The 71498-nt window shown below is 42.9% G+C and overlaps 1 protein-coding gene across 4 annotated transcripts; it reads left to right on the top strand.

Moving 5' to 3' along the window:
• Window positions 1-11696: 11696 nt before the first annotated feature.
• On the top strand, window positions 11697-68853 carry ACSL3 (acyl-CoA synthetase long chain family member 3). 4 transcript variants are annotated; one of them, XM_036022795.1, is made up of 17 exons: window positions 11697-11948; window positions 27208-27267; window positions 28310-28512; window positions 41008-41425; window positions 49426-49603; window positions 50852-50961; window positions 51845-51983; window positions 53892-54042; window positions 55268-55391; window positions 55629-55700; window positions 56928-57067; window positions 58654-58826; window positions 60473-60547; window positions 61570-61761; window positions 62676-62790; window positions 64126-64283; window positions 68112-68853. In XM_036022795.1, exons 4-17 carry the CDS (start codon window positions 41048-41050, stop codon window positions 68267-68269), a joined length of 2163 nt encoding a protein of 720 aa, XP_035878688.1. In that variant the 5' UTR covers window positions 11697-11948; window positions 27208-27267; window positions 28310-28512; window positions 41008-41047; the 3' UTR covers window positions 68270-68853. The 4 variants fall into 4 exon arrangements, with proteins under 4 accessions (XP_035878688.1, XP_035878687.1, XP_028366127.1 ...); XM_036022794.1 differs by lacking the exon at window positions 28310-28512 and having other exon boundaries at window positions 11697-11890; XM_028510326.2 differs by lacking the exon at window positions 28310-28512.
• Window positions 68854-71498: the final 2645 nt, after the last annotated feature.

Below are 71498 nucleotides of genomic sequence, written 5' to 3'. Positions count from 1 at the left end.
GGAAGACAAGGAAGCTCTGGAAATACGATTCCTGCTTTACAGAGACAGGATGACAGAGTATAAGCAGAACACCCAGTAAGGGGTAAATGACTCCGTTTCCTAAAGACATAACTGCAATTTCGTAATAGTGACAGTCTCCCTTCCTAACATTCAATCCATTTCTTTTTTCTTCTGAGAGTTCGTTTATTGTCCCCGTTTATTGCTTCACTGTCCCCAAAGCTGGGAACAGTGAGACAAGGAAGGGCCTAGGATAGAAGGAGCAACAGGAGAGGGCGTAGGTGGGACTGCTTTGGCTCACTGAGAAGTCAGAGAAAAGGGGTCCTTCCTTCCTTCCTTCCTTCCTTCCTTCCTTCCTTCCTTCCTTCCTTCCTTCCTTCCTTCCTTCCCTCCCTTAGCACAGCTCAGGGGACGGCAGGAGCTTCTGCTTTTAGGATGAGTAACAAACACATGCAACAAACTTCAGATCTCTCCTTCCATCACCTTTACCCCAGCTGTTCCTCCATCAGTGCCTGGGCAGGGGGTGTCCGACCCGCGGCCCGTGGGTTACCTGTGGTTCAGGATGGCTGTGAATGCAGCCCAACACAATATTTTAAGTAAATCTACTTAAAATATTATGAGATATTGTTGTGATTACATGTTGCATTGTATTTAATGTGTAGCCCAAGACAACTCTTCTTCTTCCAGTGTGGCCCACAGACGCCAAAAGGGTGGAAACGCATATTATGGGAAGCTCCATTATGTCCCTGCTCAGCGTGCCAGGCGCTGGAAATCAGAGATGCTCTGTCTGCTCTCCGGGCCAGCTGTTTCCATTCCGTGCCTGGCTCCCATCTGAGTGGCAAGTATAACTGCATCTGGTGGTAGATTTACTGACCGTAGTGTTGGGTCAGTGCTTCTTGACCTTTAGTGTGCACAGGAATCACGTGTTGTCACAATGCGGATTCTCATTCGGTATATCAGGGGCCGGCCTGAGAGTCCACGTGTCTAAACGGATGCAGCTGCTGCTGGTTCATGAAAATACATTTTCAGTAACAAGGTGCTAAAGGCCCAGGTAGGTGTTCCTTAGCCCTAATGAAAGCTGTTTTGTACCCAGGTGAGATTAAGTAGGGATTCTCACTAGACTTTTAGCTCATACTTGGATACTTCCACATTTTACGCCAGTCTGAGAAAGACGCTCCAAGCAGTGTGTGGTGGCGCGATGAACACTGAAGTGTTGTGATTTAGAAATTACGTGGAATGTATAGGAAACAGCTAATATATAAAACATGTAAAATGTGTTTATATTTGTATGAATCCTGGAAATATTTACAAGATCATTAGAGAACCAATATAAAGAGAAACAAACTGGCAAGATGCAAATCAATAACCTTCGTGTATAGTTTAGTTTTTTAAAAATTGGATGTTATGACATAGTCTTCATTAAAAAGTTCTGCCCTGGCTGGTGTGACTTGGTGAATTGAGCACCAGCCTGGGAACCAAAGAGTGGCCAGTTCAATTCCCATTCGGGGCACATGCCTGGGTTGTGGGCCAGGTCCCCAGTTGGGGGTGTGTGAGAGGCAACCACACATTGATGCTGAAAAAAAAAACCTTCTGGACTAAAAACTATCTTTATCTAATGGGAAAAATACAAATGTTAAAGGTTTTCAATAGTCAAGATCTGAAGAAGCAAAAGAAAAAAACGGAAATGGCATCTTTGCTTTGGCTTTGACCAGAAATCTCAATCCTGTTTACCTGGTGCTTCCATCTTGGGCTGGAAATAGAAGAAGAAGGGCAGGGGAAGAAGAAAGGGGAGAAAAAAGAGGTGAAGAGGAGGCATATTTCAGATTGACTTGCACCTTCTCACCAGTGGGGTAGCAAACATAAAAAATACAGGTCCTGGAGCAGACGGCATTGTGCTTTACAAACCAGCATGCTTTCCCTGGATCCGAGGTAAGCTTACTCAGAGTTCTTCCTCACGCTACTGAGCATTCTGGACCCCACTCTCAGCTGTTGGGATGAGCCCTGAATAACCGGAGTTGGAATATTTTATCTCCTTGCACCCTGGGGCTGTTTTTGAAGGAATAATAGCAGGTTAGTCCTAACATGGTCAACACAGTGGAAGAAGATACCCTCCCAGATTTCTGGGAAAGGGAGCCAGGATCTCTTCGGCTTGATCTGGTGGTTTGAGGAAGGGTAGTCTAGAGCTGGGGGAGTCATGGACAGTGAGGTCAACCCCTGTAGGAATACAGCCCCAGAGAGGCAGAAAACAGAGGAGCCTGCTGACACGTGACCGGGTGAAGCTGCCCCAGAAGCAAACGCTACCTCCCCTGTTTCAATTACATAACTGAGTAAGTGCCTTTGTGTATTGATATCAGCCTGAGCTGGGGTTTCTGTTCCAGTGAAAATAAAGATGATTTAATTGACTGGGGTATTGTTGGAAGTGCATGAATAACATTCTTCTCTGTGTCTCTTCATCCACTGGGCCCAGCACGATGCTTTTGACCACAGAAGGTGCTCACTAATGAGCACCTTCACAGTGTAAGCCTTTTTGGGACGGAAGGCAAGATCTGAGCATCCAGTCCTGGTTTTTGTCATAAGGAAAGTGTGACTATGGGCTAATGCCTCCCCTGTTTGGATCCCATGTTCTCCTTTGAGACACGCAGGGAATGGACTAGCTCGTGTGTGCTCTGGGCTGATGTTATGCAAGTTCTCACCAATGTGGCAGTGCTGACTGTTTACATCCTGTGTTAGTTTCAGTTGGTACAAGGACCTATTCTGTTTGGCAAGTGCTTCTGCTGTGCTGGTTAAATATTTTAAATATCCTTCCTCTCAACCTTACTAATTCAACAAACATTTATTCAGTGCCTGCAATGCACTGGGCACTGTGCAAGGCGCTGGGATCGGTGGGGGAGCGAAACAGACATGGTCTATTGTTTTCATTCATCTTACAGCCCAGAGCTGTGCTGATCAATACAGTAGCCATCAGCCATGTGTGGCTATGGAGCACCTGAAAAGTGACTGGTCCCAACTGAGATGCTGTTAAGTATAAAATGAACACTGGGTTTCAAAGAGTACCCCCCTTCCCGAAGTACCTCATTAGTAATTTTTATATTGATAACAAGTTGAAATGACGATATTTGGGATATACTGAATTTACATAAATATGTTAATGACATTAATTTGGCTTACCTTCTTTGTACATTTTTATTTTTTATTTATTTATTTATTTTGGCAACTGATTTATTTTATTTTTTTCACTTTTATTTATTTTTTAAATTTTATTTTAATCATTGTTCAAATACAGTTTTCTCCTTTTTACTCCCAATCCAGCCCCCCCTCCCAGCCCTTCCCACTTCCCTTCCCTTACCACCCTCCCCTTAGTTTATGACCTTGTGTCCTTTAGGTTTGTTCCCGTGAACCCTTCTCACTGTCCCCTTAAATTCCCTCTTCTCTCTTCTGTGGGCACTGTCAGCCTGGCCTCTATTTCAGTGTCTTTGGTTATATTTTGCTTGTTTCTTTGTTTTTTTGTTTAGGTTCCTGTTAAAGGTGAGGTCATATGGTATTTGTCTTTCACTGCCTGGCTTGTTTCGCTTAGCATAATGTTTTCCAGCTCCATCCACGCTGTTGCAAAAGGACTTACCTTCTTTGTACATTTTTAATGTGGCTACCAGAAAATTAAAAAAAAATATGTTGGTGAATCCTGTTATATCTCCAATAGAGGGCTCTAGTCTAGAACAAGGGACCAGCATATGCAAATTTTAATGTGTCCGTGAATCACTTACAAAATCCTGTTAAAATGCGATTTGGTTCAAGTAATTCTGGGCGAGGCCTGAGATTCTGCATTTCCTAAAAGCTCCCAGGTGGCAATGCTGTCCCCAGGAGCACTCATTGAGTAGACTGGAAGAGATAAGAAGACTTATGGAATGGTAAAAGCAGATTAAAATATATGAGAAAAAATATAGGGATGCATTCATTGTAGAAAGAATGAATATTAGGATAAACTAAAGATACTACAGAAGACATAACTGAAGTAAATGTAGGGTGAGGACTCTCTTCCCATCACAGTTTTAAGAATCACTTTGAAGCCCTGGCTGGCGTAGCTCAGTGGATTGAGTGCAGGCTGCGAACCAAAGTGTTGCGGGTTCGATTCCCAGTCAGGGTACATGCCTGGATTGCAGGCCAAGACCCCCAGCAACTGCACATTGATGTTTCTCTCTCTCTCTTTCTCCCTCCCTTCCCTCTCTAAAAAATAAATAAATAAAATCTTTAAAAAAAAAAGAATCACTTTGATATCTTGGGAAGGATTAAGCATACTGTAAGTACCAACATAGGCTGGTGTACCACTGCACACTTATGCGTGCATGAAGAGTATTCAGTAGTTGAATTGGACAAAGGTCATTCTTGAGCTGACCTGGTGCAGGCATTGCATCTCCCAGCACACTGCAGAGACCTGAGGGATGGCAACATGAAGAACACACGCTGTTGCTTCTCCAACAGCCTGTCATGGAGTTACAGACAGAGATAAACATAACTGCCTTGAGACAGCACAGGAAATGCTAAGCTCGGGGTGGTGTCAGCTGGAGCTTTTTTTGCCTTCCTCCTTTCTACTCAAAACTGCACTCTGATGTCCCTATGGGATGTCTGCCCCTGCCTTCCAATACATTTCCTTAGTACCTGTTGGATGCGGGCTGATGAACTCCACCCTAGGGGTGGAATAGAGAGAACATATGTGGAGTTTTGAATGCACTGACTGAGTAAAGACAGACATGTAATACCTCAAGAGGAAAGGAGATTTCTGGGACGAGAATCTGAGTTTCCACTGGGATAGGAGTCTGTGAGTTCCTCCAGTTATCTTGCTGACATTGAGGGGGTAGGATGTGGGGGGACGGGGCTCAGGATGAAGCAACTACACCGAGGAAGCCGACCCATGCAGTGGAGAGTCAAACTGCTCTTTTGGGTTTAGTGGAGCCCATATCAAGCTATCCCTGAAGGCAGATCTACTCCCTTTCATTCTGTAAGCCAAAAATTCCATTTGATTAAGCAAACTTAGTTTGCATTTTTCTGTTCCTTACAACCTAAGGAGGCATAACCAATAAACCAATAGCAGGAACAAACACAGGAAGTGGGACAAGGGCTTAACAGAGGGCATGACATTTGAGTGAAATGCCTTAAAGGACAAAACAAGATCTAATAAAACTTTAGGTGAAAGGACTGTGTTCCTTGTTATATTTATGGATTCTGAGAATTGAACAGGATTTCTAAAAATGCCAGGTCAAGTCCATGTGATAGAAGAACATGTTTCTAGTCTCTGGGAGAGGTTCTCTAGGGCTGGTAGGTGATTTTCCTGCAAACAAACAAACAAACAAACAAACAAACCCCAGCCCATTCCTTGTTAGGACTTAGATGGCGCCTCGCAGGGTTGTGTTTTCTGACCTTCCTACCCAAAACTCTCTCTACTTCTCCTTTCTTCCACTTACCCTGTTTAAATGCCTGAAGAGCACTTTTGATTCTGTAATTATCTTGTTTACTATTTTTACTTATTTATTATAATGACCTTATCTTACAATATAAGCTCCTTGAGGGTCAGGGTCTTTTTCTTTCTCAAAAAGTGCTATTTTTTTTTTTTTTGCAATGCTTGTGATCTGGTGGCACTGAGATATTTGTGGAACTAATGTTCAATTGATTACAGCATTTAACCCAGGTTTGGCTTCCAAATGGTTTATGATGATGTACAGAAACTGCAACAGGTCCAGAGAAAAAGAAACAAGATGAGAAGTTCAATAAAGGACTGAAAGAAATTAAGACAGACAGTTGCTAAGAAGAGAAGGCTTGGATTTTTTTTTTTTCAGAATTATAGGAAGTTTTTTTTTAATCAGAAAAATGTAGAACAGTTGCTCTCTATTGTCACAAACTTCTAAATCAAAGGGAGAAACAAACAGGAACACTTTTATTGGTCCTGGAAAGACCCTGAGCATTATCTTGTTAAAGGAATGTATTTTGGTGCTGAACATATTATGAGTTCCATCAGCAGCCTTACCTTACTGAGGGGGTGGAGGATGTTGGTTGCTTACCCAATAACTCTTGTCCCCATTCATGGTTAGCAACAGCACCATGATTTTATTTTAGATGGCAATGGGTGCTTTTAGGAAATTTCTGTCCCCATCCACTTCATAAGTGATGACATTCTGATCAATGAGATGTAAGGTGTGATGTTGTCTGGGAAAAACAATTCCATAATTCTTTTTAGTTCCTTAAAGGATTTACTGGGAGTTACATACCTTATGTAGTCATCTTTTCTTTCTTTTTTATGTCTGGAACGCAGATGTGATGAGTGGAGCTCTAGCAGCTATTTTATGACCTTGAATAAGGATGACAGACATGAAGAAGCCACACATTAAGAACAGTAGAACAGAAAGAGAGAAGCACCTTGGGTCCTTAATGATTTCATGGAGTTGCTGTACTGGCCCTGAACTACCTAGTTGCACACTCCTTTTATATAGAATAAAAATCCTTGTATGTTTTGACCACTATTATTTTGTCTTCTCAGTTCCATTCACCCAAACTGAATTCTAACTGATACATCTAGGTCAGCAATTTTCAACTGGTGTGTCACAAGAATTTTTAAAACGTGTGGTACCTGACTATTTAGTCAAGGGCATTGATTTCTTTTTTTCTTAGATTATCAAATAAAAAAACGACAAGAGCCACCACAACAATAGCTGCCTGGTGTGAATGAATCAAACTTATACTTATTTTTCTGTCAGATTGGCAAAAAATATATTTTTTGGTGTGCTGCAGAATTTTAGTGATTAGTTTATGTGTGCCATGAAATGAAAAGGTTGAAAATCACTGATCTAGCTTACCTCTTTTTAATCAAATATATCAAGTCTGTTCCAGAACATCTGTAAAAAATAATAAAAAACCAAATACCCTGGAGAGTTTAATATAATGCTTGAATTCAGAGTTCTTTATAGACAGATATAAGATGGAGAGGAGATTCAAATAAGTTAATACATTACAGAGAAGGTTTAATGAAAATATAAAAGGCTGTCTATGCAGAAACTCACATACAGAACAGTAATCAAACAAGCCCAACAATGGATTTAAAGAGGCTATTAGACATGTAAGAATATGTAGCTAATAAATGCTCACTGCCTTAACTGGAAATTATCATTAATCTAAATAAACCATGAATGAAAACATGTGTGCTATTATGACTAAAAACTAATTGATTTTAGGCTTTTAATGTAGTTCTGTTGGGTAAGGGCTGGGCATAGATTCTCTCAATATATTTTACAATTGTCAGACCCTTGTTAAAATTTAGGTATTCTGCTTTTGTGCTCCAGATGATGAAGGGAGAGGAACAATAAAAATGATTAAAAAGATAGAAGGTAGGCCATTTGGAAAAGAGTTAAAAACAAAAACCCAAAAAGGTTTGTCTAGCCTGGAAAAGAAAGAGTAAAAGAGGACTTTAAACTACTTCATGAATATGAAAGGTTATTAAAAGGAGGCAAAAAAAGTGGGGGGATGCTGGTAGGTTCTTAGTCACTAGAGTGGAACGAAATTAAATTACTTTAAAACCAAGAAAGAACATATTAGTATGGAGAGTGTTTATGCAACCCGGTGTCATTGGAGATGTTGAGAATGAGAGTCTTGAATCCTAGAGGTCGTTATATAGTCCAGAGACGATGTGAGGATATCCCACTGCAGTGTCTCACCCCATGATCAACCAGGTGCATCCCTCCTGAGGCTGATCCCTGTGGTGCAAAGAAGGGAAGACAGGACCATAGGATTTGGCCACACAACTTTTTAGGAGTCTTCTGATTCTTTGTTGGAAAATTCCTTGAAATATACTCCAGTTTTTTTTTTTAAACAAAACAACATATGGCAGCCACTGTTGATGGCAGATGCTGTTGGTGCCTAGTATGTATCCAAACCCTTGGCACTTCGGGTCCAGTATATGCCGATGGCACCTGTAAATCTTCAGGGCTTTCCTCTACTAGTGTGTAGCACAGTGATTTGACCTTACAGGTGCTAGTATGTCACCTGGGTATGAGTTTGCCATGCCTGCCCACTGACCCTTGCCAGCACCACAATCCAAGGGCTCTCAGAGTGTCTGATTAACCATCACAAAATCTTACATAATACTGGTCTGCAACCACGAGACCCATTTTATGGCAGAGGAACAATAATGGGCGTGTGGTTATGGGATCCAGGGGTCCTACCAAATACTTCATCATAGGGAAGTGTCATCCGGTAGAACTCTTACAAGTCTCTTAAAGGCCCAGCTAAGGGGTCCGTTTGAGGATGATGTTCTTTTGGGGTGGGGTCCTTGAAAATGTGGTATATACTTTGAAGCAAAGGTCAAATTACACCATGTCCCCCGTTGCTAGAATACTATCCCCAGCCCTAGTAGATGGTCTATAATTGAGCTACGTTCATCAAGGTGATTGCATTTGCTAGTGATTGGTAGGGGAAGTGGGCTCAGTATATCTTAGAAAGATGTAGCTCCCTGATAAACACATACTGACATGTAGGAGAAACTGCCTTTCCCTTCTAGCTTTGGATGTATTGTGTAAAGATAATGCTTGGAGCAGTTACAGCCATCTTGTAACCATGAAGGGAGAGCACACGAATACTAAGAATGGCAGAGTGAAGAGACAGAAAAATCTGCTTCCTCGAAGGCAGTGAGTCTTAGAAGTACCCCTGGAATTGCTTTCCTCTGGACATTTCAAGTGTGATAACAGATGGTGTTGTTATTTAAGCTACTTTTCATCAGGGGTGGGTACTTTCAGGTGATATTGATTTCTTCCCATGGCTGCTTCTTTGTTGATGGTACCTGCCTTCCATTGGAGAGGCCAAAAATGCTGATACTTTCCTGGACTCCCTTGCAGCTAGGATATAAACACGTGACCCAATGGGACTTGAGGGGCAGCTTGTTGTGAGCCTTCTGAGAAAGGGTTTCATTCTTAACAAGGAGTGGTCTTTAGGAAACATGCCCCTACTCTTTAGCCAGTTACTGGTGTGTTTTTATGTGACACTTGAAGTGGCGGCTGCTTTCTGTGACTCGGATGATGTAAGGATGAAGCCAAGGATACTAATACTGATGGTGAAAGATGATGAAAGCTCAGGTCCTCAGTGACCTGGCAGAGTCCCTGACCCACCTTGGCCTTGCCCAACCTCTTGAATTATTTTTATGTGAGGTACACAAATGTCATAGTTTAAGTTGTTTTTTGTTCAATGTTCTCCTTGCAGCCAGAGTCATTTTTTTTTTTTAAGATATTTATTTTTACAGAGGGGAGGGAGGGAGAAAGAGAGAGAGAGAGAAACATCAATGTGCGGTTGCTGGGGGCTGTGGCCTGCAACCCAGGCATGTGCCCTGACTGGGAATCGAACCTGCGACACTTTGGTTTGCAACCCACGCTCAATCCAATGAGCTATGCCAGCCAGGCCAGAATCATCTTAATGCAAACACATAGTATCATATACCACCTCAGCTTCCTCCTTTCCTCCAATCTGCCGGAAATAAAAAAACAAAGTGTCTGTTAAACTTTTAACATAAGCTTCTCCTGGTTTTACATTACAAAAATTACAGAAAATGCTAGTATTATTTTGCGATACAGCCACAGACTATTTCTTCCTCCCTTAATGAAACAGATCATTAGGTATTCATGAGAACCACAAAGGCATTTCCCTCAGTACTTCTGTAATTCGGAGAAATAACAAAACAATAAAAGGAACCTGCTGGATATTTTCATTCAGTTCCTTTATAGTTTTGGAACTGAATTTTTCTAAAAAGGAAAATGCAGCCAAATTCTGTAACTGTCAAAAGCTCTAAATAAAAATAAAAGTATACTGAAACCTTTTCTAAAAGAAAGCAACTGCTCATGTATTATTTTTTTAAAACAAAACATCAAAAGACTAGAAATATTACATTTCTGTTTAGCCTAAGCAAGCAAGATGAGAATTTAAAATTTAAATTCTGAGTAATATTTTCTTTTAAAAATATGTCTCATATATGTACATATATGTACGTGTATATAAAAGGTACATATGTGTACATGTATACCCGTACATGTGTACATACAAATAGATATACAAATTCACACATATATTTTATAATATGGAAAGAAATAGTGAAGAAAAAAGAAAAATAAAATAATGAAGAAAGATGTTAAGATGTGGCTGGAATTTGATAGTCTGCTAGTCAGCTAAGGTTCAGTATTAGTTTTCTTCTCTTTGAAATTAGTTATTTTTCGAGAGGTTGTTTTTTCCTGGTCTTGGAGCTACTACTTATAACATATACTTCCCGCTGCATGCAGAATGGCCGTAGTCTTTTCAGATAAGAAATTCTGTATTCCATTTATTGTCAGGGTGTATCCTTTGATAGTGTTTTGGTGGATTAACAAGCAACGGAACATACAGTATTTTCTAGTGGAAGAACAGGTTGCCTGAGTCAGGGATACATTGTTTTACGTAGCTAAACTGGCCTGAGCCCAGGGTGAGAGAGCTTGCTTTGCGCTGTGTATCATCACTCCACCTAGTTCAAGTTCAGACAGCTTCCCATATTTTGAGATTCTCCTGGGATGTGAGCCCCTGCTTTAGCCTGAGGCTGGCTCATGACTGTCACCTTTCACCTACTTAACGAAATGTTTTGCTTCGCAGCATCAAGATTTTACTATTCAAGTCGCTATTTCTAGCCCCAACACTACTTAAAAAAAAAAAAAAAAATCAAAACCCTCCAAATCTGTTTTATTTCCCGTGCTATCAAATCTGATTTAATGTTACAATTTTGGTCATAGACTAACTAAATAATATGTTGGATTTTTAAAAAAAGCCCAAACCTGCTGCTACAAGGGCAATGAAGGTGGTCTTTCTTACAGTGCACTGCAGTTAGGGTTTTACTCGTTTGTGTTTTGGTATCTACTTTTTTGTGTGAGGCAGTCAGTCTACCTGCCTTCCACATCTTTAATCCTTTCTGTGGTGTCTAAAATGAGCTATAAAGGCAAACTCTTAATCAGAAACACTTTTAGATTCATAAGAACATCCAAAACCAATAATTTGGAGAGTAAACTTTATCCTTTGAGAACAAGTGCCAACCTTGCATAAATAGTGCATTTAGGGGAAATGGGTTATTTGCTTGGTTAGGTGAAGCCAAAACAAAAGAAATAATAAAGGAACATGCTTTGAATTTTTGAGCCCCTTTCGCTTATGGCATTTTCAAAAATCATTTTATTTGACAAAAATGACAGAAATTTATGCAAAAACAGGATACCGACTCTAGTTAAGAATGAAAATAATATGCATATTTTTTCCTGATCTAGACGAATTTATATTTACAGCAGTAAAATTGCATTTTCCGTTCTGTTTTTTTTTTTGGAGGGGGGGGCGGTGTGGGAGTCTTTTCCCGCAGGAGGGACGGCCCTTTCCGCAGACTCTGCGGGACCCGCCTCCCTCCGTCCCGGTCCCGGCCGCAAAGCCCGGCTCTCCTCCTCTCTCCGTCGCGGTTCAGACCCTCTCAGCCAACCCGCTTCTCGCCCCGTGGCGGCTGCGGCCGGGTTCTGCCCGCGGAGGCTCCGCCAAATGACCCGTAGTAACCCCGCTCCACCCCCGGCCGCCAGCGCCGCCGGAACTCGATAGGCCCAGCCTCGCACGCGCCACCGCCCGCGGGCCAATGGGCGGCTGCCTTTTTGCATATGCAACGAGCGCCTGCCCGGGAAGCGCGTCCCGGGCGGTTCGGCTCAACAGACGCTGGTGTGCCGGCGCCCGGGAGAGGCGCTGCAGTTGTCGCCGCGGCCGGGGCTGGGACGAGGCGGCGACAGCGGACGGGACAGCCCAGGGTCGCCCACTCGCCGTGCGGCCGCGGCGGCTGCGCCCGAGTCTCCAGGAGACGGCGCGGGACGTGAGCGCCCTGGTACGCAGCCAGGCCTGCGTGGGCCGGAGGCCGCAGGAACCGGAGCCCGGGCGCCGCGGTGAGCACGGCGCCCATTGTGGGAACGGCAGGGGCCGGTTGACTGGGCGGCCTCCGCGTGCGACTCGGGTGGGCCCAAGGGCCGCCCCGGCGGGGGTGGTGAGGGGGATGAACGTGTCCGATCTGGGGGCCTCGACTCCCCGCTGAAGCCGCGGAGCCCGGCTCCGGGGGGTGTGCACGCAGGTAGCCGCGGAGTCCCGAGCGGGCTAGCGGCGTGGGGACAGGCTGCGGGCGGAGTGGGAGGCGCCGCGGTCGGGTCTGGGAAGTGGGTGACGTGGGGCCTCGGCCGAAGCGCCCACGTGAGCCGGGGAGCGGTCGGGGGAAGCCGCGGCTGGAGGCGCGCCGCTGTCCCGGGGTGGAAGGATGCACGGGGTCTCCCTGCGCTTTGGGGGCGGGGCGGAGTAGGGTGGGCGCTGGCAACTTGCCTTGGATGGGCTCTGACGCGGTCCTTGCGAGAAACTGAGTCCAACGATTCGGAAAACCCTGTTGGAGGGATGGGTGGGGATGTCTTGCTGCAGGGCGTGAGAAGAAATTGGGTGTGGGAGGTGGGTCGACCTTGGCATTGGGTTCGGCTACAGTCCGTGGCGGTGGGACGGGGATTAAGGCTGACCGCTGTTTCGGGATTGAGAGAGAGAGGGAGTTGATTTACTTTTCTCTAAATGCGTTGTAATTACAAGCCAGTAATAGAATGTGCAGCGCGGAGGGCGTGCTGACTACCAGCAGTCCTGGGGGTAGGTATTATCAGGCCCGTTTCAGAGATGAGGAACCCGAGGCAGTGACTCATGGAACTGGTTTGCCCAGTCCGGTTTTAAAAAAATGTGCTCTCGGTTACTGTATATATGGCCCCTCAAAAAATAGAAAGGTTGGGACAGTGTCTTTAAAATTATGCGTAAGCAGGTGGTGATGGAAGGAGACTTACTTGACTTGGAGGGTCGAACACACAATGCATTGTACACATGATGCATTGTGGAATTGTGCACCAGAAACCTGTATAATTTGGTTAACCAGTGTCACCCCAATCAATTCAATAAAAAGAAAAATTTATATGGAAGCTGGAGAGGGACTAGGCCTTGTGAAAGTGATTGCAACGGAGTAAAATGACAAATAGTTGGCATTTATTGAGCCTTTATTACATGCCAGGCACTGTACTAAGAGCTTTATGCATGGTGTCTTTGTACTGTTAACAACCGTCTAGGGCAGTGGTTGTTCCGGAGCAGCCGGAGGAACTGCAGTCTGGACACGGACACATGAACTTGTCCCAGACCGCAGCAAGTGGAGAAGAGAAGGTGGGATTCAGAACATCTGTCTAAAAATCCAGAGCTCTCAGAGTCTTCTGCTGACTCTCCTTGGCGGCCGGCTGAATAGTTGCCACAGCCGATTTTTGTTTGGGTGGCCAGGAGAACTGTGGTTTGGTGGTGCAGCCTTTCATATCACCGTGACCTTCCTTACCGTGGGATTAGCCCCCAGAGTTCAAGGGTGCTGCTGAGTCGCTCCTGCAGCGTTTCAGGTTATTACTTGAAGAGGTGTTGTGAGTCTGTGGCACAGACTTTATTCTTTTGTTCTGCATCTTCCTGTGCAGGTCTCACCCTTAGGGATGAGTAAGGCTTCTGTAGTCATTCTGGCCTTTTTACATCAGACTTTTTTCGTGGTGTCTCTCTTCTACCAAAAGGGTTGGTTCTGTAGAGTGGCATTGTTAATGGAAGTAGGGCAGAGAGGTCGAGGTGACAAGTCACCTAGTGTCTTTTGGTTTCAGTTACTGGATTTATAAGACATTTGGACTGGGTGATTTAAAGCTGTGCTGTTCTGTGAGTCTAAAGTGGTCCTCCTTTCAGGAAAAAAGGATGGAAGAAATGAAGGATGGACAAATTATGAGGAAAATCATGCCGTGTTGGATTTGGGGGAGTCAGATCTTAAAGCTCTTTCTCATTGCTTATGTGCTTTTCTGCAGTTGGCTTCTGCTTAAATGGTTACTTCACCCCTCATTCAATTAATTGCTCAGTTGGAGCCTTTGACCTCCTGTTGTATGTCAGGCACCGTGTAAGGTGCTGGGGTACAGCAGTGAACAGAATTGGTGTGATCCTTGACCTCACTGAGGAAACCACAAAACCAACGTGAAGCAAATCATCATATGAATAAATTGTAAGTTAGGATATGCAGTGAAGGAAAAGCGAATGAAGATTATAATGAGGATTGTGATTTAGATGGAAATGTAGTCTAGGCAGTTTTTTAAACTGATGTGGGATTTCACTAGAATGATAGTCGTGCATTCTGAGGCTGTAATGAAGTGTACCTAATGGGTCTGAGAACTTTCGAGCAACATTTCATTTCACAGTATCTGTTCCTAATCAGAATATCACTCATATTGCAAGATGTGAAAATGAGATAGAGAACTTTTTCAAGTAGTCATTCTGCCTACCTTCACGGTACTTAAAGCTTAAACATTCCTGTAATGCTTAAGTTTTCCCCTCTCAAAATTCACCTTTGGGAAGCAAGAATCACTTGTGGAGGGGATTTGGATGTTTTCAGCACAGCAAGGCCGAAAAAGGTGACAGGATTTTCTGACTTTAAATAAATAATAAGCATCATAATTATCAAAAGTATCCAGCATAGTTTACAGTTACAGAGTAATTCTCACTTCAAAGGATATAAAAGTGATGACATGATTTGGGAAATATAAGCTGTTAAATATGTGAATATTTGAGTTGAATATGTATTAAACCAGTACAAATGATTCATTGCAATATATTTACTGAAGGTCATTTGCATACAAAGAACTGTGTTAGGTGTGCCATGTGGTATAAATAAAAAAATGAACTTGAGAAAGTCCTTACTTTCAAGGCTTCTATTTAAAAAATACTGATACTCAGACTAAGTGTTTTTTTTTTCTTTTTTCAGAGTACTGTCATGTTAGCTCATTTGATTCTCTTAATAGCCTTATATCATGAGCGAGAAGATGGAAATTTGGAGGTAAAGTCTCAGACGCAGGGATTAATAGTATAGGGAAGGGAGAAGGAGATGTTATCACTACGTTGCCATTTTGGAGCCATCAGTGTAGCGGTGATGGCTGAAACCTGGCATGGGTGACATTGTCTGTGGAGAGACTAGAAAAAGAACAGGAGGAGGCCTGGGATGGAGCCAGGGAGGGGAGGCTGAGCTTGCGAAGGAGCCCAGAGGAGTGGCCAGGGAAGTGAGTGGGCAGCCAGCAGCAGGTGTCCCTGCAGCCTGGGGAAGCGGTTAGTACTGTGGAATGCTCCTGTGAGAGGGAAATCCAGTCCAGTCCATTGGATTTAGGGACTGGGAAGGTGTGAGTTGAGTGGGAGAAAAGTGTTACTCATTGATACCAAGTTCCTGAGAGGCTGGGAGGGGATGGGATCCAAAGCACCGGCTGGGGGTAGGGGGGGCACCTTTTCCATAGAAATAGGAGATAGGCCTGTCATTGCACTGATAGAAATCAGTATGTCATCATGGAGCCCTAAGCAGTTTCCAAACAATTGCCAAGAATTGTTAAATTCCCATGAAAATCAGCCCACTGTTAGTTCAGTGTTGGCACAGTCTTCTTGAACACCTTTCTACAGAAGAACAACTCTCTTCCTTCCTTCATTCTTTCTTTCTGTCCTTTAACTGAGGCATTAAAATCTGCACATATTTAATGTGTACAATTTGATGAGTTTGGACATGCATACACCGGTGCAGCCATTACCACCATCAGGGTAATAATAGACAGGTTCATCACCTCCAAGTTACCTTGTGCCTCTGGGTTTTTTTTTTGTTGTTGTTGTTGTGTTTTTTTTTTTTTTTTCTGACCCTCAGAAGTAGTGTTTTGGTAAGGAATAAATTCTGAATCTGGTGTATGAGTAAAGCCATTATATAAATAAAAGCCTACATCACTTAAAGGAGACTAAGAAATAGTAACCATTTAAGGACCAGTAGTGGAGTTGTAGGAAGATGCTTACAAGGTGTGGTTAATGTTGAGAGCGCAGTACAGAGGACAGAGTAGCCAGGGAAAGGTCAGCGGAGCAAAATGAGACATAGGTTGAATTTCATGAAAAAGTTGAGTTTGAGGAAGGTAGTCAAATGGGGATGTCCAGGGCAGTTGGGGAAGAACAGGATTGATGGGTAAAATTGAGGCATCAGCTGTTGGGGGGGACCAGGGAAGCTGTGAGGATAAATCACATTCCAGGAGGGAAGCCAAATGCGAAGGTTGGGTTGGAGGACACAGTTAAGTCCTGGCACAGACTCGTCTATTTATCCATTCCTTCGAGTCACAAAGTAATAATTGAGTGGATGAAAGGTCCTAGCCTGAGCAGCCAGCAAGTGAAGACAACCGTGTGGGCTCTGAGTTGTTACAGAAAGGGCACAGGGGTCTGGCCCAAACTCTCTCTGATCCTGCTGCTATGACTGCCAGTGTGGCCCCGCCGTGTGGCCCTGTGCACAGCAGGCCTGGCAGTTGGCAGGCTCTGGCTGTTTGGCCTGCCTGGAGCTCAGTTCCCTTGTCTGTAGCACTTTCTTGCTCAACAAACTTATGATCTGCTTCTCCATCAGTGTTTTTCATCTTCACCTCCTTTTCTACCTCTTCATTTTACTTGGCTCACGCTTTTTGTTTTCTGGCCATGTTTTTGTCTTAGGTTTCTTTGAAATTTTATTAGTTTGCTTTGTGCATTTCCCCCTGTGTGCTCACTGATGTGTTTATTACTGGAATTCACTGGGGTACTTGTGTGGGTTTTATTGGATACTAACTACCCTGCTGCATAGATAGTCTTAGCCTTTTTAATATTATTTTAGTTCTAAATTGGTTTTGTAGGTATATAACTGTTTTTCTGCATTGCTGTTTCTGGGTTTTAAAATATTCAGTATCATTTTGGCTAAAATTATAAAAAGTTCCTACTTTAACTACAAAAGTTTGTTATTTTTAGTTATTTTACTTTTATTGGGATTGCAGTGATTCTCATTGTGGACCTTGACTTCCTGTGTTTTTACTGTAAGACTAAACCAACTGGAAACCTTCTCCTCCCCTTGGAGACTGACTTGATCCCCGGACTTGATAGCCTCTTGTTTGGGGGAAGGGTGGGGTAGTTACCTCTTTCAAAGGTGAAGCACGGACTTTATTTTAGTTCCACAGAAAACCCAAATGAATTAATTTTAGAACTTTACTTGACAATTTTAATGTAAACGGAATTAACACTAATTGAAACTATACCAGATGAAGCATAATACATGGACTCGTTTTTTACATATTCACAATTACTATTTTCCTAAGTCATTTTCCTTTTGTGTTACAATTTTCCATATTGTTTATGTTAGAGTCTAAAAATATGTAGTCATCATTTACTCTGAAACCTGGTTTGACTTCCAGGCTGATGCCCGCTTACACAGCATAGCACCTTCCTTAGAAATTTAGAATGTTTAGCCTGTGTATCATTTTCTTCTTTCTCCTGTTAATTAAAAAAAATTTTGATTAGAGAGATCGATTTGTTCTTCCACTTATTTATGCATTTATTGATTGATTTTTGTATGCTCCCTGACTTGGGATCAAACCCATCACCTTGGCATATCATCAGGACAATGCTCGAACCACCTGAGCTACCTGGCTAGGGCCTGCATATCGTTTTCTGAGGCATAGAAAGAACACCTGTTCTCTCCAGCGGCATCCGGAGGTGGGTGGGTTGTGGGAGGCGGTGGCTGTCGGGTAGTGAGGTCAGAGAGGCAGTATAAGGAGAGATTGGCGCAGTCCAGAGGAGTGACAGGGGGCTTGCACTTTGTGACCACACAGTTGCTTGAACCCCCAAATCACCTGGTTCTGCCTCATTCTAGTTTAATGACCACAGCAAATCACAACCACGCAGCTTCAGGTTCTGGGGTAAGGATGATGTCTGCCTATAGGGCACCTGTGCTCCAGGGTGTGCGTCCAACCCATCTCTGGGCGCTGGAGGAAAATGGTAGAACTTTTACTTCTTATTTAAAAAAAATTCTATATTTTGTGCACAATATGGTACGCATACACAGTATTGAAGGCACACATGTTTGGAATGCCAGCAGTTTTTACCAGCAGGGTTTTGTGATCCTTAGAGTTTTGAGATGGTGAGCTAGCAGATAAAAGCTAGGCCCATGCTTGGAGGCTTACTAGTGTGGGGGCAGCTTTAGAGATGAACTGGGTTTGGGATGGGGTAGAAGGAAGGGCTTGGGGTACTTGGCTCTGGGAAATCAACTGAAGGGTGTTGGGTTTAGGGAGTGTCTCTGCCAGTTCGTTGGAAAAATGGTGGGCCTAGTAAAACTGGCATGTATAATGATTTGAATTGTTTTGTGAAAGTCTTAAACTGTATGTTCTTGCACTGTATTATGTGTTATCACACGGTAGGAGTTTGGATGGGACCTAACCCAGAAACATGAGTCAGTACTAGGGAATTGCTCTTGATGTATGGATAGTTTTTCCACAGATGACTGAGAGCTGACTGTATGATATGTTAATAATGTTTGTTTATGTTGTGTGATGCCAGAGGACAGGCATGTTAACTGTAGGTGATTAGTTTCGTGTTTCCTGTTGATTCCAGATAGCTTTATAAATTACTAATTGTGTTTGCTGTTTTTCTTTTCAGGTAAGTCTAAAACATGATGTGTTTTTTGTGGGGGGGCTTCTTCTGGGGAGAGTAGCTGGTACAAGGTATCCCTCCGCTACAAAGGTGGCTCTGTGAGGACAGGGACTTCGTACTTTCATCACGGGTGCCCACCCAGGGCCCAGCGCACAGAAGATACAATTCAATCATTGCATCTCTGCCACCTACCACAACAGTGAAGGCGAGATCCTCAGTAACTGTTTGTTAAATTGAGTTGAAAGATACGTGCATAATAGCAGAAGAGTTTGGGAAGGCCAACAACCTGACATCAAAATGACCAGTGTGCACTTGCTAGTGGGAACTCAGGAATTTTCTCAGGGTAGACTTACTGTTGATGAAATATGTATTTGAATAGCTGGCAGGTTGAGTGTCATGTGGGGATAAATTTGAAGATTATGTGATCACGAATGCAAAAAGAATGATGGATTGTCTCAGGCCAGGCCAACTGCTTGTTGTACTTTCCTGTCATACCCACTTGTCATCTTCTGTGTAGCCTCTGACACTCTTGACGATGTTCTCATCCACCCTCATGTCTGTCTTTGGCTTCTAGGGCACTGCTCTTGGCTTCTTTACTTTCCTTAGCTGGCTTTTGTAGTTTGTCCTTAATCCTTAAGTGAGTATACAGTTGACTCTTGAACAACTTGACAAGAACCCTGATGCACAGTTGAAAAGCCTCATATCACTTTTGACTTCCCCAAAATGTAACTACGAACAGCCTGCCACTGACAAGAAGTCTTACCAGTAACGTCAACAGTTGATTAACACATATTTTGTTATATGTATTATATATGCTATTCTTACAATAAAGTAAGCTAGAGAAAAGAAAATGTTATTAAGAAAGTCATAAGAAAGAGAAAATAAGTTTACAGTACTCTATGTTATTTATTGAAAAAAATCCATGTGTAAGTGGACCTGCACAATTCACATCCTTGTCATTTTTGCCAGATCCTGTGGTTTTGACTTTAATATGGATAGACTCAGAGATGACTCTGAAACCTGCAGCTGGAGCTCTGGAGCCCCAGTCTGCATTTCTGACAGCATCCTGACTACCTCTTCTGGCCATTCCTCACCCTCTGCACATGCTCTCTCTCGTGTATCTGCTCTTTCTCCTGTTCCCTCATATCCATGTAAGAAATGTTGACATTAGTCGTCAAAGATTAATATTCACACGTCCCCATATCCTGTTGTTGGCCGTACCTCGGAAAAGTCTCTGCAGTTGGTCCTGCTGCTTCTCTAAGTACCGCCATAAACTCTGGGCCTTCTCATTGTGCACTTGGGCTCTTGTAGTAACTGTATACCTGGACTCCTTTCTGGTTTGTTTTCTGTGGTGACCCAACTAATCATTCTGAAAAACAAATTTGGTCAGATACCTTGCTTAAAAACCTGTCTCATTCTATTTACAACATGTTTTTGTATTCCATTTGTATTTCTGACTTCCCCCGTATTTCCTGTGGTCCACCTATCTCAAGGTACTTGTGATTTCTCCTTCAGTGCTTTTCTGTGGCACTTTGTGTGAGGCAGGAGTGGAGGGAGGTATCAGAGCACACTGGGACCCTTTAGAGCTGTCTGTGGGACCAAGGAGGACTTCCCATAGAGACTTCAGCTGAGCCTTGAAGTTCGAGTTTACTTTGACAGTCCTTGTAGCTTCTGGGCAAGTGTGCACTGAATATTCTCAAATTTTAGCCGATCTTTGGATGTCTTCTTCTAGGTAAACTTTGGGATTAATGTATCAAGTAATCATACAAAATAAGTGACCAAATCCTAGTAGGATTTTGTGGTTGGGATTGTATTTGGTTTAGAGGTTAATTTTGGTGAGATTGTAATTATCCTTTCTACTCAGGAACTAGCCTGTCTTTCCATGTATGCAGATCTTTTAATATCTTTTTCTATCATTTTAAATATATATATACAAAACACATGTATATGTGTACACATGTGTAATATATAGCACATTATCTATACACACGTTTAAGGTGTTGTGTACATTGTTTTAAAGTTGCTTTTGCTAGTGTGACTAAGATCTTTTCCCTTTTCATTTTCAACTGGTTATTAGTATATAAGAAAACTACCAGTTTTGAATACATACCTAATATCGAGATGTCTTAGTGGTTCTCCCTGTGGTTAGATAGTTTTCAGATGGGTTTTTTTGATTTTTCTTTTCTTGTCAGCCAGTTAGCTGCCAATAGTGACGATTTTGTGTCTCTGTTTCCAGTATTCATACCCCTCGTTTCTGTTTCTCATTATTGCGTTGGCTAGACCATGGTGCTCTCCAAAAGAAATGTAGTGAGAGCCATGAAGGTGGCCCATATATGGAAGTTTAAATTTTTAGTATGCATTGACAAGGAGAAAATTCTGACTTGTCCTAAATTAAATTACAGTAGGCCAGAGGGTGGAAGGCAGAGGCAAGAAGGGGTTAATCAGTTTACAACTTTAAGGCAAAGCCAACAAAAGCCTGCTCACCTCCTGAGTGTCTGCAGGAATTTTAGATGAACTTCCAGGTGACTGTTTCCACAGTGAACTGAAAAGAGGGAGTAACCAGGCCCCGTGGAACCCCATGAGCCTCCTGTTCACACCCGAGGTCACTGACTGCTGCGTACAGCTAATGCAAACTCCACATGCACCTTGGTGCGCCCTGCTGCGCGGGTCCCAGGACTACCCCCATTTCACTGTGTCCCATCCCTTTGTCAGTAGCTAATGTGAATTCTTTCAGAGTGGCCTGCATCTTTCTCCCCCTCCTAGATGTGTAACAAACACTTGCCAGCTCCGAGAGAGGGGGGACGTGCTAGCCTTTCCCACCTGGCCGTGCTGCTGGTGCTTTAGACTTCATGCCCCACAAACCTGTCTTTTTCTTACTAGCAGTGGCCTAATAAACCCTTCCTTTTGAAAAGACTTTTAGCCATGGTAGTTAAAATTTCAGTTTAAGAGTCTATTAAATAAAGTAAAAGGAAACAGTAATTTTAATTTGTTTTATTTAATTCCCAAATGTTATCATTTCAACATGTAGTCAATATAAAATTATTATTTTATTTTTTTAAAGATTTTATTTATTTTTAGAGAGGGAAGGAGGGGGAGAGAGGGAGAGGGAGAGAAAGAGAGAGGGAGAGAAACATCAACGTGCGGTTGCTGGGGGTCATGGCCTGCAACCCAGGAATGTACCCTGGCTGGGAATCGAACCTGGGATACTTTGGTTCCCAGCCCGCGCTCAATCCACTGAGTTACGCCAGCCAGGGCCAATATAAAATTATTAATGAGATGTTTTACATTATTTTTTATTCATACTATGTCTTTACAATTCTGTGTATATCTTATCAGGGGTATCTAAGTTTTTGGTGTCTCTGAGCCACACTGGAAGAAGTGTTGTCTCGGGCCACACATTAAATACACAAACACTAATGGAAACAAAAAAAAAGTCTCAATGTTTTAAATAAATTTACGATTTTGTGTTGGGCTGCTTTTATAGCCATCCTCTGCTGCCGGTTGGACATCCCTGTTACATTTAGAGCACGTCCTAATTCGGACAAGCCGCACTAAAAAGTGTTCAGTAGCTACATGTGGCTAGTGGTTGCAGGGCTGGAGTTTTCCTTATGCTCATAGCCAAATTGCTTATGTTGTTCCTGACTTGAATGGAAATTACCTTTGAGTATGATGTTTGCTATTGGCTTCTGATAAATAGGCATACTTTTATTAAGTTAAAGGAGTCTTTTTTCCCTTAGTAAGAAGACCCTTTTAAAGTTAGTTGATATTTACTGTTTTTAAATACTTTTTAAAAAACTGACATCACATCACACCTTTCCTCCCCACTTAGACTATTAAAATATAGAGAATGATAGCAATAGTGTCCTGTGGTATTCAAAAACACATTTGGTCTTGGAGACCCTAAACCCCCGGAATTTCCTGAGGGGATTGTCTTCGGTCAGACTGCAGGTGTCACCACCCCCTTCCCTCCAGAAGCACCCGCAGGAAGCGGGGTCTCCGGCTGCCATCTGTGAACTGGACTCTCCAAATTATTCTTTTCTGTTAATACCTTGCCTTTGTGTCGGCTCAACAAACAAACAGACAAACAAATGGAAGAACTCCTTTTGACCACATCTGAGTTTATGCTAATGAAGGGATGTAGGGTTGGGGTTCCTGAACAGCCTCAGACTGGGATGGTCGCCTGAAAGACTGAGAGTTGAGAGGGTTTGAACTTGTCGTCCCACCCGCAGACTTCCCTAAGGAGTGAAGAGGCTGGAGATGGAGCTCTGCACAGCTCTTACACAGTGGACGTCGGTCAGCCACGGGCTGGCACACACGGCCAGGCGTGGGGAGGCGGGGTGTCTGGAGAGGGTTGGAAGCTCAGCTCTGACCCCCTTCCCTCCATCCTTTGCCTTATGCATCTCTTCCATTTGTCTGTGCCTAAGTTGTATTCTTTATAATAATTTGTTTAAAATGCTTAGAAAGGCCAAAACTCAAAACATCAGCGTTTGGAGCGAGGAAAGGTTTATTGATCAGGAAGAGGCCGGCAGAGGAGATGGGAGACTCCCTGGTGTTTCAGATCCATCTGTACTTAAGAAAGTACAGAGTTCAGGATTCTTTATGTCAAAGGAAGGGGGAAAAGGGAGGGGCTAGAGGTGATTGATCATTTCATTTGTAGATAATCGGGATGCCTGCAAGGGTCGAGAAAGATTGTGCTATAAGATGTGAGTTCAGTCCAGGGTTCCCGCAAATCTTTGATAAACAAGACACACTTCGCTTATCTCCTCAGGCTGCAAGCAGAATTCCTGTAACGCTGAGCACATCTACATGCAGGACTAGGCAGAAGCCACTAGCCTGAAGGCCATGGGAGCATTTCGTTTCACCCTTGTCAGCAGAGTTGTAGGGTAAATTCATTTCCGTCAGAACTTTGAAGACACTGTGGCCCTCTGGAGACATCTGATACCAATAAGAACCACTATGGTTCTTATTCCTTCACAGAAAGGGTATCTGTGTATCCCAGTTTTTCTGGAACACCTTCAAATTAGGTCTTCCAGCGTGTGCTCTTAAAAAGTATCATTATTTATTGACGAGCTACAGAATCACCATATTTGTAGGCGACCTGATTTTTGTGTTTTGGAAGCTTTTATGATATTCTTACCCCTAAGAATTCACAGGGCTTTGTCTAGAGGGCAGTGACTATTCCCCTGCTTTATCTGCTCTGCACTCAGCTGGCCCTTTCATCCTGAGTCCATGGGCTCTGGGATGTTTCAGGGCAGAGTGCTTCAGGAATTTCTGACTCTTCATGCTCTCGTTCGTTCTAGACCTTCTTTTAGTGGAACTTGGTCTTTTACATTAGTTTAACATCTTACTTTTAAAAATCTTTTTGACTCCTGTTTTCATTTTTTGCTTTTCTTGGAATATATCCTCAACCTCATTTTCTAATACATTTATTGGCTTTTTAGTTTCAAGTGCTATTACTGATTTCCTAGAGCTTTTTCTTATTTTCAGTCCTTCAGTATAGCCCATAGCATCTTTGTTTCATCCATATAATAGCCTTTCATATTTTGAGAATCTTAATTATATATACATATTTAAAGTGTTGCTTCTATTTCCTACATTGTCTATTTCCATTGAGTTTTCTCCTTTCCCTTTTTCTTTAATTTTTTTTTAAATTTTACTGGTACTAGAGAGAGAGGAAGGGAGAGAGACATTGACTTGTTTTCCACTTAAGCATTTATTGGTGGTTTCTTATATGTGCTCTGATGGGGGATTGAACCCACAACCTTGGTGTATCAGGACAATGCTCTAACCAACTGAGCTGCCTGGCTAGGACCTTCTCTCCTTTTTGTTTTTGTCTTTGTCTGTCATTTGGATGGGTTTTTCCTCAAATATCTGCTGATCAAGAACTGCATTTTCTGTCTGGATTTTTGGTTTGGATACATCCTCCTGTTTCTAGTGTCTTTTTCCGTTAGTGAATTCCCGATATTAGCCTAGGTTTAACATTGTGAAACAGATGGGGTTATTCTGTTCTCCTGTGTAAAAAACCTGAATGGTTCTTCGGACACCTGGGTGACGTTTGAACCGCTCTGCACTTAACTTAGCCTGGCGTGCAGGGCGGTGAGACGCTGTGTTTGTTTCCTAGAGCTGCTGTAACGCCATAGGTTTGGTGGCGTGAAACAAGGAAATGTATTATCTCACAATTAATAAAGGCCCAGTGTTGAATCAGCATTAGTGGGCTGAAACTGAGATGTTGGCAGGGCCATGGCCTCTTCCAGAGGCTCTGGAGAAGAAGCTGTTCTCCTCGGCCTCCGAGAGGGCTGCATCGGCGCAGACCCAGTCTCCCAGGCCGGCATCTTCAAACCCTCCCTCTGCTCCTTCTTCACATCGCCCTCCCTGTGTGTGTCAGAGCTCCCTCTGCCTGCCTCTTAGGAGGACACCTGTGATGGTGTTTCAGGCCCGCCACATAATCCAGAATTGCCTACCCATCTCAAAATCATTAACTTACTCATACCTGCCAAGACCCTTTTCCCAAATAAGACAACACTTCTAGGTTCCAAGGACTGGGGCTCTGACACCTTTGGGTTCCATTATCAGCCTACTACAAGGACTTACTGTTGTCTTAAATGCCCTTTTCTTGGATAATATCTGTACTTTTACAGATACTGATACTACTCCCTCCAGTTGTCTCACGAGGTTGACTCCTTGGTCAGAAACATAGGGATCCATTCAACTCATCCTAGTCACCCTTTTTGACTTCCTCTTCCTCTCCTAGACAGAGGACCATGTTTACCTTTTTAAATATAGTCTATGCGCTTCCCCAGTAGCTTTTGACGTGTCAAAATCCTGTCTGTCTCTGCCACCGGAGTAGGAACTTTCCGAGTACCACGAAATGAAAATCATTAGGTATGGAGCTGAGTAGGGTGGGCATTTAGCAAATATTTGTTCAGGAGCTGCGACACTTATTGAGGGCCAGTTAAATACTAGGGCCTGTCATGTTTTGTCACTGCCAAAGTTTCTCCACGGCCCATTTCTCAGAAGGGATTTGCTAGGTCATAGGAATTTACATTGTCAGCTTTTGGTAGATGCTGCCAACTTGCTCTTCAAAGTGGCTGCACTTTCCCAATGATGTCAGTAGCTGTCTTGTTTGAGTTATTTATTTTTTATTTATAGAAATTCTGCAGATGTTATGGATAAGAGTGTTTATGTATGTTCTCATTTCTGTAAGATCCCCGTGCCCCGCCCCCCATGGACAAATTGATAGATGAATAAATGAATGAACTTGTCTACAGTCATAGCTGCTAAGAAACAGCAGGGATTAAGGCCTGTTTTTATTTTATTGTATTTATTTATTTATTTATTTTTTAAGTATATCTGGCTGCCTTCCAGGGAGTGCGGAAATTAATTAACTCTACTTACTAGCTCTGTGAGTTTAGGCTGATGTCAGTACGTTTTTAAAATAACTGTGTTGACAGCTATCTGCTTCCCACCTGACTGAGAAAATCATTGAGATAACGTGTGAAAGTGTTGTGTACACAGTGAAATACTGATTATAATAAATATTAGTAATTCTTTTTGACCGTCATCCTAATGAGTGAATAAACTTCATGTACTTGAAAAGTTTTGGACATACATTTAAAAAAAAATAGACTTTTTGAGAGCAGTTTCAGGTTCACAGCACAGTTGAGAAGATACGGAGATTTCACATATACCCCTCCCCTCACATATGCACGGCCTCCTCCATCATCAACATCCTGCACCAGAGTGGTGCATTTATTATAATTGATGAATCCACATTGAGTCGACAGCGATGTGTCTTTATCGCCCGGAGTCTGTAGTTTGCATTAGGGTTGACTCTTGGTATTATATATCCCATGGATTTTGATAAACACGTAATGATGTCTATCTATCATGCAGAGTAGTTCCACTACCTTAAAAATCCTCTGTGCTCTGCCTGTTTCTTGGCTTCTTCCCCAACCCATGGCAGCCCTGAACTGTCCATATTGTCTCAACAGCTTTGCCTTTTTTAGAATGCCATATAGTTGGAATCATACAGTATGTGGCCTTTCAGACTGACTTCTTTCACTTGATAAAATGCACTTAAGACTCTGCCCTGTCTTTTCCTGACTTGGTCCCTCGTTTCTTTTTGGCACTGAACAGTATCCCATCGTTTGCGTGTACCACAGTGTGTCCGGTTGCCCACTGAAGGACTCCTTGGTTAGTTTACCTTTAGGCACATGAGAATCAAGCCGCTGTAAACGTTCATGTGCAGTGTTTTCTGTGGACATAAATTTTCAACTCTTTTGGGTAAACATCAAGGAGCTTGATGGCTGGATCCTGTGGTAAGGGTGTGTTGAGTCTGCAAAAGACTGCCAGCTGCCTTCCAAAGTGGGCGCGCCTTTTCGCATTTCCCCCGAGATGAGTGGGACCTGGTGCTCTGCCTGCTTGCCAGCATTTGGCGATGTTAGTGCTTTGTGTTTGGGCCATTCTGATAGGTGTGTATTGGTCCATACTGTGCTTTTTTGGTGAAAATTACATGATACAGTGTCATTTGCTAGTACGATGTTTCCAGAAAAACTCAGCAGAAATTCTCCTGTGAGGTTTGGAAGTAGAAATGTCTCCAGGAGAAGGCGGGTGCGTGGCTCCGATTCACCGAACTGCGAGTGGTGATGCTTGTTTCTGTGCTTGTTTTCGCAGGTGTTGAATCAAGGCACCTGTCGTGAAGACGCCACCAGTACCTCCTACCACTGTCAACTGGTAAAACGTTTTAATCACAAAATATCTCTATTAGGCATAAAATAATATTAAGTTCAAGTGTGACTGAACTCAAAGCTAATTATTCCCATTTTGCGATTATAGAATTATGAAGTTACGAGATGGTAGCTTTCATACCAATTTTAACTCCAACCCCATTGGGACATTAAGCCATGCTATTCAGCAACATTATTTATTTTCCTTTCCTGTGTTTGATTTCATTATGCATCTGTGTAAGAGTTTGAACTCAGCAGTCTCTTTATTTTGCGAAGGTTCGTGCTCACTGAACTAGTATTACCGATTCAACATGTGATGGTCATTTTAAATTTGTGTGAGTGTTATTTTAAGTTTCTAACTGGACATTTTAACAGAAGCAGGTTTAAGGCCAGGAAAAGGACAGTGGGCTTTTTGTTCACCTATAGCAAATTGTGCATGTTAATTATAGTTGTCATGGGGGTGAACTGTAGCACAATTTTATTCTTTTCTTCTGAAGTGAGTTAGAGCTTGTGAAATTTGGGGGCAAGAATTTAAGGATCAAGCAGCTTGCAAGGTTTTTAGCATTGTGAGAAGCAAAAGAAATTGGATAGAACTGTGACCAGGAATAGTCCATGTTGCTAAAGTGCTTTGAAACTATAAAACAATAAATGTAATTTTACCTGCTTTTTATCTAATTTTATCTATTAGAATCAGGATTGTTGACATTTGTCTTGTTTCAGAAAATCATTTCAAAGTCTTTGCGCACATTAATTGAATTTATTATTCCTTATATTTTCTACTGATTTTAAAAAGAAATTACACAAAAGTGTGTTTATTATTAAAAACTATAAATAGTGTCAGAGTGTGTGTAAGCAAAAGGAAACTTGCCTTTCCCCCAATTCTTTTGCTAGGTACTACCCCTACCAATTTGGAGTGGGTCCTTCCAGGCCTTCTGTGTGCATACGCAAGGTTACCATCTTTAAATGAGGCACATGTAACCCTAACCTTGCCCAGTGGTGTGCTGTCACTTTAATTTATTTTAGACGTTTCTTTCCTATGTCTTCTTGAGTGATATCATTGGCCAAATGAAAAGTGCTTTGAAGTGATTGAGTAAATATATTGGAACACAGTACATTCTCTACGAATTTCTTTTGTGATTTGTGGGTTATGGAAATCCCAAACTTGGAATTTCTAGCCAAGAATGGATCAGCAAAGTTTAGATTTACATGAAACTGATACTGCAAATATAATTTACTACATATTAAACAGTAGGTATGGCATTTATGTAAATGACTGCAATTAGATCTAGGTCGGCTAGATTGGGGCAGATAGCAAAGGGGTTTTGGAGTTTAGTACATTTACTTAGGGGCCATGAGGCAGTGCCTGGCAATAAAGTGATGGAGGTAACTATCTCATAATTTTGCCTAGACTTGAGTAGGCAGCCAAAAAAGGAAAAGAAATTTGTGAGTTTTATATAGGTTAACAATATTATGAAGCGAAGTGAATGTCATGGACTGTTTGAGGAACCCCATGTCTTGAATTCTGAAATGTGGAGCCCCTTCTCTTGGCATCTGGGAACTGTCCGTGTTCCGGAGTCCTGTGGCTGAAGAAACGGTGTGAAAAATGGAACTGATTCATGTGTGTGCGTGTGTCCTTGGCGTAATTGTTAAAAGGGAACCATTTACATTCCTTAAACATCTGGAGAAGGGAATTTTGATACAGTTTATTTTAATGCTCCTAGTAGTTCATCTAAAAATGAAATGTAGAATTAGAAGGAGGACATTAACAAATGGAATTATATATGAATAAGTTTAAACCCAATATCATAGATATTATACAGTGTTTTAAGTCTGTTACAGATTCACAGCAAGTTCAATATTCTTATTTTTTTCTTAATTATTTTTGACTAAAAAAGCATGTTTTGTTATCTGACTTTCTCTGACTGGCTCATTTCCCTTAGCATAATAATCTCCAGGTCCATTCTTGCTGTTGCAAAGGGTAAGAGTTCCAGTGCCATATGATCTCACATACATGTGGAATCTAATGAGGAAAATAAACTGATGAACAAAATAAGACCAGAGTCATGGATACATGGAACAGACTGACAGCTGTCGGGGGACGGGGGAGTGGAAGAGATGAGCCAAAGAACATCTATGCGTTTCCTGTGGACGTAGCCAGCATGTGGTGAAGGTGGTGGTGGGGACAGGCTGGCTGGAGGAGGGCAGAGGAGGGGAAATTGGGGACATCTGTAATAGTGCCAACAATTTTTTTAGAAAGTACATTCTGTCCATGATGCTAGTAATTCATATTTAAATACAAAGTCGACAAGATTTCACGGCCTCAGGACTTACCTCACTCATCTCGATGATCCCCATGCAGATGGAAGCAGAAAGTGTACGCTGTGCATAGAGCCATGCAGTAGAGAGAAATTCTTCCGAGCATTTTCACTTGTTTGTGAGAATGATCTGTATTAGAAGCTTGGGAGGAAAGGGGACAGACAGCAGCCTGTTTACTTGGTTCACAGAAAAAGGTTTCTTAGAGTTATACCAAGTATTCTCTTAGCTCTTGAAGAAAGATTTCTTTCTCTTTTTTTTGTGCCTTCTATTTTTAAAACACAATCTAGTTTCTGAACACTTAACGGAAAATCTGCAGAGGCTGGAAAACTGGGCACGCTGGAGAATGGAGGACGAGAGAGAAGACAACTTTTTATCATAGTGGCTTTGATTCTGAAACCTGTTTCTTCAAAAAGGCCTTATTAGTGGTAAAATAATTGTGAGTTTATGGGAAGAAGAAAATATTTTATGTAAAGAATTAAAAAGAAAAGTAAAATGATTAAGATTCTATGAATAAAATAGAATAGAAGACTAAGTATTGGCTAAAGGGAACAATTGCAAGTTTAAACCTTGCTCTTAACTGTTTAACATTTGGGTAGCACAAATAATATGTGAGCTGTGATGTACGTGATTTATTCTGTAGTTATATATGTTTCCGCAATATACTTAAATTTCTAATTAGGTATTATTTGCTTTTTTTAAAGTTTGTTTTAACTGATAGGGCAGATATAGATAAGACGGGCTGAGGAAAAGATAAGGAAACATCTAAGGCCTCTTACTGAACAATTTGTCAGTCCTTTGAGTTGAAAGAAAAGGTACAGCCTTAGATTGGATAGTCTTGGATGGACTCAGAATACAAAATTATCCTAAGCACTTACAGCTCTTACTCAAATGGAATAAGCATTTTTGAAGTTATCTTGAAAATTATAAGTAAGATACTTTAATCTCTTTACATCCTCAAAGGCTAAATTTACCTGAAGAACTATGTTTTTTTCCTTAAACACAGATATGATGCTCTCATTATAGGCACATTTACTTTTGCTGACAATATTTCGTATGTTTGAAACAAATTTAACCTGTGGTTTTTAAATTTTCTTTAATTTTTAAAAATTTTAATCTGGGAAAGAAAATAAGTAAATTTGAAAGTGAAATTGTTAATTCAACTAAAACAACTTCACTTAAAAATTAGGCCTCCTGTTCATTCTCCTAGGTATAGGTTCATGCTGAATTAATTACAGTACTTGGCTGGACTGAGTTGGAATTACTAAGAGCCTCCGTACCAACTAGCAGGAGGATGTCATTGTGTAATCTAATAGCTCATGTTCTGAAATGTTTATGTACTTGGCTCTCATTAACCATGTTGTAGGGGCCAATTGGAGTACATAAATAGTACTAAAGGAGTAAGTAGTCCAGGTCAGATGGTCTTAATACACTCAAGCCATTCAGTGGTTGGCTAGTTAGTATGGACTGATACACATGTCGGATGGCTGCACTAAGTAGGGCCCCTGCTCCACTGTTTGGGTAACGTAATGGTGACTGAACGTGCCACTCCCCCGTTCTCCTTCCGTGAGTCAGTCCTGAATAAAAAGCTCAACTCTGTGGCTTGGGAAGGTAAGGAGAAAGCAGAGGAGCACTAGGTTTTTCCACAGATGAGGAAGCTGAGGCACAATGGCTGAGCACCCTGAGTTCAGTGTTGGGGTGTGTGTGGGGGAGCGGTTTGCCTGGGGAGGGGGTAGTTGGGGATATACCACATGACCAGGTAGGTGAATGGACTACGGAGCCGCCTCTGAGTGCTTCCCTGTGTGGTGCTAGGTCCTGGTAGGGGGTTGTTAAGGGTGGACATAAGACTAAAAACCTTGAGAATCAGGAAGCCTGTTGAGGGTCATCTATTTTAGATGTGTGGAGTCTGTGAGTTGAATTGGTTAAATAGACTTGGTTCTGAGTTACGTTCCACATGTATTCTCTACCTTTGGGTCTTGAGTGTGATTCGGAAAGTGGGGCTCAACAGCTCTGTGTCATAAAATCCCAGGACATGTGAATTTTACCCTGGGGTACTGGGCTTAAAAAACAATATGTTTAGTATATGATTTTCTTAAAAATAAATGTGGAATCATCTAACAGAAACTTATGGAGAGATACCCGCTAAACTGACTGGTTAAGTAGGGATGCTAAATGGAACAGTACCAGTTTCAAATACAAGATGTGCTAAGTACCATTCTTAAATATTTTACTTACTGTTACTGTATGAGGGCTTCACGGTAGGTGTATGGTGTCTGCCTCCTGTGGCCTCTGAAGTCGTAAATGTATTAAACTTGAATAATAATAGTAGTGGGGAGATTTGAGTGTTTATTATTATTATGAGGCAGGCATTACATTCTGTATTAACTGTTTAATCCTCTTAATAATCTTATGATGGGATATTATTCTCCACATTTTACAGATAAGGCCGTTGAGGTTAGAAAGGTAATTTGTTTGTCTAAGATGACATTCAGTAAGCAGTAGAACTAAGTGTCAAACTCAGTCTGTTTGGCTCTGGAGCCTGAACTCTCAGTAAGAGTTCAGTTGAATTGACTTTGGTATCTATCAGCAGGATGTAAGAAATAAAGGAAAACAAAATATTAGCATACATAGTTTTGTATACACAACAAAATTTTAAGTACCGTTAAAACATACATCGTGTTTATGTAGAGTGCTTTCACCTACTTTCCTTATTTGTTCCTAACGGGAGTTTTAGGAGGTACTCACTATTATCACCCCAGTGGTACAGTGAACCTGAAGCTGGGGTGTTCAGGACTAGTCCCACGTGACTTGATGAGTAAGTGGAGGGGGCAGCGTCAAACCCAGAGCTTATTGCTGTAGTTCTAAAGGGAGCAAGTTTATTGAACATCTTTTATATGCAGTCAAACCAGTGTTGCAAGTAAACAGGACCTTCAGTAGATCACATAAAGTACCTAAGTAAGAGAAGTACCTGTCGGGTTTGAAACTGCATGGAACAGAACTTTGTGCTCATTCCAGCTATACTAACTTGCATTTATAATGCTTTTGCATTTTCCCAAAGACCTTTATATCTACTGCATTCCATTTTATCTTCACAGCAAATTTTGTGCATTAACTAAATGGTGACAGATATGTGGAAATAAAGTACAAGAATGCTATTTCAAAGGAAAAGATCAAACTTAACTACTGTTATTTTGGCTATTATAATAAAAGGACTAAAAAAGGTTTAAAAATTACAGTAGACAGCTGAAGATTACAGAAAGTTATTTAGCTCTGCTCAGTTGATTTTCAGTTTTTAATTTAAATATATTCATGGCAAGAACTTTCTGGCTTTTCTTCTTTTCTCCTCCATTTCTCTGTCCCAATATATGTCTTTATGGCCCAAATTTTATTTTCTAAGGTTAGAATAAATACAAGCCTAGTAGTTTCCTTAAAAAAAAAACACTATTTTTTTTTATCAGATTTTCTAGTTGTGAATTGAAAATCTATCTAATCCAGATGGTGCTATGACTCAGTGCTCTAATAGTGTCTTTAACTGACGTTCTGGTCCAGCATTTCTGGACCTTTTTATATGGTGGAAGTACTTACATGAATTAATGGTCTTGATTTTCCAGCTGTACACTCTAATTTTTATTCATAGAGAGTTGATAGCTGTGGGATCAGAGTTAAAATCTTCAAGATTGTTACAGATTGTGTTAGTACTTAGGGTTTTAGAAAGGAAAAATTCTTTTTTTTTTTTTTTCAGTAAAAGTGGGAGTGAGAACCACTGTGTTACATAGTACTGAGTTCTTATTAAACTCAGGCAAATAAAAATATTGCAATGAAAATAAGAATATTCACTGAGAATTTTCAGATTTTGGAGGGGTCAAGTGGGGAGAAAAAGATAAGTGTTTCATTTGTGCTTACAAAGATATATCAATAATTTACCAGATTGCTGTAAGTCATAGATGGCTTAAAGAGAAAAGGTTTCCTAATATCTGGAAAATAAAATATTAAAGAACCAGTACTGTTTCAAATAAAAAGTCATAAAATTATCATCCTTAAATTCAGTCTCATTAAGTCTTATGAATTTTTCAGATTTCGGCAAATCCTTACCCAGTTCAAAGGTATGATGTTAAAATTTGTCAGAAACCTGTTTTTAGCATATCAGAGTCCTCTCCATGAATCTCTGAAGATGAAATATATTTGCAAAAAACTATGAGTAACACAATGACTCTGTAAATGACAGGCTTAAAATGACATGGTTAGAGATCTCTGATTGCATTGCAGTTGACAAAGAAATTTGCTTTTCTCTGAAACACAGCATTTTCAGATAACAAGTAGAATTACAACTGAAAACATTATATCAAGAGATTGTAGAATATTAGAAATTTTATATAATTTCTGGAACATTCATTTTTAACAATATATTCATACAAATACAATATTCATTCATTCATTCATTCATTTATTTATTTTAGAGAGAGAGGAAAAGAGGGAGAAAGGGAGAGAAACATTGATGTGCTCGAGAAACACTGATGGGTAGCCTCTGGCGTGCCCCCTGCTGGGGACCTGTTCTTCAACCCAGGCATGTGCCCCGATTGGGAATTGAACTGGGTACCCTTTGGTTTGCAGGCTGGCACTTGATCCACTGAGCCACACCAGCCAGGGCTAATTATTTATTTGACAAAAATTTCCATGTAATTTTAGCATATCAAATAGGCCTAATTAATTTAATTTCCCCTTTTAAGGGGAAATAAAGACAGAGATGTCCTTTAAAATTTTTCAGAAATGTTTTAAAAAATATTTTTATTTGTTGATTTTAGAGAAGGGGAGAAGGTGGGGGGAACATGATTGGTTGTTGCACCCATTTATGTGCTTCTTGCATGTGCTGTGATGAGGGAGTGAACCCAAAGTATCCGGATGACGCTCTAACTGACTGAGCTACCTGGCCAGGGCCAGGGATCTTTCTGAAAAATTTCAAAGTTATTTTCAGGCTAAAAACACAATTTAATTTTTTCATGGGAAGTTTGTCAACTATATCAGAAGTTTTAAAACACTTGGTCAGATAGGATTGTAGGTCACTCACGGTGAATACTTAGTTCTTAATCGTGGTGACAAAGACTTCACAGGCAATCACAGAAAGTTAAATAGTTATAAGTAAAATCTAGCTTTTTAAATATTAAGACAACTTGGTTGACCAGAGTAATCAAAGACCTGATGATATATAGAGCACAGGATATCATTTTAATAATACACAGAATCTTTACTTTCTCTTTGTGATGTCTTATTTAAGAGCAAACCAAAAGGTAACTCAGCTTCTCTGCTGGACTCTCCCTGAAAAGGATGACCATTCAGCTCTTGGCTGCTCACCACAAGTCACCTGACCCAGCTCCAGTACTTCCCCTTGCTCCAAATGAGGACTGTAGCCCCAGACAGGGCTGTAAACACCATCAGTATGCTGAGAACTCCCCAAAGTTACCTTTCACAAAGTTGGACTATGCTTTCCCCAGACCCACTTCTCCTGCAGTCTTTCCTTTCTTTCTCAGTAAATGACAGCTCTTTTTTTTTTTGTCTTTCAATGTCTGAAGCCAAAGGCCTTAGTCACTTTTGACTCTTCCTTCTTTCTCATGGCATGTGAGGCTGCACTTTCAAAACAGTCAGAATTGGGTCATTTCTCACTACTTCCTTCGTCCCTGCTCTGGCCTGAGCTGCTGTCACCTCCCATCCAATCTCTGCTCAGGCTCCCAACCAGTCTCCCTGCTTCCTCGGCACCCAGAGGCACCCTGTTCTTCATGGTAGGTCAGATGATTTCTTCCCTGTCAGCACAGCTCTCATGGCGGTCTGGGGGCCCTTTGGCATCTGGCCCCCTCTTCCCGTAGGCTCTCGGACCTCATCTCCTTTCTCTGTCCCCTGTCCTCCCCGGGCTCCGCTGCAACCCCCTCCTCCTAGGTGTCCATGCGCGCCCCTCTCTCACTGTCTGCTCCTGACATGCGAGATGCCTTTGCCTAACCACCCTACAGAGCAGCGGCCCTCTCTCTCCTCCACTGGTCTTCATCCTCCTTAGCCTGCCTTGTTAGCGCGCCTTTCCTCAGGATGCTTAGCTGTTTGTTCACGGTCTGTTCACCTCTCATGTTTGGGTCACGGCTGTGACTTGTTCCCTGGAAGAGTGCCTGGTGCGAAGGCTGTGCTCAGTGTTTGGGGAGTAAGTGAATAGCTGAATCCTGGTTCCTATGTGCTTAATATGCGCTTGCTTTTCTGCGGACCAGGATTCCGAACGTGGGGTTGCAGAGTGTGTGTGTGTTTTAAATACTGCCAGGCTGCTTCAGTGGACTCTGGGTATTGCAATCTTTTACCCGTCCGTGAAACTGTGGGATGGAAATTGGCAGGGCTCCGGTCTAATCTGGATTGCAAGTTAAGGAGAACATATTGTCAGTATGTAGTAACCATCTGCATTTCCTCTTTTTTGGCTTCTCTGTACACATTTCTTTGCCCAGTTTTCTGTTACTTTATTTTTTAGTTTTTAGGAGCTCATTGTGTATTTTGTTACGTTTTTTTCCTGAATATTGTTTTCCTTTTGATATTTTAATTGTTTAATCACAGAAATGTTAAAGCTTCAGAATTAATGTGCAGGAATAAATCTTTAAGAATTGATAGGGAAATTTTGAAAAGTAAAGATAGTGAGGGTCTTACCAGATATTTAAAGCAGTAAGTTCTCAGGCATTCGTGTACATAAAAATCACATGGATGCCATTTCAAAGTGAGCCTGCCACTTGAGTTTTCAATCTGTAGGCATTGGGGAAGTGAGGGAAGGGGTAAGACACGTTTGAGGGATCATCATTGTAAAGATCCTCTAGTATAATTCTGATGCGGTTGCTTCATGGGCCGCAATTGAGAAATACTGCTCCAGATCTGCTACAGTTGGAATAGTGTGGTATTAGCACAGCAGTGGACAGATAGATCCAAGAAACAAATAGCATCCAGAACGCAGATCCAAATGTGAGTGAGAACTTATTGAAGGTGACATTTTGGTTGAGAAAACGGAGGCGTATTTAATAAATGGTTTCAGGCAGTTCCTTTGAAAGACGAACTTATACTACGTAGATAAATGAAGTCTGTTGGTTAAAGATCTAAATGGAAAAAATATGCAAAGCATATGAAAAATGTAGGTGACCATTAGTGTAGCTTGGGATGGAGGAGGCCTTCTTCACTATGGGAACTAGAAGCTGCGAGGGAGAAGAGGAACAGATTTAATTGTCCGACTTTATCTTCTTAAAGGTGATACTCATTCTAAGGTGTGGCAACATCATAAAGTGCCTATGACCGGTTTCCTCCTCCTCTAGATTTTCCACACCCACTCTAGCAAGTAGGATGCAAAGATTTATTTTAGTCTATCTAAGACATTTTAGATGCACAAATGTCTTATGTGCATATGGCTGGTGCATCTAGGCTGCATCTGATGCCACTGAACACTTACTCCTTGACTCTCCTCTCCTGTGGCTTTTGTGACACTGTCCTCTCCAGGTTCTTACTGTATTGTCTTTTCAGTGGGATTTGCCTCCTTTCAGTCTTGGCAGGGATTTCCCTTTAAAGTCTTCTCTTTTTTTATTTTAAAGATTTTATTTATTTTAAAGATTGTATTTATTTATTTTTAGAGAGAGTGGAAGGGAGGGAGAAAGTGAGGGAGAGAAACATCAGTGTGTGGTTGCCTCTCGAGTGCCCCCTACTGGGGACCTAACCCGCAACCCAGGCATGTGCCCTGACTGGTAATCCAACTTGCGACCCTTTGGTTTACAGGCTGGCGCTCAAGCCACTGAGCCACACCAGCCAGGGCGTGTGTGTATATGTGTGTGTGTGTGTGTGTGTGTGTGTGTGTGTGTTTTAATCAGTGTGCTAAGACTATTCATATTTATTTATCTTTTATTCCTCACCCAACCTTTACTGGCGATCGAACCTCAACCTAAGTGTGTACCTTGACCAGGATCGAACCCACAACGTTTTGGTGTATGAATCTATGCTCCAGCCAACTGAACCATCTAACCAGGGCCCCTTTAACATTTTCTGCCCTTGATCTTGGAGATGTCCTGAAGGTTCTCACTGGGCACTCTCATTTTCCACCTCATTATGACTCCAGTACGTCTGCTCTTCTAGCTCTGAACTTTAAATTTCAAACTTTATGTATTTGAATGACTCACTGGCATCTTAAACCCATTATTTTCAAGAGTTATATTCATCTCCTTTCTACCAACCATCCAACTACTGACCAAACATTCTGTCTTGGTTGAAAGCACCACAGTATTTTCCTGTCTTTCACTGCCACTGCGGTCATTTGTGACTGGATTCCATTCAGGACTCAGATGCATACAGAAGGCCGTCACTGTCTTACACAGGAATGTTCCAGCTGTTGGGAAGGGCTGGAGGAGCAGCTGCTGCCGGTGCCCCGCTCTGGGCCATCAGGCACCGGGAGTCCCAGCTGCTGGCTCCATGCCTCACCGCCACCCCAGCCTGCTAACTGATGTAGGAGTGAAAGGTTATTTCACTTTTTTAAAAATCGAATTTCCTTGCCTCCAGTTTCTGCTGCCTTCAGGTTAGTTTTCCTCCCTGTACACTTATTTTCTAAAACTATGCATCTGTGTACGTTAGAATACAAATTAAGTTCCTTCCCCAGCCTCAAAGCCACAGCAATTGGACCTTTTCAGTTTGGGGCCTTAAACACCTGCCCTCATCTCCTCACCCCCACCCTGCTCTGCTGGGGTGGCTGAGGACTTCCGGAGCCCCTGCTGCTTCTGGTCTGGTTCAGACCGTGTGGTGCCAGTTACTCAAAATCTCTGTTCTTCTCTCCTCCTCCCCCTCAGCCTTGAAGATCCTAAGTTGCTCTTGGGTCTAAGAAGACTCAGAAAACTGTAGAACTAGCCTCCACCTTTCACTATACTCTTCCTCAAGTGCTGTTGACTCTCAGTGATCAGTACCTAGTTGGATTAGTTTTATAGTTTTAGCTCTTGTCCACTTGGAGTTAATTTTTTTGTGCGGTATAAGAAAGGGGTCTGTTTTTGTTGTTTTACGTCTGGATATCCAGTTGTTCCAGTACCATCTGTTGGACGTGCGAAGACTGTTCTTTCACTGGTGGATTCTCGTGTCGCGTTGCCACGGGCCCGGTGTCTGTGGTGCGAGGGCTTGCTCCCGGCCCTAGGCTCTGTGGCCCTGGCCTGCAGGAGTGCGGCCTGTTCTCACGCCCGTGCCAGGCTGTCCCGATCGCTGCTGCTTTACAGTGAGTTTGGGATTCAGCTTTGCTGGTTTTCAAGGTTACATTTTAGCTGTTTAGCTACTTGGAACTGTCATACGAACTTTAGAATTAGCTTACAGATTTCTGTACAAAGGCCAGCAATTTTGGTAGGAATTGTGTTGAATTTGTATATCAATTTGGGGAATGTTGCCATTTTAACAGTATTGTCTTACATGCCATAAATAGGATGCTTTTCTGTTTATTTACATCTTAGTATCTTTAAACAATTTTTTGTGGTTTTCACAATACAAATTTTGTACTTCTTACTATAGCTAATCTTAAGTGTGGTAAATATTCTTTTCCTAACTTCATATTCTGAATATCCATTGCTAGTGCATAGAAATACAATATATTTTTGCACGTTCACCTTACATCCTGCAACCTTTGTTGAATTCTTGGTTGTATTAGTTTTTTAGTGGGTTACTTAGGATTTTCTTTTTTTTAGGGGCATTTTAAAACCTTTTTTATTATGAAGAAAACAATACAAAAAAGTAGAGAGAATAACATGATGAATTTCTACATACTTGCTTCTGAGGTTTAACAATTATTAATATTTTGCCATATTTGATTTACCTGTTTTAACTGAAGTGCCATGATATAAAATGATAGACATCATGGTGCTTTACCCTGAAGTAGCTCAGTGTGCGTGTCTGCTCTGCCATCTTGACCGGAGGGCCCCCTGGGGTTTTCTGTATGTATAATCGTACCATCTACAGGTAAAGATACGTTTTTGTGAGACGTCATTCTCCTGGGCCATTAAGGTGCGTCTGTTCTTGCAGCTCCGACTTCCCGGAGGTGGCAGGCCCTTTGTTTTCATTGTGCCCTCTTCCTCTGCAGGAACCTTCAGGGGCTCCCCATGCCCTTCATGGCAGAAGCCCAGATTCTCTGGACTCGTTGTCCAGAGCACTACTCCATACACCGTCAGAAAGCAGCCTGGTGGGGAACAGAGCCCTGGGATCCGCTGGGGGTCTTGGCTTCTCACCAGCTGTGCGTGGGCAGATTTGCAGGTGTTTTTATCTTGTGAGACTGCAGAGCTGGACTTTTAATTTTTTAAAGCGTTATTTTCTTTAGTTCTTTGAACATATTATAATAGCCACTCTGATGTTTTGTCTGTTAAATTTGACGTTTGGGCCCTCTGAAGGATGATTTCTATTGCCTTTTTTCCCCATGTAGAAATGGGTCAGGCGTTCCTGCTTATTTGCCTGTCTTGTGATTTTTTGGTTTAAGCTGGATATTTTGGTGTTTTATAGCAATTTGGAATTCTGATTCTGAATTCTGATTCTTTCCTTCTCTTTTCCACAGCCTCTTGCCTTACTGGTGTTCTCTTGCTCATTTGTTTAGTAATTGTTGGCCGGCCTATTGCCGTGAAGTTTATCTTTTTCTGCAGCGTGCATCCTCTGTTGCTCTGCGGAGGGCACAGCCTAGTCTGCGTGCTGCGCACAGTGGGATTGTCCCCCTCTCCCAGTGACTGTGTAGGCTTCATGAGGGAGAGGACTCAGCCTTCTGTTCACTGTTAAAATTCCTTGTGCTTCCAATTGTATCTGACACACAGTAGACTTTCAGAAAATCTGATGAATGCGGAGTGTATAAGATGACCAAAGTTTACTGCCTTCTTGCTTCCTAGTTTAGAGGCTTAAATTGACGAATATCTAGAACCACTATGGGAAGTGCATTTCACATTTGCTTACTCCAGTTGGCTTGTTGCTGCCTAGGGAGGGAGTGGGGCTCACTGGGAAAGAGCACAGAGATGAGCAGTAGCCTGTCCGGGCCCGGGAGAGGAGAGTGTGGTGGATATGCCAGGTGCTGCCATCCTCAATGTAAGGAGACTGAAGAACGGGAAATGGGCACATTTTTGGTCTCCATTCTTTAGTAGGTCTTCTGGCTTGTTCCCTCCTCACCTCTGGGAAGTGTTTGTGGGTACTTTGGGTTAGTTTGGAGAAGCTACCTGTTCACAGAATGACGTGGGAACTTTTTTGTGGCAGCTCCATTGCTAGTAGGTAGGGCACAGACGAGTCTCTTAGGAATGTCAGGCATGGACAGACCGCACTGGGGCCAGTGTACTAGCTGCCGCTTGATGGAAAAAAAGAAACTTCGTTTGCCTTCCTAATAAGATTTTTTCTTTAAAATTATTTAAAGATGATTTTGAACTAATATCTTTCTTTCTCTTCCTTCTAGATTCTTATGGAAATCTGTTAGTCCTACTTTTTGAGCACTTATGAATAACCACGTATCTTCGGCACCATCTACCATGAAGCTAAAACAGACCATCAACCCCATTCTTTTATATTTCATACGCTTTATAGTATTACTTTATACTATTATAACATACATTCCATATTATTTTTTGTCTGAGTCGAGGCAAGAAAAATCAAACCAAATTAAAGCAAAGCCCATAAATTCAAAACCCGGATCTGCATACAGATCTGTTAACAGTCTGAATGGCTTGGCCTCGGTGTTGTACCCTGGATGTGACACACTCGATAAGGTTTTTATGTATGCAAAAAACAAATTTAAGGACAAAAGACTCTTGGGAACCCGTGAAGTTTTAAATGAGGAAGATGAAGTACAACCAAATGGAAAAATCTTTAAAAAGGTAAGGCGACGATGATCCAGTGCCTCTGAATTGTCTCTGTATGAAATGTACTTCTGGGAGTGGCGGCAGGGGACCGGCCTGGCCTGCTCCTGTTGGGCTGTGCTGACGTGGCAGGGGGAGCAGCGTGGGAAGGGATACCCTGTGTGTTCTTACCTCCTTCGTACTCTCCGGCACTGTGTGTATTGTCCTGCGTTTTCACAGAGACGTTGAGAACACCCCCTGGAGGGGGCACTTGTGAATCTGCGTGCCTCCCAGGGCTTGTTCTGGAACATCTAGGGCAGTTGTGGGTGTAGAACCCAGAACTCCTGGTAGTTCCAAAAGCACCTGTGTGTGTTTGAGATTGCTCTGGCTTTTAGGGTGAGTAGGAACCACTGTTTCTGATTGTACTGGAGCCTCCGTTGGAACTCACAATGTCTTGGTTCCTTGGTTGTGGCAGTTGCATGGGTTTTAAGAATGTCTTTTCACAGAAGAACCTGCCCTTGTTGATTTGAAAGGGGGTCAGACATCCCCCGGGGCAGTGCGACACAGTGGGTGAGAGCCTGGGCTCCATGGCCAGACTGCGTGTGGATTTGCATCTCAGCTGGTTTACTTACTAGCTGTGTGACATAGTTAACAATTTGCCTCAGTTTTTTTACCTGTAACATGGGGATCACGATCATTGCTGATGTTTATTAGCACTTCTTCGAGCCAGGCTGTTGTAAGAGCTTTGCATATATCAACTTAGTTAAGATGGACAATAGCTGAATGAGTTAGTGGTACCATCCTTACTTTATAGATGACCACAGGGAGGCACAGGTAGGTCGGGTAACCTACCCAAGGACGTTATAGCTACAGGTGGCAAAGCTGAAAGTGGAGCCCAGGCTGTCTCCCTCCTTCCCCTTTAAACTAATCCCCGCTCTCACAGTCGTGGAGAGGATTAAGTGAATGTGTCACACACACACGCACACACACAGTACAGTTTGTGGCGTCTAGTGTAAAGGCTGTAATGTTTATTACTATAGCTGGGATTTGGAAAAAGTATGAGTGAATACAGACTAACATGAGGGGGTGCTGCAGCACTGTGAAGGGTAAGTATAGAAATGGCATGAAAATGCTGTTTTTGAACTTGGATACGTGACTTTGTTATAAGCAGTTCCTGAGGTCCCTGTAGGTAAAAATTGAAGATAAACGTTTTTTAGAGGCAGTAAGGTGATCTGTAGTTGGTTGATGATTTGGTCAGGTTATAGGTTTAATATCTGTTTGGCCTAGTTACCTCGTACCCCTTTTTCCCGAACTACATCCTGACTCCAGCTGCTTTTTTTTAATTAGTCATGAAGGAGCTCTCAGGTCTTGGAGGAAAGTCCAAGTAGTCACACTAGGGAATAAAATACTCAGAGTTCTTCCTGTTACTGCAGGACCCAGGGGACGTTGTTTAACCTAATTCGTGGTCCTTTAATTTTGGCACTTACCATATGAATTCCATAGTCCTTCTGACCATAAGAGGTGACAAGCAAGTTGATGTCAGTAACTCCCAGAAATTGCAAACACTGGTTTAACTCGAGGCAGGCATCTGAGTATTCCTCAGCTTTAAACAGAGTGATCTTTTCCCTTGTTCTGCTGGGGCAGCCCTGGTTCATGCTCGTTGTTCTGACGCTGTCGGTTCCCCTGACGGTCTCAGAAGTGCTTTGGATCATTTTGTGGTCAATCCACTTTCAAGGCCTATTCCCTGTTTCTTTTACTGACTTAATTTTGACTCACTTGAATGAATTTTTTTCTACTAAATTAACCCAAGTTCTAGCTGGAGTTTATAGCACATTTCTAGAAATTGAAGTCATGTGGTTAAGCATGTTTGATTATTCTGTAGCCTATAGGTTATAGTTTGCAAAATGTATTTTATCATAACGATGCCTGGTTTTTGTCATATTTAGTTGCCACTTTTTATGGTATATCAGCCTTGATTCTGTCTCTGAGAGATCTGGAAGTTATAAATGCTATTTGAATTCAAAGATTGGGTCCTTTTATTTTAAATCTAAGCACGTTATAACAGAAGTCATATTAAGTAGGAAACTTATTCCACACATTATAGGCTTCTATGAAGCTAGCACCATTTTTTTAGTCATCAGTCAATACTCATAACAACAAAGTATTCTCCAAATTTGTAAAAAGGAGAAAAATATGGTGAATATGAAATTTCTTCATAGCTCAGGTATCAGTATCCTTAAGACAAACCAAAACCCCAGCGCTGTCCTAGTTGTTCGTAAACGTGGACAGACAGCACACCGGACACAGAGGAGTCCTCCCTGGCGTGGGTTTGCTTACGTCTGTGCGTGTGGCTCCTTCCGCCTGCTCCCGACCCGGTGCCTCTGTAGTCGTTGTTTATTCGATGAACAAGGATTTGAACTCAAGTAGAAAAGTTAAAAGGTGAGGGAAACTTTCTAGTTGGCAGTGTTTTCTGTCTGTACCACATTACCCTCAGGTCTGCCTACCTGCTGTTGACATTTGTCATCAGGTTCAGAAGTCAATATAAACGGATGTAGGAAGCATCACCATACTATACTAAAACACACTGTATTTTCCTTGTTTGAAATTAGGCTCACGAGACGAGATCAGGCCGGTTCAGGGTTATATGGCCATCGATGTGCATCATTAGAAAGTAAATGAACTTTCAGGGTTCGTGTGTACAAAATGAGGCAGGTATTTTCTGTCGGCCTTCCTTGGTGAGAAAGGGTGCAGTCACCGGTCCACTGAGGCTGGTGTCCGTTGGTCTGCGTGGCAGCCGTGGGCAGGTCTGCAGACTGGACCATGGTATGTGCCTCTGCTGGGTGTTAAACAGCTAGGCTTTTGTGCCCCTCTTGGTTTCTTATTTCCACCCATCGTGTTGCGGCAGTTACAGCCTCTGATCCGACAGGCTGATGGAGAGGGGACCATTCACAGCTGATGTAAGATGGGGGCGCCTAGGTGGTGTGGCTTCTCCCCGGGGTGCTTGCCAATGTGGAGCGCAGATGTGTTTCTGACAAAGTGTCTTCATAGTTTCCATATTTGAAGACAGTCCTTAATTGGGAAAGAAAGCTAATGATGTAGCAATATCTCAGAGTTTCCACCCTGTTGTGAGGGGCTGAGCTTTGGGAGTTAACCCTAGAATGTATCTGATATGGTTGAAGCAAAGTTACTCAAGCCTTTATTTCCAATTAATAACTCTGAAGCTTTCTGTCCATCTTATTTTACAAGTCTGTTTTGAGCTACCAAGGGAGGGAAAGCAGAAGAAAAAAGGCAGTGTGAGGATTCTTATCTTCCCACCTGTCTCCAGGGGGCACAGAAAAAAAGACAGGAGGCAGAGAAGCAGTGGCTGCAGCACTTGAGGCTCAGCAAGCTTTTTCGGGTCTATTGTCACATTATTTTAAGTGTCACCTGATTGCACTGAATTGCACCGTCCAGCGTCTGTTGAAATGAAGAGCAGGGAAGTGTTGGCTTCCAGAGCAGCTCTAAAGTACCTGTGCCCGAAATAGAACAGAGAGGCAAAGAATAAAATAACTTTACAGTGGAACAGAAAAAAGCACAAGGCTGGTTCAAACATTATGTTCTAACTGCCAGCAACACTGTACATTTTTTTCTTATATTTTATACACATTAGATAGGAGAAAACAGAAGCAGTTACGTAATCAGAGTGCTTAAAAAGAGGTTGCACCCTGACATTCCTTCTACATTGATCCAAAAGGGTAACAGAAATCCTTAATTCTTTGCTTTCTTTCCTCCTCTGAAATGCCTGCTTTTGTGTCCTGTCTTACTGCAGTGTCGTATATCCTGTTTGCATGTGTTTATAAGGTTTATGTTCTGACTTACTGGGACACTGACATCGTAATTAACGTATACAGTGGTTGGTCTCGTCGCTGGGGTTTGTGTGGTTATTACATCACTCTCCCCTGGGTCTCCCCAACCAGAACTCTGGGTTTGTCTTTCCCTCCTTGTTCCTCTCTGTCAGCCCCCTTTGCTAGAGGCTCCATCCGCACCCAGTGGCTCAGATCAGATAATCGGGAGTCTGGTTTTTTTCCCCTTACAGCCACCCCCTCCCCTCTTTTTAAAACAAGTCTTATGCTTCCACTCTTGCTCCCTATTCCAGCCTACATACACCAAGCAGCCGAAGAAGCCCTCTGTCACCACCAGGCCACTGTCCGCCACCCACTGACATCCCAGCTCCCTTCCCTAGTGCAGGTGGAGCAGTGTGATTTAGTCCTTAGTTCCTGGAATGAGTCTGCCCGGGTTGTAGTCTTAATACCTCACTTGTAATAGCTGTGTGATTTCACGAAGTTACACTTTTTCTGTGCCTTCATATTCTCGTATGTAAAACAGGCATAGTAACAGTGGCTGTCTCTTCGAGTTACCGTGCGAGTTGAGTAAGCTAGTTCTTGCAGCGCACTAACACACAGCAAATGCCAGTGCAGGCTCCCTGCCTTCATCGTTACCATCACCATGACAATTACCAACCATCCAGGTTTCTTGAATATTTGCACTTTCTGTGCCTCCCTTGCAATAATTTCAGTACAATGATCTTTATTTGCAGAGAGAAAGGTTATATGAAGCCAGCTGTATTTTGCTAAAGAAGGCAGCAAAGTGTATAATTTTGAACTATTTCTCAGGTTAGGCTCTTAGTCATTCAAAACTTGATCTTAATAGACTGTCTCATTCTTCAGGGTCCTGAATCGTCAAGTATTTGTGTGCTTTTATAGAATGTTCTATATGTTATCTTTATTTATTTTTATAGTTTTCTTTCGAGATAACAGACTCATTGTCAGTGTTATCAGATGTGTAATTTCACATGGTCTTGAACAAGGTAAACAAGTTTTTGTGTCCCAGGCAGTGACAGTCTGAGTGCTGACATCGGTGTGACACACGTGTGTGTCACACCTGTGGTGGAATAGAAATCCAGCCAGCTAACCGTGAGAGAGGAAAGCGGCTGCAGGGACCACCCCAGTGCGCCCCTTAGGTTTACAGACAAGGAAACCGCTCAGAGACTCCGCCCCCGCCATTCCTTTTCCTGACCCTCAGAAAACCCAGCGTACTGATGTCTCACGTGGGTTGCGGCTGAGAACATTTGAGAAGTCCTAGGCAGAGGAAGTGTGTGCGATTGAGTGGTGTCAGAACAAAAGTAGCTAAATGATCAGACGGACATGGTTTGTTTTTAAAGCATTTTTTGAAAAATGTGGCTGCTGGAGGAGAGAGCAGCCGCAGACTCCCTCCAGGCCCGGAGTGAACTGAAGTTGTGTTCGACCACACCACCCATTCCATGCACTCGGCAGATCATCGCCGAGCGCCTGCTCTGTGCTAGGTGCTACTGCGGGCACCGGGGACGGCGGTGAACCAGGCACTAGGCTGCTCCTCGTGCTTCTTATTTGTATGGGAGGAAGAGCGGCAGTTAATCATGCGTTTATAGATTTGCCGAGTAGCTGTGAAGAAACGAGGCCGACTGGAGATTGGATGTAGCCTCTCTGTAGGCCGGGGCTACGTGGAGGCCTGAATGATGAGGAGGGTCCAGGCAACGACCCTGGTGTGCAGTGGGACAGGGCAGTGCAGTGGCTTTAAAGCAGGGGGCGCCCAGCTGGCTGTGGCACTTGACGGGCAGAGCCTAAGGAGGCATTCAGACGGGGGAGAGCGGGCCTGCTCTAGGTCTGTGCCCTCGGTGCCTTTCTTGTCTCCTGCTAGTTTTGCCCTGGCCCATCCAGCTTGAAGGGCAGAAAGGACAACGTTGAACTCACAGGAAGTGAGTCGGGGCGGAGGGCTTGAGATGAGCACAGGGACACCTGCAGCGCTGGGTCCCCCAGGGCCTTGTGGGCTCGGGTGAGGTTTGTGCACTCCGTGCTGATGGACAGGGAACGCACCGCAGAGTGTTCAGCGGAGCGCTGAGTTCACATGTATGTATTTTTAAAGAAACCGCTTACAAATTTAGCAAGAATGGGTAGTAGGGGAGTAAGAATGAAAGCAGGCTGGCCAGTCACATTCATTAGTTCCGGGGGGAGATGGCCTAGGGTGGCCAGGCCTGGGGATGGAAGTTTGGGGTGCTCTTCAAGGCACAGTCCTTGTGACTTCCGCTTTTGTCAGGGACACCTCCGCCGTTGTGACACTGGAGGGACTCTGCCAAGGGTGTGGGTACAGGCGTGTGTAAGTTATTGAACTTGGTGGTAGGAAGTTAAGGGACTTTCTGTCTAATTTCTGATTTCCTGGTGAAGTGTGAAACACTATCATCATCTGAAAGTGGAGAAGGGAGGCGGAGGGTAGAGCATGTTGGAGCAGAGAGCAGGTTCCCAAATTGCATTTCAGAGGGTGAGAAACTGAATATGCCAGGAAGTGTGGCGGGGTTGCCAGGTGGTGGGGTCTGTGATTCTGGGTTTGAGGAGGTTGGTGTTCTTTAGCAGTGCCCAGGGGCACAGGACAGGGAGTAAATGAGTTTAACTTCAGGCTGGGCTCACCCTAGGGACAAAGTTAGGGTTAGAAACCTTTACAGAACAAGTCAGATAAAATTATGGGGGTCCTCTAACTGTACTATGCATGGGAAAGATCACTACTAGAAGATTCAGTGTTTTAAGGAATTGAGGTCAGATTTTGGTGATACTTGAATTAAACTCATGATTTGATTTGTTAGTCACAAGGTGGCACCATCACATGGCTTTACATATTTGGACAGAGTGTCTAATGCCTTTTTGAAGCATGCATATGCTCAGAAAACTATAGAGCCAGTCATTTAGATTCTAGAATCTAAGAGGAAGCTCATGCTTACCTTTGGAGTATAAAATTCTTAATAATTGTAAACCAGTGCCTGCACACTTCAGCCAAATTCTCATCTGTCTTCCCACCCTCACAGAGCTCCTTTTGAAGTCATTGGAGCTCCCCGTGCTGAGCATTTCGTGGGGGTGCAGAGCAAGGTGAGAGTTTGGGACCACTAAGTTAAATATAAGTATTTTAATAAGTACAGTGGCATTATACATCAAGTAAGTATTTCTTAAGTTTGTTACGAAGTAGAACACTAGAGGGCAGCATTTACCCTTTTTCCATTTTTATCTTAATCCAGGCTCTGGAAATCTCTTCAATGTTGCATACATTTTTGAAAATGAATATGGTTAGATAGTTTTAAGGCATGGAATATATACTGATGACAAAGCCATGTTTAGGAACTGCCCCTATTTTTTCAGTGAGAGGATCTTTTAATTCAGTTTGTATATAGTTGGGGACTCACAGTCTGATCTCAGGTGGAGAAAATTCCTAAAGATGAAAATATGTTAACCCACTTTAAAAGGAGATTATTAGTAATGTAGCGTTGATGTTACCTAAGCTTCTGATAAGCACAAATAGAATGTTGACATTCTAGCAGTGCCTGTGAGTATTTAAGGCTTTGACAGAAGGACTTAGAAATACATAACTGGTCCCCTCCCAGTCACAGAAATAGACTTGTTTGTTTGCTTTGCTTCTCCGGCATCAGATGGAGGAATTGAAATCGAACAGTTATAAACATTTCTGTTGGTCTGGGTCTGGCCAGTTCTCCGTTTGTGAATCATGTTTTACCATCTGATATTGAAATTCAGGAATTCATAAGTAAAAGGAAAGTAAAATTTTGTGTCAGTAATACTTGATACTAGGCTAAACTTTCAGCTAACATACAAATCCTTTAAGTAAATAAAAACTGTAAATGAATTATTAGCATATGACCCTTGGGCCAGAAAGGTCACCTTTTAGATCCTATCAAACCGTGAGTATTTTTTAAAACAAACAAAAAATCCCCAAACCCCTCAAAAAACTACAGTTGAAGATTTAGCATAAAATTTGAATTGTTGTAGAAGATACCACAAAATAGCTAATTTTCAAAATAGAATTTTCACTTGCAAGCCACTTTCTGGCTTTTTGTTAAAAATAGTTTAATTACTTGCAAACATAACTTCCTGATTTGTCAAAATTTGGAACACATCCTGGCTTTCTAGAAATTAGTGTTTTGGTTATACTGAAAGCTATTTGTATGTTTTTGTTTGCTCTATCAGGTTATTCTGGGACACTACAATTGGCTCTCCTATGAAGACGTCTTCGTTAGCGCTTTCAATTTTGGAAATGGCTTACAGATGCTGGGTCAGAAGCCGAAGACCAACATCGCCATCTTCTGTGAGACCAGGGCCGAGTGGATGATCGCCGCGCAGGCGTGCTTCATGTACAACTTCCAGCGTACGTGCGCTCGCTCCCCCGGCTCCCCCGGCTCCCCCCTGGCTGCCCCCAGCCCCCCTTTCTGGAGCAGTGACCCACGCTGCGGTGGAAGAGATGATGCTGACTTTTGTCACAGATACTTCCCTCTTACCAGATTGAAGCTCCCGGGGTATTTTTCACCTTGCATGCAGCCAGTGGAGGGCTTGTGGTAACTCAGAGGTACTGATCTGTTTTGGGAAAGGAGCCGGTGGAGGGAGAAGCGGGGCGGTCACTGTGGCGAGGGCGCTTCCTGCGTGCAGGGAGCCGTGCCTCCCGCTGCTGCCGTCTCCCAGGGTTTCCCCGCTGAAGGCGGTGCCATGTCGTTGTGCCACCTCTGTCAGGGGTAGCGGGGGCCTCTGGGACACGTCCAGTCCTCGGACCCAGGGCTCGGCTGAGCGGCGGCGAAGTTTCGTGTCGTCGCTGCGCGAGTGGTGTCCGTGGCGCTTCAGTCTGGGAGGCTTTAGTCCTGGAGGCGGCGCGGAGCGGTCTGGGTGCCCAAGTGTGATGCCAAGCACAGACAGTGTCTCATCCTTTAGAGGAAACAGAAAGGACACTGTTACCAGATTCCTTGCTGTAAATGCCTTCACTGTGTTTATTTTTAATTGGCATACCTTTTAATTTTCAAAGGTTTAGGTTTACAAAGTGTTTCTGAGAAGCTTTAAAATTATCTCAAAGCCTAACTCTTGAATTAGGCAGAAAGCCAAAAAAAAAAAAAAAACCCACCTATTTAATTTCAACGTTTCTAAGAATGTTTTTCTTTAGATTTTCTGCTTTAGAATAAGCAGTGTGACTCTTATTCATGGTATTTCTATAATGTGTAATATCTTAAATGTGATCTCCAATGTGTTATGTTATTGGTTTATGGGTTTTTTTTTCTATTTTAGTACCAAGCAGTTAACAACTAAGATTTAACATTTTAGAAGTTGTATATAATTGCTTCCAATATGACAGTCCCACAGAAACATCTGTAGGTGAAACAAAATGAAATTAAAATTTTTTTTATTTTAAAATATTGAGAATCTTGGGGAAAATTAGGGAAGGGTGAGTAGGCACAGTGTTAATTAGTATATTAAAGTAATTTGGGAAAACACAGCACAGTTAGATCATAAACTATGGATCTAATGACGTAGGATTCAGTAAGCTCTGTTATTATTCCTGCCCGCTGTCAAAGGCTTTGCTTACCTTTAGCACACCCATGTGAGTATTTGACTTGCCCTTCTTTCCCTACAGTCGTTACTTTGTACGCGACTCTAGGAGGTCCTGCAATTGTCCATGGATTGAATGAAACAGAGGTGACGAACATCATCACTAGTAAAGAACTCTTGCAAACAAAGTTGAAGGTGAGGACTGGAGGTTTTTTTCTTAAACTGTTCCATACTTTAGAATTTTCAGTGTCATGAGCTCTGTTATTGATCCTTAGTTCTTTTACTATCTTTAACATCCTTGATGTCTTTGTAAACTTATGGGACTATCATAATTTTATTCCTTTAGAAAAGAGAAAGTAGATCTCATATATATATATATATATATATATATATGTATAACTAGTGCAGGGAGTCAACAGATTAATTGTTAATAGGCCCATATCTAAGGTTGAAGGGATTATAACTTTATTGTGCTCAACCATTTTCTAGTTTATTTTTAATAAGAAATTTTGTAATTTTGACAGGTTATTCTTAAACTAGTAACTTTATTTCTGAAGCATCGAGTCTTTATGAGTTTTCAGGATTTTTTTTAAATGGGAAAAAGACTTCATTACAGGGAAAATGGGTTTCTTTAATTTCTAGACATCTCCCTGTGAAAACAGTAATTTCTGATGTTTTCTTTTTTTGAAACACACAAATCTGTGAGTGCATTCTGTCCCCTTCCCCTCCTGTGTCTTTATTAGCCCCACACTCCCTGAGGGGGCTTGGCTTCCCTGCAGTTCAGGCAGCCTGTGCTTACGTGCCTGTTCGTGAGAAAGGAACTCGGTCGATTAAGGCTTTACCGAAGGGCAGGGATACCAGCAGTGAATCTAATCTGTGAAACTGTCATTTACGTTTCAGACCAGTATTTCTCTCTCTGAAAAAGTGGTACGCACGCCTGTGTGCTCCTTTGCCCCTTTTGTGAGGCAAGAAACTAGGAATTCCCCGAATACGGTGAACTGCTTTTCTCGTGTCCCGGGCCGTTTGCTAAGCTGTGTCATGGAGAACAGCGACCGTGACGAGCCCTGTGTCTTTCCAGGATATCGTCTCTCTGGTCCCTCGCCTGCGGCACATCATCACGGTCGATGGCAAGCCGCCCACCTGGACCGAGTTCCCCAAGGGCGTCATCGTGCACACCATGGCTGCAGTGCAGGCGCTGGGAGCCAAGGCGAGCACGGGTAGGTGGCAGCGCCCGGGCCCTGTGTGTTCTGCAGTGACCCTGTTCTCCAGGGTCGTTTCTCCACCTTCGCTCTGGGAGGTTCTCAAGAGAGGTTTAGGAAACAGGCAGACATCAATGTATGAATGTTCTAACAGCAGAATTTGTTTGAAATTACTTGAAAACACGTTTTACTTTATACAGTTTTTCCGTTTCAAAAAAGGGTCAATTTTTCTGATAGTTTTGGATGGTTTAAAGTTAGTTTTATAAATAATGGCATGAAACTTGTCCTGTGAATTATCTGTGAGTATTAAAAGATAGCTGAACCTAGATCCCTCCTTTTTGCTCCCTGTTCCAACTGCACCTCTTCCGGGGGGTGCATCTTTGTACCACCCAGCGAGCGAGCGCACCTGGGCATGGTGACTGTAGAAGTTCCTCCTCTCACATCAGCGTCAGAAATTGTTAGTGAGCGCGCGTTTGGGGGCACCTCAGAGAGCTGCTGGGGTGCTGCGGTTGTGTCTCCTTTCTAGTTGGAAGTTAGTGATTAGTTCATTGTAAGCATTGGCTTGGCTCTGGAGTGGGGTTGTGCTGGCAGTCGTTCTGGGTAGATGGAGTTTTAGGTGCTGCTGGGACATCAGAGGTGGATGTCTAGTGGGCAGTGGCCTGTCTGGACAAGTCCAGTGCTCTGGACTTACGTTTGGAGTTGAGATTTAGAAGCCAGAAGAAGTTTTCTTTTTTCTCTTTTTCCCACCAAGGTTGTAGAACCTCCCACTTTTCTTTGAGGCTTATACCCACAGCCCTCAGGGGTGACAGCATCTGCTTGCTGTCAGCACCTCTCTTTAAACTGCTGCGACAGACAGCTTAGGGCCTGGCAGTTAGGTTTTCATTTCAGCTGTGGAGTGGGCGAGGTCACCCACGGAGAACGGTGCATTTGGATGCACCCCAGGCTGGGCGGAGGGGAGGGAAGGAACCGTGTGTCGGTGAGGCAGGACCAGGTGCGCTGGAGGAGTCAGATGACACGGGGATTGCAGGTCCGTCTGCCTCGGCACATCTCACTGCCGAGACAGCCGTTTCCGAGAAGTGGGGGGGGGGATGGAGGAGTGAGTGCACGTTAGGAAGGGAGGGCCTGAAGGAGGACCGCTGTGAGGAAGTGTGTCTGGGCAGGTGGGAGAGAACGGGCTCACCGGGGAACGTGTCTCACGTCTGCCCCCACTCATTTAAGAAGTCCGCAGGTGGGTAGATCCGGTTGCTGGCATAGCTCTTTGTCTTGTCTTCATGCCTCTTTTCTTCCCTCCCGTAAGTTACGTAGCCATCATAGCCAAAGCGATCCTGCCCAGGATGACGACGATTCCCTGTAGAAAACAGCGTTGCTTTCCACCGCCAAGCACAGTCCTAAGCCCTTGGCGTGGCCCTGGAGGCTCTGCGTGATGTGGGCCCGGACGCCGCTCCACCCTCGTCTCCTGCCCCCTCCCCCTTGCTCACTCGTCCCTCCGCACTTCCCGCTGCTCCTCACGCTGCCGGGCACATTCATCCTCGGGGCCTTGGCACGTGCCTGTTTTCTGCTTGAAATAGTCTCCCCGTCTCAGGGTTTTCCTGGCTCCCTTCCACGCTGTCTTCAGATCTTTACTGAAACATTAACTCCGCAGAAAGGCCTCTCCCGATGTTTCCATCTACATAGCTTCTGCTGTATCATCTTCGCACCTTGTCTTGCTTTATTTTTCTTCAGAGCTCTTACTGTACTATAGATTTATGTGTTTGTCCCAATGGACTGAATGTCCCTTATGTGCAGGGACTTGACCTGTCTGGTTGACCTCTGTGTGATTACAAGGAATAATTGTTGAATTGAGTTAATAAACAAGTGGTTATGAAAAAACTGGTGCTTTGGCTAAATTTCTCAGAAGCATGTGTTTTTTTTTCCCCTCCAATACAGAACACAAACCCGAGAGCACCCCAGCGCCCTCGGATGTTGCCGTCATCATGTACACAAGTGGGTCCACGGGGCTGCCCAAGGGGGTCATGATCTCCCACAGCAACATCATTGCCGGGATCACTGGCATGGCGGAGAGGATCCCACGCCTGGGGTAGGTCGTAGTGCAGGAATAGCAGCGCTTGCAACACTAGCCACGAATGGTTGGAATTAGTCCTGCAGAGTCTGTTTATCGTAGGCATTTCCTTTAAAAAAAAAAAGGACATTGAAATTAGAAAATAGTCATAGTCGTGAAGTTGTACAATATAGTTTATAGATATTGTTGACAGTTAACTTTTTTTACTTTAAAAGTGTAACTTTTAACTGTGGTCATTTTTTTATACCCAAATATGTTACAGTTCAGGTGGGCAAATCGCTTACTCAGTGCAGTCAGCGTTCACGGAGGTTGTGAAGACAGATTCCCGCAGTGGTGGGCGGGGGAGGGCGCACTGCCGCGGGAAGACCGGGGCGGGGGGGCGGGGGGGGGGGGCAGCTGGGCTGCGAGGGGCTGACTGCGAAGGGCTCGTTCCCAGAGATGGCGTCAGCTCGCTGACGACTGGTCGGGGCAGCGGCGGGGTATTTTTGGAGCCCTGTGCACAGAGGTTACACACACGTGCGCACACACTAGTTTCTGTGGAACTGAGTTTGGCAATGGGGAGGGAAATTTCTGTTAGGCATGCATCCTTTTCAGAAAAGAATTAAGAGCAACACTTTTCCTTCTTGTTTGCCTCAGTTGCCCTTCCCAGTTCGGAGAGGGGGCAGTTCTTGAAATTTTGAATGTATACTTTCAGACACACACCCATATACATTTTCTTATGTAAGGCATAATTTATTATATATAGTTTAATGTAGCTCTCAGCACAAGAATCTCTTCTGTAAAATTCCTGGAAGACTGGGGATTCTCTTTGAACTCTGTGTGGTAGCCCACTAGCACTAGGGAGCATTTTCTCCTGGGATTTCTTCTGTCCTTCTCAAGAAGAACCCTTTCATTTCCTTACCCGTATCTTTTATGTCTTCTGCCTCGCGCCTCGCTCCTGCAGCACTTAGAATTGATCAGTGAGTGCCCTCCAGTAGGACTGGACACAGCAACTTACCTACAGTGTCTGCCTCCTCGGCTTTAGGTTGAGCTGGACTTCTTTCCCCTGACACCCCCAGTGTCAGTCAGTCCCTCTGTCTCTGTGTCTGCCGCTCTCCTCTCACACACAGCACCGCCTCGGGCAGAGTCACAGGAGTGCCCCGAGGGTCCTTCCCGTGCCTTCTCGGGCTTGGTCCCGCTGCTGCCACGTGCTGCGGCAGAGAGCGCGCCTGACAGCTGCGTCTGCTCTTCCCCTGTCTTTCAGAGAGGACGACGTGTACATCGGGTACTTGCCTCTGGCGCACGTTTTAGAGTTGAGCGCTGAGCTCGTTTGCCTCTCTCACGGATGTCGCATCGGCTACTCTTCACCCCAGACGTTAGCAGATCAGGTAAATGAAACGGCTCGACCTGTGAGACTGAAAAACCGTCATCACTTTTAGCACATTTTCCCCATCAGTTTGTCAGTATGTTTTGAAGATGACAGTTAATTATCTTAAAATGATCACTTCCCTTTTAATTGCTTTATCGAAGTAAATTAAAATGATGAATTTATAATATGCTTTTCTTATCCCACTGAATTGTTAAAATAAGAATCACTTTATATAGATCACTTTTTGTCTCCATAGTCTTCAAAAATAAAGAAGGGAAGCAAGGGGGATACAACCGTGCTGAAGCCCACGCTGATGGCCGCGGTGCCGGTAAGCACTGACCGCCAGGTAACACTGCGCTCCCGGGGAGGGAGCGAGGGCCGCCCCGCCGCAGAGCGCCGTGCGAGTGGGAGGGACGCTGTGGCCACGGGGTTCCCGCAGGGTCAGTTTCTGCTGGGTTTCTGTGTTGCTTCATGCTCTATGGATTTATTCAGTATTGTTGTACCTTTTTTTTAGTTTTTAGTCTCTGTGTGTATTATATTCTCAACTGTTTCCTCTAAATAGCTTTTTGTTCAAATTATTTTTGTCCAGTTTGTTTGCTATTAGTAGAAACCTGAAGCTCAGCAAGAGGTAAGAGAGAGGGCTTAAGAGCAGCAGCAGCTTCTCAGCAGAGTGCAGTCACCTCCTGAGTCCTCAGGGCATGCCTGGCCTAGACACCAAAAAGGGGGAGGAGCAGTCAGTGCCACTTCGATGACCTGCGCATCCTCGTGTGACACCGGGTGTGGGGAGGGGCCCGGGAGCGAGAGCAGTGGGGATGAGCCGCAGGGGCTTTTGCTTTTTAGAGCAAGTCGTGTGTGGCTTCTGATTTTGTTTGAAAGTGTTGGGAGTTATGATCAGATATCATCTAAGCATAATTACATGGTTATTCCAAAACCAATGTAAATGACCAATAGTTTTAGAATTTCTCTTGGTATATAGTTTCCTTAGTAGTACCTTATTTTAAATTTTCAGTTCCTGTAAAGTTTATTATTTAAAGTTGTAGAGGAAAAACCATCTGAAGGCATCAGAGTATACTTCGTAGTAGCCACAGGCCAAGTGAGCAACCTGCAGTGCAATGGAAATTTTTCCCGGGCGCAGCACTAAGAGACAAACACCAACCAGAACAACCCCAAAGAATGTTGTACTCTGTAACCAAAAACCGTTTCATATAGTTGTTTGTTTATCGATTTAGTGAGTTTAGTTTTTAATTCAGAGTGAATATGGAAAGTAATATAAAAAATCTATATTGAAATGACATGTTACTGCCCCAGTGTTTTTATGTCATTTTTTTTTTTTTACTACTCATGTGCATCTGGATACATTTTTGCTATTAAAAATTTTTATAGAACCTTCGTTTTTAAACTCATTTTTGGCTGTATTTTAAAAATGTGTTCCTGATAAAATGTCTTTTAAAATGTCTCAGTATTGATAGGAATACTAATCTGATGTGACGCTTTTAATAGGTGTAAGGCAGCTGGTAGCATTATTAATTGCATTAACTAATTTTTATACATGTAGGAAATCATGGATCGAATCTACAAAAATGTCATGAATAAAGTGAATGAAATGAGTGGTTTTCAACGTAACCTGTTTATCCTGGCCTATAATTACAAAATGGAACAGATTTCGAAAGGACGGAGCACTCCGCTGTGTGACCGGTAGGTCAGGGCTGTCCCTCTCGACCGTGTAGTCATTTTATTCACGTTAGTAGCCCTGTTAATTGAGGTAGTTGTAGGAAACAAGTTTATTTTAAAAAGTCAGAGGGACTCTTTAAAAAACCCATCTTGCATAAGAATATGAGCAATTTAACGTGGGCTACGAACCAAAGCATCGCAGGTTCGATTCCCAGTCAGGCCCCCAGCAACCGCACATTGATGTTTCTTTCTCTCTGTCTTTCTCCCTCCCTTCCCTCTCTAAAAATAAATAAATAAAATCTTAAAAAAAAAGAGTATGAGCAATTTAAAAATTATTGCCATTTTAGTTGAAAAAAATTTGCACTTAAATTTTTACTTGATTTAATAGTGTGCTTATATTTTATATGGACACGTATGTGATTTTAATTATTTTGAGTAATAGTTTCTCTTTACTTTTAGACTTCATATGACTATAAAGTGGCAATCAAGTATGATTAAATGTCTTCTGTTTAAACACCTATTTTTTGTTTTTGTAGTACTAATAGAGTAAGTAGATTTAATTATAAAATAGTTAGAATTTAAAAAATGAAAGTATGGCATTCAGATTATTTTTCTGGGAATATTAATAGATGGTAGTTTTCAAATGCTTCATTTTATTTAAAACTTTGTAAGTTTTTTCTCTACCTTCTAGTTATCGCTTTAATGAGATCTATAACCTATTTTGTAAAACTTTTAATATATATATTTTTAATGATTGCCATTTGGTCTTTGCCTTTTTCAAAGTTACTTAACAAAAAAATCCTTCTTTTGATCAAGGTAGTGAGTAAACTTTTTTATTAGTATATTTTCAGAAACATTTCAATTCAATATTTGAATTTTTTAATTCACCAGACAATTTGTAAACAGTAAACATACTGGAACTTGAATTAGTGAAATTTTTTTAAAAGTTAGACTGCTATGTATAAATTTGTACATACTTCTAATGAAGTAAGCTAAAGCAAACAATTTGCTTTTAATGCTCAGTTTTGGAAAGACATAATAGGGTTATTCAGTGTTAATATATATATGTATTATAATGATGTAAAACAAATTGCTGTGCCCATTAGTAAGGGTTTTCCATTATTATGTAATATTAATCCAGACAATTTTGAATTCAGCTATTAGCTGAAAACTTTTTTTTTAAAGATTTTATTTATTTATTTATTTTTAGAGAGGGAAGGGAGGAAGAGAGAGAGAGAGAGAGAGAGAGAGAGAGAGAGAGAGAGAAACATCAATGTGTGGTTGCTGGGGGTTATGGCCTGCAACCCAGGAATGTACCCTGGCTGGGAATCGAACCTGGGACACATTGGTTCCCAGCCCCCGCTCAATCCACTGAGCTATGCCAGCCAGGGCAGCTGAAAACTTTTTACGAAAAGATCATATATTCTTTACTTGGTTGAACTTTTAAAAATTAAGGCTTAAGTAGCGGGTCAAGAGAATCTCTTGAATTGGGTGCGTGTGTGGCCTTGGATAAGTCACTAAATACCAGAACTAGGAGATCAAATGATTTGGGAAATCCCATTCAGCTTTACAACCCTGTGATTCTCTGATTATTTATTTTTTTGTTTTAGGTTTATTTTCCGGAAAGTTCGAAGCTTGCTAGGTGGGAATATTCGGCTCCTGCTGTGTGGAGGTGCTCCGCTTTCCGCAGCCACGCAGCGCTTCATGAATATCTGTTTCTGCTGTTCCGTGGGTCAGGGCTACGGGCTCACGGAATCTGCTGGCGCTGGGACAATCACGGAAGGTTGGTGTCGCCCAGAGCGGAGTGCCCAGCCGCGGCTGGGTCACCTTTTTGCACTTTTTGGTATGGGTGGTTTTCTACAAATATACAGGGGGACGGGGGTTGAGATACTTGTCCGGCACAGTAATGGTAAATTCCATGTTCTGTGGTTACTTACATAAGGTTTTAGAATGTATTAAGTAATTAAGTATGTCTAATAGTAATTCATCTAGAGGAGTGTTTCGTATTAAATTAGGTAATATTAAAAACTAATTAGCATTCTGGAAAAGAAATTTTAGTAAAAAGTGGTGGCTGTATTGTATACATTTGTTACATCAGTTATTAAGTTCTGTTTAGGTAGAAAATTAATGTCTTTAGTTTGTGTATTACATCTCGCATTCAGAAATGCGTCTTGGGGGAGGGGTGGTTTGTGGAAGTGTGGAGAGAGAAAGTAGAGGGGGGGGGCTCTGGGCAGCACCGTTTCAGAGCCTGCATGATGACGTGGTCGGGGGTGTGATCTGCTCCCCGGGAGGTTCCAGATGAATCAGACAGCACTTGTGTGCCTCTTCAGTGGGACAGTTACTCTGCTTTCTAGCCCTAGGGAAAGCTGTGTTTCTACTCTGTGTTTTCTAGATACCGACAGATAATAAACCCCTTCATGGCTGGTTTTTTCTTACTTGCCTTGAGTGCCTCTGTGTACTGTTTACCTCTGTGTATGTTCTGAGGCGTTACTCCTGTATTTTCCTGTTTTCAGTTGTGTTCTCTGTATTTTATATATTTTTGGAAGCTACTTCTAAGTTTTGTTTTGTAGGAAATAAGTAGTCTTTAAGTACATGCATATATGGTTCCTTTTTTCCTGAGGATCTTAATTTCTTCTGTATTTAAGATTTGCTTCGAAAGTGTGATTAATCAGTTACAGTTTGTTGTAACTAGATAGAACTCTCTGCAGTGTTAAATAGTGGCGTTGTGTTTCGGATACGTCAACGGCCTTTGAAGGAGGAACAATGCAGTAGTAATTTATAACGCTGGGTTCTTCTCCCAGGTTCTTGGACGTTAGCCATCTTCATCTCCAGCCTGGTCTTTGAGCCCTCGAGTTAGGAATGTAAATAGGGTGTGATAGATGACTGATGTGTGAGGGAGCTTCCTGGGTCTCACGTGGAAATAGTGACATGTGGGAGGAAGTTAGAAAGCCTATTTCTACTGCAAAGTTTCGCGTCTGATAGTGGAATTAGGTGCAAAACATTCTGCCCCATCATTTTGTAAGACGGGGGCAAGAAACTCATGGGCCAGGCCGCTACTTAACTGAGAGGAGCAGGCCCTGATGTAAGGAAATGCGATGGGCGCGGAACCTGGGGAGCTGGAGCGGCAGGCCTGTCCGTCTAATGAGGACTCCAGGTGCTGCTGATCTGGGAAGGAAGTTCCTGGGGATTCCACCTTGTGTGTAAAATGGCTTGCTGTTTTCAGTGTCTGTAATCAATTCAGATTAAAAACAAAACAAAACAAAAACTCAGGTGGGCCACACAGCCCGTGGTTCACCAGTTTGTGACTTCTGCTTTTAGGGATTCTCTGGGGATGTCTAAGATTTAGGATAAATTACTGTTTTTGGTAATTTAGAAAAAGGAAGCAGTTTATTACCTGCTGTAACCAGAGACTTGTCTTCTGTACCGTAGTGTGGGACTACAACACCGGCAGAGTGGGCGCACCGCTGGTCTGCTGCGAAATCAAATTAAAGAACTGGGAGGAAGGTAACGGCGTTCCAGCCACAGCCGTAATGTGTCTGGTATTAAGTTACAAAGTTAGCGCTGTGCTTCATCTTCTTCTTTGTTTTAGAATGTAAAATACAACTTCTCCTTCTGGTCCCTTACGATACATATATCTTATCTAGAGCCACATGAATGCATTTACGTTGCTTGTTTCAAAGATGATTGTGAAGAATTACAATTGTTTTTATTTTGTTTATTATTTTACTAAAAAAAGTACAAGTAAGTAAATTAGTTAGGAATTATAACTTTTATTTTGCAGAAGCAAATTTGTAAAATTTATTCTATGAAACCAAAGATTTTTAGTTTTGTCTTTTTCCTGAGGGCTTTAACCAAGAATTAACAGAAGGAAATTTTTACTGTAATTTCATAAAAACCTGTTGTTATATGCCACTTAAATGCTGATTATTCTTAAATTTTATTTTGTCCTGTTAACATGTATATGTTATCAGTGATTTGTTTGATGCTCTTTCCTTTCATGCATAGGAAAGATTCTAAGGCTCAGATACAGTTTTTCAGCTATTGGCAGAATTAGTGAAAATGTTTAATACATTTAAACTTGGACTATTCTGAAATCTGTTAAGAATAAATCTTTTAAATATACAATAATCTGATTTTTTAGACTTTGTTCATTTACTAAATAGACGATTTAATGCTTTTATTAGTTCTATTAGTATAATATTTAAGAATCTCTACAGAAATCTTAAAGGAGTTTACTTGTGAAGTGTGTAATTATTTTATATGATAGATGTTGGGTTTTTGAGTGGAATTTATTTTTTAAATGGTAGTTTAAAAGCATAAATTCCATGGTTAAGTAACTGAAGTTTTGTACCTAGTTTTATGTTGATGAGTTTTGTTAATTTGTAGCATCTGCCTTACTTCCTTTGGGAAACTAGAATCAGATTGGAATTAGGTGTCCCTGTTTAGAAACGAACAGTTTCAGATTTTCACATGATGCATTTGGGGATAAAATTGCTGGATTAACTCTAAGTTACTCTTTTTATTAGGTGGGTACTTTAATACGGATAAACCGCATCCCAGGGGTGAAATCCTTATTGGTGGCCAGAACGTGACCATGGGGTACTACAAAAACGAAGCAAAAACGAAAGCTGACTTCTTCGAAGACAAAAACGGGCAGAGGTGGCTCTGTACTGGAGACATTGGGGAGTTTGACCCCGACGGGTGTTTAAAGATTATCGGTGAGCCGGCTGATGTTTTCTTTTGAACGTGGGTGTTCCTGACATCGTTTCGTAGAAGGGGAGATGCGTGTTTAGAGAGGCTGTTTAGTAACGTCCGAATCTCTCTTCGTGTGATGCCGTTGTGGTCCGTTGAGTCACCCCGGAATATAAAAGTTTACAGTGGGACAGTGCAGAGTTGTGGGCACAGCAGATTTATGAGGCCTCGAACTCTGTTCAACGGCAGTGGCGTTTGCACTTACTCCTGGCTAAGCCTCAGAGAGTCATATTCTTTTTTTTTTTTTTAAAGATTTTATTCTTAAAAGAATACAAAAATAAAAAGAGAATAAAACCTGATTCACCTTCATCCTTCCTTCTGGTCATTGCTCTCTTCTGTGCTGCCGTGGTTTGCTAGTTCGAGCTGGCCTGTGTCTGCGGCTCTGCTCTCTGCCAGCCTTGGTGCACTTGACCATTGCTCAGTCTTCCCCCAAGACTCGGCTCCGGCCTCGCTTGTAGGAATTCTTTCCAAAACAGCAGGTTGAGAGTCTTAACACTTAGCACTACCCTAGTGTATTGAAGCTGGGCGGTTTCGCATCATGCATCTCTCCGGGTGGAATGTAATCTCGCTGGTGGCACTGAGTGTATTCTTTATCTTCCTGCATAACGTGTACCAGGAACATACCTGTTGAGAAGAACATAACTAAAGCTCTGCTGGGGGGGGTGTCCCTTAATCAGAAGCTAATTAAAAAAAAAGAATATATTTAATACTATCAAAATTAGGGTTTAATTGTATTATGCACTTGTAATTTTAGCATCACTATTACAGTGATCTCAGTTGACTGCAGATTGCTTAGAGAATGGCCAATATTTCTCTGTATCAAAGGTGTTATTAACGTCGTCCTCTAATGTCGTCCCCTCCCGGCCTTTGTCTTGCACAGACCGTAAAAAGGACCTTGTAAAGCTTCAGGCAGGAGAATATGTGTCTCTTGGGAAAGTAGAGGCAGCTTTGAAGAATCTTCCATTAATAGACAACATTTGTGCATATGCAAACAGGTAAGAAAGTGGAATTCATGCAACTTAAACCATTTAGTGTGCTATTAATAGCGTTTCCTTCCTATATGGGTCTTCTTTGGGACATTGTACCAAGAACCGTTCCTTCTTACCTGTTGTCTCATTACAGCCATGAACTGATTCTTCCCTTGTCATGCTTCTCCGCCCGCCCCCCAACTTCCTGTGTGGGCTTTCTGCTTTCTGTCTCACCGCAGTGCCCTCTGCAGCGGGGAGGTGAAGACAGGAAAGCCCTCCTTCCTGCTGCCTTGGTAGCCTTGGCTGCCTGCCCTCTGTCTGCCCAGAGAGGCTCCCCAGAACCCGTCCCAGGAAGCTCGAGTCAAGGAAGAAGTTGGGTTGGGGGAGGGTCCCTGCTCTCACAGGGAGCCTGCCTGGGACCCTGGCCGGGGCCAAGGGCTTCTTTCTCAAGCTGTTCAGCCCGTGATGACTTAGAGGCAGCTGGGAAGGGGAGTTGAAAGTTAAAATCCCAGAAATGCATTCTTGGGAAGTGAGTTAGAATTTTAGATGGGCGCTCTGATACCTTTTCCCAGCAGTCCTGCGTGGGATGGAGCTGTCCTCCGGGGTTGCTGGTCAGATGTGTCGTGGCCAGTCCAGCGGCCTCACTGCAGCGGTTGACGTGGTAATTACTCGGGAAAAGTAGGCCCTGCTTTCAGAAGAACCGACTTAGAAACACTTTGAGGTGCAGCCCCAGTTACGGATTGATTACATTTATGTGTGTAAATGATTCGGCCCTTTAATGACGTTTTTGTTAGCGATGCCACAGCTCTGGATATTTTACAAACTGTGATGTTAACCAGGCAGCCCTTCCCTTCCTGCCGCCGCTGCGTCTGGAGGCTCCTGCCTGCAGCGGCAGCCCAGCTCCTCCTCGGACACCGATTCTCATGGGGACAAAAGAGGAAAACCAGTATGGTCCCGTTGCTTTGGTTTGCTGCCAGATTTCTTTAGATACGACTTTTTATATTAGCTTTTATTTCTGTTTAACCTATTGAAATGAATTACTGATTTTTTTAAAGATGAGTTTTCTAATGTTTGTGATTTCTTTTTAAAAATGTGTGCATGACACTATTCCTATGTATATTTGAAATTGATCGTGGGATGTCAGATGCAGGTTTATTTAGCAGGGGACTCTGCCGGAGCGTCGGGATGTGCTGTGAGCCAGCAGCGGCGCGGCCGGGCCGCGGTGGGCCAGCGCCCAGCCCGCCTCCCGCGTTCTCCGTAAAGCCGCGCGGGGCTGGCTGCTGAGGTGTCGGTGCGACGAGAACTGCAGCTCGCCGGCGTGCCTTTCGCTCCCGTCCCTGAGTTGCCCTCTGTCCCTTTCAGCTACCATTCTTACGTCATTGGGTTTGTCGTGCCAAACCAAAAGGAGCTGACAGAACTGGCTCGAAAGAAAGGACTCCGGGGCACGTGGGAGGAGCTGTGCAACAGCTGTGAGATGGAAAACGAGGTGCTCAAAGTGCTGTCTGAGGCTGCCGTGTCAGGTGAGCGGCGCCCGCGCTGACTCTGGGAACCGAGGTGGGAGGAGGGTGCGGAAATGGGTTTGTCCTGCCGTGTCACAGGGCTTAGGTTACATGGTTTCCCTCGGAGACAGCAGTCGTGTTTCCCTGCCATTAGTGGAAGAACATTCCAGTCCCCCGTGGAGCCCTGCCACGGGACACGCGGGTCGCGGAGGCTCTCACCTCTGCGGCTGCCGCCTTCTGGGCTGGCCCTTCCCTCTGTTTCTCCGCTGTTTCCGGGACCCTGCTCGGCGGGCCGGCCGCCCCAGCCCTCACGTCGGCCGTGGCTCCTGCCTGCACTCTCCGCACTGCTGGTGGCCTGGGGGCTGGTTGTGCTGACGTGCCCTGTGCCGGCTCTGGGGGTTGGGGAGGGGGGCAAGGAGACGACATTAACGTGTTGGTGTAGTAAAAACCTTCTGAGTCACCAGCGTTAAGGACAATACAGGTACGACCTTTTGTTCTCGGGTATGTTATTCAAGTGTGTGAGGAATGAAATTGCACGTAACCCGATGGCATCATTGTTCTGACCCTTCATTTCAACAGTAATATCTGTTGGTGTGCCAGCTTGCGCATCATTTCTAGCAGTTTAAGGATCTTAAGACTTTGGACCAGTGCTAAATTCAGTTAATAGATATTCATTAGAAACCAACAAAATTTCTAAGTAAGAGAATACTTGAAAGGACAATCAAGCATAATTTTAGATTTATATTCTTTTCTGCTTATTATTTTATTTATAAATTAACAGCTTTATTGAGATGTATTCATATACCAACCAACTCACTCAGTGTGTACTATTTAAGCAGTTCGTCATGCATTCATGGAACTGTGCAATTGTCACTCACCACAGTCAGTTTTCTCACATTGTTATCACCCCCAAAGAAATCCCGTGTCCCTTCGCCCTTACTCCCCAGTGTACCTCAGAGCCCCTGGCCCTTGGCAGCCCCTAATCTGCTTTGTCCCTATGGATTTGCCTATTGGGGCGATTTTGTGTAAGTAGACTCGTGCCATACACGATTTCTGTGACGTGTTTCCTTCACTAGCATAGTGTTCATCCATGTGTTAGCACTTCCTTCCCTTTCATTGCCAAATGGTGTTTCACCGTGTGGATATGTATATGACATTTTGTGTATCCATTCACCCTTCCATAGACATTTGGGGTGTTTCACTTGGGGCTGTTACTGAGTGATGAACACTGCTATGAACATTCATATACAACTTTTTGTGTGGCTATATTTATTTCTCCTGGATAAATACCTAGGAGTGGAATTGCTCAGCCTGTGTTATTAACTTTATATTGGGCCTTTTGAGGAACCACCAGACTATTTTCCAGAATATTTTGTTCCAGATTATTTTCTGAAACGGTCGAGCTGTTTTACATTCCCGCCAGTGTTGTGTGAGGCTTCAGTTTTCCTGCATGCTTGCCGACTTCTGTCATTGTCCGTCCTCTGCCTCTAGCCATCCTGGCGGGTGTGAAGGGCACCTCGTTGTGGTGTCGATTTGTGACTTTCTGGTGCCTGATGGTACTGAGCACCTCTTCATGTGCTCACTGCCCACTGTATAGCTGCTCTGGAGAAACGTCTATTCAGATGCTTTGCTCATTTTTTAAAAACGAGGTTGTCTTTTTGTTACTGAGTTTCATGAGTTCATATATATTCTAGATACGAGTCCAAAATCAGATCCATGATTTGTAAATATTTTCTCCTATTCTAGTTTTTACTTTTTTTACTTTAAGGCACAACAGTTTTAATTTTGATAAGATACAATTATTTAAAATATTTTTCTTTTGTTGCTCATGCTTTTGGTATCACACCTGAGAAACTGTTGCCTAACCCAAGTCACAAAGCTGTCACCCCTGTGATTTCTAGTTTTCATTGTTACACTTAGGTCTTTGATCCATTTGGAGTTCATTTGTCTATGTGATGGGAAGAAGGTTTTCAAGCTCATTCTTCCCCCGAACCTCCATCAGTCAGGGTCTACAGGAAGAACCAGTAGGTTCTGTAGATGAATGAAGAAACCTACTGCGTGGAGCTGGTGTGATTGATTCTTGGGGCTGGGGGTCCGTGGGGCGGGCTGCTGGGGGGCGGACCGGGCCTCTCCGGCATGAGCTGAATGAAGCTCCTGTCACTGTCCGTGGTGGCACTGTTTCGGGCCGGGGTGGGGGTGGGGCTGTGCCTCAGCTCTGCTAAGAGCTTTAACTGATGGAATCAGATCCACGAAGATGATCTAGAATAATTTTCTTCATGTAAAAATAAACTGATTACAGACTTAATTACATCTACAAAACACCTTCTGAGCTACACCTACATTGGTGTTTAATTGGATAACTGGGAACTCTAGCCCAGCCCAGGTAACACGTAAACCTGACCAGCACAGTCCACCCCTTATCACCTGGGCATCCTTGTCCACCTCCTGGAGCCGCAGCTGGTTTCCAAGTGAGGGCGGTGGTCAAGCCAGACTCCTGCTGACGTGACACCGCGGCCCTGCCTGCGGCGGCGAAGGGGCTTGTGCTCCCCCTTTCCGCATCGCGTGATGCCGTGATGCAGAGGAAACTCATTAGTGTGTATTATGATAACGGGGTAAGAGAGCAAAATGAGGAAGAAATAGTTATTACAGTCCTCGTTCCTGTGTTTGTTTTTCTAAAACACTGGTTTGGATCGTGTCACTGAGTAAGGCCATAGAGGGCGGCGCCAAGCAGTTTGAAACCTAAAACTTACCTGGTCTCCCCACCCTGGCTTCTCCGTCTCCCCCACATCTCAGGGGTGTCAGACCCCTCGCCCCATAAGTCCTGGGGTCCCAGCTTTGCCACTTGGCTCGTGGTGGTTTCCTCCTGGACGCCACTCCTGGCATTCTCTGTTTCTGAATAAAACCTTGCTTGTTGTCTCTGCTTATGTTTTAATGTATTAATAAATCACTTGTCTCTAAGACACTTGAATGTCTCTCATTAGCACATCGTACACATGCACCTTATTATGGCTAGGTATTTGCCTGTTTCCCCTTGTTAGGTTGTGTGCCACTCGAGAGGAGAAACTATCCGTTTTTGTATTTTTAAAGACCGTTCAGTCCAGCGCTTCACACGGTGTGTTTCATTCAGTGCTTGTTGAGCGAGAGCTGTGACAGCCGGCCGGGCTCGCCAGGGAACGGTGTTTCTGCAGAGCCCGGCCTCCCTGTTCCCCGTCCTTCCCTCTGCTGGTGAGGTTCTTCCCGTGTCCGCGTCGGGCACGCCGCAGCGGGCGAGCGTCCTGCCCTGTGTTCTGGTTCAGCGACGGGATTCTCTTTAAACTTGACATGTCTCAGTTTCGGGCACAGTTATGCCTTTGTAGTGAATTTAGACAAAACAAGTAGGTGTGAAGTAAAGAGTGACCATTCCTGTCGTCTTCATCCTGCATCCAGCCCCCAGCGCTTTATACAGTTTGTAGTTTGCTGTGCACCCTTGTCCTCCGCATCTAGCTGCATCTAAGTTGAACATTTAAAAAAACTTGCGTTTTTTTAACCTAGCAATATGTTGCAAAAACTCCACATATCTATACCATGTAGATGTAACTCACTCTTGATGACTGAATTGCATTCTGTTTTATGCCCATAGCATAATTTAGCTAACTCCTTCTACCGATGGACATGAATTTAAAGTTTCTTGCTGTTCTTATTCATATATATTTAACTCATATAGCATTCCCGAGGGATAGGTTGCTTGGAAGTAAGAATCTTGGGCAGTGGGCTGTGCATTTTGGTGGGTATTCAAAGACTGTTTACTAAGAACTTCACTCGTACATTGTTCATGACTTTGCATTTCTGTTTTTTCCCACACCATCTCAGCAAGCCTGGAAAAGTTTGAAATTCCGGTGAAAATTCGCCTGAGCCCTGAACCGTGGACCCCGGAGACTGGTCTGGTCACAGATGCCTTCAAGCTGAAGCGCAAAGAGCTGAAAACACATTACCAGGCGGACATTGAGCGAATGTACGGAAGAAAATAGTGGCTCCCTTCAGCACCAGTGTGCCGCAGGGAGCTCGGATCAAATAGGAAAATACTTGAAATGCATGTCTCAGACCGTGAGGCGAACTCCATTCCTCATATGAAACCCAGACTGGTGTTTCTCATGGCGTCACCACTTCTGACGGACAGGACGAGTAAAATGCTACGACAGCAATTGCGTCTGTCTCTTCTCTCCTCTCCCCCGCAGTCACGGCCACCTGGACTGCGCCGTCAGCATGAGGACTCCTCTCCCGAACCGCACTGGGGAGCAGTGATTTTAAAACCTCAAGTTTTTAAACATGATTTGTATGTTCTGTATAATGTTCAGTTTGTAACTTTTTAAAGTTTGGATGTATAGAGGGATAAATAGGAAATATAAGAATTGGTTATTTGGGGGGCTTTTTTACTCACAGTATTTAAAAATGTAAGGTTATGTATGATGTGAAATTATGTAAATTTTAAATGCTTATGAATCAAGTCATTGTTGAACAAAAGCTTTGTTTCTGTGTAATTATTGTCCTGTATGCATTTGAGAGAAATAAAATACACCCATACTTACGTTTTAAGAAATCGAGACTTTGTGAATATATATGCCTGACAGCGTCTTCTTTTATACACTTATTTTTATGATGTGAAAACGGAGTGTGGTTGGTGCTGCATGGAACAAAGGCGCAGTGGAGGGCTGTGAGTTGGCAGGAAAGGAGAAAACACAGCAGAGGTAGCGCCAGTGGGCAACTAGCCTCTGCTAGCGCATCACCGAGACAGTCAGTCTCATAGTTAGCTGCTGGAACCAGGAAAACATACCCACTTTTAGAGTAGAAAGCAGTTCTAAAAGTTAGATGGGGTAGAACTTAAAAAACAAAGGGTAGAAAGTTAGTCTTTATTTCATTGATCATATGTACATTGAGTTGTCTGTATTTATGACACATTCATTATGGAGATGTATTCTATCCTGCTCTCCTACTTTTCATCTACATGTTTAACCCATTTCTCTTCCAAGTTAGGATTTTTTCCTGATGGTTCGCACTCGCGTGTGTGTGTGTGTGTGTGTGTGTGTCTATTTGTAGCTTATTGGAAAAGCAGCTTACCCTTTCTATCCTAAGATTTCTACACTAGAAAACGAAACAACTTGGAATGCTTCAGATACTAGTATTCTTACTGATTTCCACGAGAACTCTATTTAATGAGATAAGTTTTAATTTGTGGATTTTCATGTCCGCGTGCAACTTATTTGTGATTCTAAAAGCATTGCTTGTATGATACACAAAGTCTTCTCACGTGTGTTTCTTGTCTACTGTTTGAGCATTAAGAGTGATACTGTACCAATGAAGATGTGTTCAAATCAAGACTTTAAGAAAACATAGGTACTGTGTTTTTATGTCCTGTTGGTTATTTTCTCGATTCTCACTTTCTTTAGGCAACAAAAGGTGAAAACCAAGCTGAAACAAAACGTGAACATGGGTGTGTGTGGGTGGTGGGGGTGTCGAGGGCCCAGGGGTGGTTTCTGGTCATGTCACGAATGTCATCTTTAGAGACATTGCACATGGTGTTTTGTTTGGTTTTGAACTTGACTTGTATTCTTTTATATTTGTATTATGTTTCGAATGCTTTTCTCTTCATAGTTTATCATAAAGTTTGGGAAAACTGCCGAGAATTAAAAATATGAAAGAAATGAAATGGGAACTCTATCAGGATGTTGTGATCCGAAAATTAAAACAGGGTGGGTGGTGTTTGTGATGCTTTATCTTCAGAGTAATTGTTGGCTCTCAAACGATGTTTTAAAAGTTGTACTAAGAAAAAGTAAGTTCATTTCTTCAAAGGAGAGAGGCCGGTGACATCACTGAATCAGAATAAAAGTTGTTTCTTTCCAGAAACATCTCATAAGGCTGATTTAATTTGTATCTAATTCCATTTTAATCGTTGTTTTATAATTCCTTTCAGTCCTAAAACATCAGATGCCAGGGGTTAGGTGTCGCGGCAGAATATGAAATTAAGTAGAATCCCTTTTCAAACAAATTACTTTCTAAACCAAACCCCCTACAGTGACTTAAAAAACAGTATCTTTTAATATTACCCTTCCAAAGAGAAAAAGTTGGTTAATGGAAAAAAAAAAAACCACACCCAACAACTGTAATTCTATTATAAGAAATACTGCTTTAACTAGCAGGTACTGGAGGAAAATCAGGACTTGGAGTAAATGGCCATGTGTAATGCACATCGGTACACGGATTGTGGGTCCTGGGAGGATGGCTCTTGAGAACTGCCTGGAAACGCGCTGAGGGAGGAGTTCTTTGACCTTTCCTGTGCCGGTGAGCTCCGCCGTTCAGGCACAGCCTGGAGGCCACCCTCCTCTCCCTTTCCCATGGCTCCACTCCCCCCCCCCCCCCCCCCCCCCCGCCCCGCTAGACAAAAAAAGTTTTTGCCGGTAACAGAACTAAACTTTCTAAGTACTGCCTTGTTTTTAAGGGGTGGGTTTGATATCCACAATTTCTCTAAAGTTTGCAACTTTTGCAAAGTGTTTAAAAACATGAACTTGGCATATAACCTTGGGGCTGAAATTCACAAGATTTTGTAGTTTTCAAACTACAGTGAGTCCCTGTGATGCGACTTGAAAGCTTCAAGGGAACCCTGATGTGTGGGTTGTTTTGTAAAGAAATGCTGTACATCTGTAATGTGTCAAAGGGGGATCCACTTTTCAGCTGTCCCACCGGGCCACTGAAATGGGGGACACACTGTTATGTAGTGGTGATTCACCGTGAGTTCCTTTTCAATGTTTTCTTGGAGATCGCTGTTTTCCGCCTGGGGAAGTGTGGAAGCTACATGGTGTGGACTGTTTGTAATTTGAATGAAGTTTGAAAAATAAAGATACGTAAAAACAATTCTGATATTAAAACTCATATTTTGTCCTAAAAAGGGAAAAGCTCCCTCCACCACCCCCAGTCCCCCCCCAAAAAATTCAACTGTCAGTTGACATTCCCGAAATCCTTGTTGAAAAAGGGAGTTTGGGGGAATTTTCTTCCTTGGCCTAGCCATCCAGTTGAAGGGGCATTTTTGTTTTCCAGAAATTCTTACTCTTCATTTCTCAGCCTTCTTCTTAATGTGGCATATTTTGTGCCAACCTTTAATCATTTGTGGGAGAAAGAGTTCTGTGTGATGTCTCAAACCAACCGGAACAACAGTTTTAAGATCTAGCAGCTTCAGCGTGGGTTTTTTTTTTTTTTTTTTTTTTT

Source organism: Phyllostomus discolor, chromosome 4 (genome assembly GCF_004126475.2).
Source record: "Phyllostomus discolor isolate MPI-MPIP mPhyDis1 chromosome 4, mPhyDis1.pri.v3, whole genome shotgun sequence".
Taxonomy (NCBI): Eukaryota; Metazoa; Chordata; class Mammalia; order Chiroptera; family Phyllostomidae; genus Phyllostomus; species Phyllostomus discolor.
The sequence above is the reverse complement of the archived record's forward strand: the minus strand, read 5'-3'. Positions and strand labels throughout refer to the sequence as shown.

Excerpts from the sequence above, each read along its gene's own strand:
- ACSL3 (XM_036022794.1), top strand. The coding sequence starts at position 41,048 with ATGAATAACCACGTATCTTCGGCACCATCTACCATGAAGCTAAAACAG. Across the intron at positions 55,392-55,628 it reads CCCAGACGTTAGCAGATCAG|TCTTCAAAAATAAAGAAGGG; the intron begins GTAAATGAAACG and ends TTGTCTCCATAG. Across the intron at positions 55,701-56,927 it reads CGCTGATGGCCGCGGTGCCG|GAAATCATGGATCGAATCTA; the intron begins GTAAGCACTGAC and ends TTATACATGTAG.